Raw genomic sequence first — 72,089 nt, forward strand, 5'->3', positions numbered from 1 at the left:
GACTTATCTGACAAATTGTAGATAAAAATTATTTAAACTGTCAGATCAGGCAAAGTTTGCATTGTTGAGCTGTACTGGCATATTTAATGATGTGAGGATAGAGAAAGGTAATGAATAAATGGAAAGTTAACTGACTAGAAGATACACTGAAATATCTAACCAGGATCCCCATTGAAATACTATCAGCTTATAAAAGACACTGCAAATACGAGGATGGACATAGTTTTAATCTAGGGTTGCCAACTTTCTAATTGCCCCAAACTGAACACCCTAGCCCTGCCACTTCCCCAAGGCCCCGCACCCTGCCCCACCCCTCACCTGAGGCCCTGCGCCCCGCTCACCACATTTTCCCTCCCTCAGCGGCTTGCTTTCCCCCACCCTCACTCACTTTCACTGGGCTGAGGAAGGGGGTTGGAGTGTAGGAGGGGGTGAGGGCTCCAACTGGGGGTGTGGCCGGGGATGAGGGGTTTGGGGTGCAGGAGGGGGCTCCAGGCTGGGGGGGTGGGGCCAAAGGATTTGGAGTGTGGGAGGGTACTGCGGGTTGAGACTGGGGGTTGAGGTGCAAGGGGGAGTGAAGGCTCTGGCTGGGGGTGCGAGCTCTGGGGTTTGGCGACTTGGATAAGGGATTCAGGGTGCAGGAGGAGGCTTCAGGTTTGGGGGAGGTTCAGGGTTGGGGGAGGGGTTGGAGCATGAGTTTACCAGGGGTGGCTCTTGGTTAGTGGCGCACTGAGGCTAAGGCAGGCTCCCTGCCTGTGGCTGGCTCTACACTGCGCCCTGGAAGAAGCCAGCAGGTCAGGCTCCTAGGCAGGAGGCCAGGAGGCTCCACACACTGTTCCTGGACAATGAGAGTGCAGAGCCAGTGCTCAGAGCGAGGGCAGCGCATGGAGCTCCCTGGCCCCCTTGCCTAGGACCCAGACCTGCTGGCCACTTCTGGGGTGCAGCATGGAGACAGGACAGGTAGGGACTAGCCTGCCTTAGACCCACAGCACCATTGACCAGACTTTTAACAGCCTGGTCAGCGGTGCTAACTGGAGCCTCCAGGGTCCCTTTTCAACCAGGCGTTCCAGTTGAAAACCAGATGCCTGGCAACCCTATTTTCATCAACTGTGGAAAAGTTCAAAAAGTTCTGAGATCTTGAGAAACCCACAACTGATCGGACACCTCGCCAAACCTTATCTGACCTCTAAAACGTTGAGATCTTCTCTCTCCTATCCTCATTTCCAACCATTTTCTTTGATTCTCCCAAGTCTTTCTCTTCTCACACCCTTTCTCCTCAAATGTGGATGCCACTCAGTGAACCCCTAATTCGATTGATCCCTGCCCTCACGAGAACAGAGAATTCACTGAATGTCTCCTGTCTAAAGCACCCAAAAGTGCATTGCACACAAGATTTTAATAGAATAGCCATCTGAATCCAGAAGAGAAGGCCAAATCTTTTGGAATAAAACAATATAGGGGTTCTGTTTGTAGACTCCCACAGCACTTAACCAGTCCTTCCACAAAAGGTTTGGTTGATCTCCAGGAAATGGTTGAACTTCAGGGCATTTTGTAAACTAGAAGATTTGGTTTGCACTTCCCTGGTTTCCATTCTAAAAATATCCTTCCTAATCAGTAGGTGAAAGTCACCCTTTTGCAGGGATCCAGCACTATGCCCTGATTTGGTGGCTTAAGTGGTGCCTCCTCTTTGTGCAGACCTCCGCACAGGACTGAATTTCACCCTGTCTGTACACAAATTAAACTACGCATTCTCATCTTGACCAAGAGATTGAAGATAGCAGCTAATGCATGATGATGACAAAATCTCTTTTTTTTGTCTTTTTTTTAAAATTTATATAGACCTATTTTAGCATGGCTTGAAAAAGTAGATACTACTAAGTATGTCAGACTACTTGCAAAGCAGAGTTTCAGTATTTGGCTAGATTATCGGGCTCAACGGGTAGTGATCACTGGCTCCATGTCTAGTTGGCAGCTGGTATCAAGTGGAGTACCGCAAGGGTCGGTCCTGGGGCCGGTTTTGTTCAATATCTTCATAAATGATCTGGAGGATGGTGTGGATTGCACTCTCAGCAAATTTGCGGATGATACTAAACTGGGAGGAGTGGTAGATACGCTGGAGGGGAGGGATAGGATACAGAAGGACCTAGACAAATTGGAGGATTGGGCCAAAAGAAATCTGATGAGGTTCAATAAGGATAAGTGCAGGGTCCTGCACTTAGGACAGAAGAACCCAATGCACAGCTACAGACTAGGGACCGAATGGCTAGGCAGCAGTTCTGCGGAAAAGGACCTAGGGGTGACAGTGGACGAGAAGCTGGATATGAGTCAGCAGTGTGCCCTTGTTGCCAAGAAGGCCAATGACATTTTGGGATGTATAAGTAGGGGCATAGCGAGCAGATCGAGGGACGTGATCGTTCCCCTCTATTCGACATTGGTGAGGCCTCATCTGGAGTACTGTGTCCAGTTTTGGGCCCCACACTTCAAGAAGGATGTGGATAAATTGGAGAGAGTCCAGAGAAGGGCAACAAAAATTATTAGGGGACTGGAACACATGAGTTATGAGGAGAGGCTGAGGGAGCTGGGATTGTTTAGCCTGCAGAAGAGAAGAATGAGGGGGGATTTGATAGCTGCTTTCAACTACCTGAAAGGGGGTTCCAAAGAGGATGGCTCTAGACTGTTCTCAATGGTAGCAGATGACAGAATGAGGAGTAATGGTCTCAAGTTGCAGTGGGGGAGGTTTAGAGTGGATATTAGGAAAAACTTTTTCACTAAGAGGGTGGTGAAACACTGGAATGTGTTACCTAGGGAGGTGGTAGAATCTCTTTCCTTAGAGGTTTTTAAGGTCAGGCTTGACAAAGCCCTGGCTGGGATGATTTAACTGGGAATTGGTCCTGCTTCGAGCAGGGGGTTGGACTAGATGACCTTCTGGGGTCCCTTCCAACCCTGATATTCTATGATTCTATGATTCTATGATTCTATTTGCCTCCTATCCCAGAAGAAAATAATAATGGAGCTGAGTACAGCACACTGTCTAAAACATGGTTTTTCATCAGGATTCCTAAGTGATCCTTTTTTCCGATCCCAGTCCTAGAGCTGCACATTTAATAGCATAATGCACTGTTAGTCAAATCTGGAATTGCTGATTTTCAGTCCAGTGCAGATTCAGGTTTAGAAAGTTAAAGTAATTCCAATGAGTTTCTTCTTCACTTATGTGACTTTTATATCTGTAATATTTTTACAGTACTAATGTCACTGTCCAATGATTATAATCACTATACATTTAAAGAGACAGAATGATACTGCGGTAATAAAACATGGCAAAAATTAAAACCAACGGGACAAATTCATTCCTAGCATAACTGTATTTGGATCAGGGAGTTACCCCCAGGGTAAACTGACCACAGTTCCTACACATGATTCTGCTTTCCAATGAAATCTACAAACACTTGTAATATGAGTTTCTTTATATGACTTTGCTAGTATTTAATACAGGCATATGACTTGTAACAGAACAGTAGTTATCTCCTTCGGCAATGAAAAATATGCTGTATATGGTTTAAGCTCTGATTGCACCTTCTGCTAAAATAAAACAGAGTTTATAGGATATTTTCAGTTTCTGTTTTTATGTTAGTAAAATATTTTTCAGTCCCCGTGGAAGTTGACCTGTTTCACTGTAAGAGAAAAGCTTTTCTGCTAGAATATGTTTCTGTCATGTTTCTTTCCGCTCGTCACCCAACTTGCCAATTTTAAAAGTGTGCCTCTGCTCCAGTTCCATCTGCTGTAGATTCTACATGAAAATCTCAGATGAGAGAAAGGTCTTATGGTCAGTTCTAGACAGAAATGAGACAAAAAACCCTGGAATCCCTAGAATAAAGACACTTGGGGACTGTTCTTAAACTGGTCATTGAGATAAAAAAGAAGATAAATGCTTTGTTTCTTAAATTCATATAATAATTCAGGTTTTTCATCAAGGCATTTCAAACCCACATTCAAACATTAGGCCTATAATACAGCCCAAAACCCTTTAAAGGATTTCTAGGGTTGTTGCCCCAGCCATATACATGCTCTGGTTTATTCTAAACCAAAAAGAAACCTTTTTTAGGCTTGGGAGCTGTTACTGAAACATTCTCCTCTACGTCCTACCTCGTGAGGATTAGCGGAAATGGCAGAGATTTAGATAGATCCTCTACAAATGGGAAGAAATAATAAATAAATTATAATTAATACTACTAATAAATAATATCCACTCATTCAAGAGAAAATTTATTTTTGTTCTTCATCAGAATGAACATGAAACCTTTCTAAGTTTTTCAGGCAGCAACCTAAGAAGCCCAATTTCTCAGCCGCTAAGGCACTCCCCTACATTCTCGGAGACCTGAGTTCAAGCCCTGGCTTGGCCTAATTTAATCTCCCCTGTTGGATGTGTTCCACTTTATATAAATAATTAAATATTCATAGGGTCCAAAAGATAGATGCTCTACAGCAAGGATGGGCAAATGTTTTGGCCCAAGGGCCACATCTGGATATGGAAATTGTATGGTGGGCCATGATTGTTCACAAAATTGGGGGTTGGGGTGCAGCAGGGGGTGGGGGCTCCGGCTGGCGGTGCACGCTCTGGGGCGGGGCTGGGTATGAGGGGTTGGGAGCGCAGGAGGGGGAGCAGGGGGTTGGGGCATGGGAGGGGGTCAGGGGTGCAGGCTCCGGGTGGCGCTTACCTCAAGCAGCTCCCAGAATCAGTGGCATGTCCCCTCTCCGGCTCCTATGCAGAGGTGCGGCCAGGCAGCTCTGCGCACTGCCCCATCCACAGGCACTGCCCCTGTAACTCCCATTGGCCATAGTTCCCAGCCAATGGGAGCTGCAGGGACTGCGCTTGGGGTGGGGGCAGCGTGCAGAGCCCCCTGGCTGCCCCTACGTATAGGAGCCAGAGGGGGACACATTGCTGCTTCCACGAGCCGCACGGAGCGGGGCAAGCCTCTGACCTGCTCCCCGGCAAGACCTTGATGGCCAGATTAAAATGTCTGGAGGGCCGTATGTGGCCCTCAAGCTCTAGTTTGCCCACCATTGCTCTACAGCCTGGAGTTTAGGGTGATCGTCTGAGATGCTGGAAACCCACATGACTGTCCTAACTGCCAAGCTATTGGCTATTCTGGTCTTTCTCTCTCTCTCTCTCTTGCTGGTTTCTGACCATTAATTCTATCCTGAACCTGAGAAATCTTCCTGATTAAAAAGTTTTATCAAAAATTATACATTTCTGTGGAAAAGTTTCAATTTTGACAAATCAATACTTTCTGACAGAAATATTTCATCAAACAAAATTCTTGACCAGCTCTATTATTTATTTGTTTGTCACCTGAGGGCTTACTTGCTGCAATAATCTTTAAGATGGAGTGACACCTGACAACAATTTGGTAATGATAGCTTCTGCAGAATATGGGATAATAAGTGTTATTTCATGTAAAGTGCATATTACACCTGTACTCCATAGTCTGCACTGTCTTCCAGTTGGTTTCTGATTAAAGTTTAAGGTTTTGACCTAAGTGGTTTGGATCCTGACTATTTTAAGGACAAATCTGGTGACCACATATTTACCTTTCATAGTGCTTGCTTCCTTGAACAATCATCTTGAGAGAAAATTGTAAAGAGCTACATCACTTGGTTTTTCATTCCCTCATATGCTGCCCTTCTTTTAGAAACATTCAGCACCTTTGTTGCTATATCTTTTTGTTTTTTTAAAGTATCTCCATTTCTGTGTCTTATCTTTAGTATCGTTTAGCCTTTGTCTGAGTTTTTTTCAGTCTTTTTTCATGTCTATTAATTTATTTTTTGTTCCCAAACTCTCCATTTTGGACCATCTTTTCATTTTGGATCAGCACAAATCCTTTACTAATTAACACTGAAAAATACAATAGCGCTAGTTAAATGTATCCAGGAAAGAAGTATCAAGGAAAAATCTGATCTGGAACAGCAGACAATAAGGTCTGATTTAATTAGTCCTACATAGAGTAGGGTCAGATTTCTTCATGTATGGTTCTATCCACCTGGAGTTAAAACATTTAGTGGAACACCAATGTGACATGAAAATGTCTACAAGACTCAATCGAATAGAATTGATGCTGGTTGGCTTGGGGAAAGCAACAGAAGATATAGTAAGGGTGACATCAGCCTTCTAACTGAAGGGGGATGCCCACTGCTGGTTGATTGGGTTTGCAGTCTGGGTTTTTGGTTAGGCTCCCATCTGCTATTTCCAAACTACTACTAGGTGATCAGGTAGCAAAAAGCCAGGGTGGTTTTTTTTAACCTATGTATGACCAAGAGACCATTTCTTCAGATGTGGACCAAGCATGTCACATCTACACCTTTCTCACTTTAAGATTGACTTACTGTGATGTGCTATGTAAGATAATGCCTATGTGATTTGGGAGCAAAATCCCTATTAACTTTCAATAGGACTTCACTTAGGTAATTTTTAAAAATTCCACCTTGCATTCTTAAAACCTTTCAGAAAATAAAGCTGGTGATGAATCTTTCTTTTTGTGAGCCCATATGTCAGTGTTGTATGATCTGCACTGGCTGCATATTGTTTTTCAGGTTGATTTTTTTCAGGTACTTGTTTTGACTAGAGCTGGTCAAAAACTGGAATTTCTGAGATTTCAAAATTGTATTTTTCCCTAATTAGGATGAAAAGTCAATCTTGGAATTTTCATTAAATGAAATATTTCAAAATATTTTGATGGGGTGAAATGTTTCATATATAACATAATAATAGTTGAAATATCTTTTACTTTTATATTATATTTTGCTATAATATATTTAAATTGGAATACAACATAAAATAAAAATGATGAAGTTGAAAGGAAAAGTTTTCATGTTAGCGAAACAAAATGTTTCAATAATTTTCTGTCACATTATGACTAAATTAATATTTTGCCGCAAATGTATACATTTTGTGACATCAGCTTAACTTAAAATTTCCATCAGAAATTTTTCAAACAGGTCTAGTTTTGACCTATAAAACCTCAATGCCTGGGACACAATATATAACAGGACACTGCTCTTTCTCATGCAATACTGCCACCATTGTGGTTAGCAGAGGTGCCCACATTTGAGTCTACAAACTGAATTATGGGCACAAATCTCAGTAACTACGCTTCTAATACATGATTTGCACCAACTTTCACAACATTAAGAGGTGCAACTACTGAGATTTCCTCATGTAATTCAAATGATAGGTTCAAAAATGCAGCCATATATATTACCTGCAAAACGAAGGCTACCCTTCTGACAATTTACCCTATTATACTTTGTATGCAAGGTATATTCATTATTTAAAACATTGTAATTTTTCATATGTGATGGCAAAAAACCAATTCAGTATCATGATTAACTTTCAGTCTCCCAGGGAAAAATATCACCTCTAAAGAAAAAGAAATGATTAAAAAACAAGCCATATTGCTTCCTGATGATGCAGTGAATTACACATTGAAATTAAATCTATCCAAATAATTTGTTGCAAATACTTCTGAATGTTGGCAATTTTTCATTGAATAATTATTAACAAAATAATTCATTATTCAACCACCCATACTAGTAACAACTGATATTTTTTTAAGAAATAATTTTGTATTATGATGGGCAAGAGTTCAGAAAGAGTAGGGTAATCTTTTACATTGGGATCATCAATGGCTGTTCTCTTTTGTTAAACTGATCAAATTTATTGAGTTTATTTTTCCATGCACATTTAACATTTTTTTTACTCTTAGAAGATATATTGACATGATGTTTAGAACTAGTAAATCTAGCTTTGCTTCAAGTTCTAGTTATTGTGAGACATATGGAGAATTACAAACTTCAACGGATTTTATGGACATATTTCTTACAAATACTGAACTCGTGTTTATTATTATGATGCTCTCTCCCTGCTATTATCTTCCTAAAGGACTCTTTATAGAAGGCAAAAAAAGGCTGCATTATATGCATCTTCTTTTCAAAGACTCTAGCAGTGAAAGGAAAAATTTGCTACACAATACCAGCTATTTCACTTGAAAAATAGTGTCCTGAATCATCAGAACCCAGTCACAGTGCATAGTACTAGCTATGCTCTCTCTTTGTGTATTTTATGAAATTTTAAGAAAAATACACAAATCTAAATAGTTCCTCCTTAAATTTCTTCCAAATTCACTAGCATGAATAAACATTTATAACCACACAAATACATGTTGTCTAGGAATAAAATATACTATTTTTCTGTGTGTGGACATTCTCTAATTCAAGACTGATTTGAGTCACAATTTATCAATATATCTACCATGTGTCATAAAGGGCTGAGGAAACAAATAGTCTGGAAATACTGAGCCAAATTCAAGCTTGGTTTGAACTGCACGCCAGTGAAATTATGCCAGCTTACACCAGGTCTAAATTTGGAACCACTGTTGCTGATATCCTATATATCAACATTGGCACTTTGCAGCTCATGGATCACTGATACATAGAATCATCATGCTAGAAGGGACTGCAAGGGTCATCTAGTGTAACCCCCTGCCAAGATGCAGGATTTGTTGTGGCTGAACCATCCAAGGCCGATGGCTATCCAGCCTCCTTTTGAAAGCCTCCAGTGAAGGAGCTTCCACAACCTCCCTGCACATGCATGTGCAGGAGACAGAGTTTTCTTGGCAACTATTTGACAACTATGGAGCTCACCACTAGAAGAAAACCAAATGATCATGGATCTCAATGGCCTCTGAGCAAAATCCAAAGCTCATTTTTTTGAAATAAACTTCTTTCAATAACTCCACCAAAAGTGCATAATGAAAAAATAAAAACAGAAATAATGTTCCTATAGTGGGCCAGACTGTTGCCTACAGTGTGCAACAGTTCAAGGGAATAAGGGGGCATAAGGTGAAGGGATGCAGAAATGATCCAAACATTATTTGAGGGATGGAGAAAATGCCTCATAGTGAGGGATTTATAGAGCTCAACCTGCGCCTTGATTACGATGTATAAGTATTTTCAAAGGGAGAAAATACCAGTTACTAAAATGCTTTTTAAATCTAGCTGAGAAAAGCACAAGAACCAATAGCTGAAAGCTGCAGCAAGACAGATTCATAACAGAAATTTGGCCCAAAAATTTTAATCATGAGGCTGATTAACCATTAGAACAAACTACCAAGGCAAGTGGTGGATTCTCCATCTCTTGATGTCTTCCAGAAAGGTATCCGGACTTGATTTGAAGATATGGTTTAATCAAACACCAGTCATGTTTTAGAGAAATACAGTTTGGGGTCTCAATAAAGGGGTAACAGTGAAATTTAACGGCCAATGATTTAAAGAAGGTCAGACTAATGGTCTCTTCTGGAGACTCCATGAATTCATGAAGATGCCTCCTACCTTCTTTGTGCCAGCTATCTGTACCATGGAGAGAAGAGCATCATGAAGTACATGTGCGAGGTATAGGTTAGGTGAAAATTGCTTCCATGTGGAGCAGGGGGAATCCTGGAGACAAACTGTGACTCTCTAAGTCACAGTCTACCTTCTAGTCTGTTCCAGGGCAGTGCAGAAATGCATTACGCTTTAATCAGAGCATAGCCACTAATGAGGCCAGTGCGTGGAAGAAGCATCTTAATGAGACACAGACCTTTTTGCGTATATATTAATAAATTTGAAAGGTAAGATTTGAATTCTCACTGACTCCTGAACCCAAGGGAGACAGAGAAAATAAATAAGATCTCTGAGCCAAGTTCATCCCTGGGCCAGGGCCAGCAGATGGACACAGGAGAAGATATAGCTTGTGCAGTCCCTGTTCACCTACTACCAAGGGCCAGTTCTGCCTCTGATTCAGACTAGGATAGCCCTCACATGTGTTCTAACTTTCTCCCCTCTTGCAATGACCGCTATAGGCCTTTGCAGAGGTGCAGAATCACAAAGCCATAAGAACATCCTGGAACACACCCCTATCTTTGAATACTCTTTGCTTCAGGGACTCCTGCAGAGGTGGAACAGAGCTAAAGGAGCTGGCTTTACACTTGGTATAGAGACCCCTTGCATGGGATTATTTTCCTCCATGGCTTACATGTGCCCTATAGCCCCTTTGCACTAGCCTAGCTGATGCAAAGGGGTTAGAGAGCAATGCTGACTTGAGCCCTCTGCATATTACTAAGAAAAAAGCCTCCAAAACTGAAGTGAAGAAGGAAGCTTAGCATAGGCCTCTTCACCTATCGCTACAAGAAAGGAGAAAAGCACTAGAGGGGGACAACATAAGGTAGAGGAAAGCAACACAAAGTGGGTCATCTTTAGTATTTTGGGAACTTGCCATGCAAGGTCGATAGTAGTTAAGAAGTCCCTTTAATCATGTTTATTGATTGTTCTTTGTGTTATGTTTACAATACTACTTTATAGGTATTTATTACTTTAATGACCGATTTTACTTATTTCACAGCAGAGAACAAAAATATTGTTAAAATTTAATTAAAATACTTAATAATCACAGCAACCAACCATAGTTGTTGCCAGGTGGTAGATTGGGCACAAGTGAAAAGTTAATTATTTACCAACTGAAGTTTTAAAACATTTACTGAAAAACTTAATAAAGAAACAGTGAAATATATGGTATGAACAGAGACAAACAATGTATACAAATCAAGAAATGTCAAAAAATTAAACTGAGTAATATTATGGAAACTCCTTTTTTTTCCCATTAGAACAAATCTCATTCAGTAGAGGCACATCATTCTTTTGTTTGTCAATTTGCACAGAGTTCATCAACTTTACAGAACATATCATTAAGGTCCCACCAAGACCACAGCTACCATTTGAGTGACCCAGTTTAACTCTGTTGTGCTCATGGGACTTAATTATGGCCTATCCAATTGCATTGTTCAAAGACTGGTTAAAATACAGGTAAGTTCCTTGTTTAAATAGTGTTGGGAAACATCAGTGTTTTTATTCTATTTATAGATTGGTGCTAAGACCCCATGTTTGCTTCAACAACAAAGATTAGTATTAAGAAAGAAATGCATCACTGATACAACACACATTATGCAAAAACACTTCAGGCTCCATATATGTCTCTCCAGAGGCTGGACCTCACTTCAGATGATAAGATGCAATGCCCCAATGGTGCTATCTGGGGACATTATATATCAAAGAACTCATTATCTCTTGGGTGTTTTGTGTAGGAGAGTAGTGCAGAGTGGCTGTTGTTACACCTCCATAAGGGTGCAGAAAGTGCTCCAGGACAGTCAAACAAATGTAAATATATTGAGAACAGCAACTTCCATGATGCACAGTGACTGCTTAGGAGGAGGGTGGACTGTAGTACCTCATGGGAGTCCTGCCAGAAAGTTTAGTCCATACAAAATGAAAGCATGAGGCAACAGATCTACAACTCACATGAGGCACTGCAGTTGGATTTCCATATCAAATATTCAGTTTCAGCTAAAAGTTCTGGGGGTTGGGCCAAAAAAAAAATGTTTCTGATTTTTTCACTGAAACATTGAAATTTTCCACAGACAAAAGCAAAAAACAAAAACAAACAAAAGCATTTTCTGACCAGCTCTGTGGGGTTAAACAAGTGGTATTTTTTTGGTTGTTGTTTCTTTTTGTTGTTTTTACCCTTTGTTTATTTCTTCACTTCCCAGTTTCAGAAATAAAAATATAGAAATAGCACCAGAAAAATCTATGTATACTGTACTGTATTTCCAGAATTACTATATGTCAATGAGGTGTGGATACTTATCTGAACATGGCTTGTTAGTCTGGTGATAAGTTTAGTTTTTTTCCCTCCTAGAAGTACATTTTTCCCCTCCAAGAGGCAAATTCCAGCTTTTACCTTTAATATTAATAAATGCTTGTCCAAGCCAAATTTCCAAATCTTTTAGGCCTCCCTTTGCCAACACTTACTGATTTCTACAGGTTTTTGTAACAATTATAAATAAAAAATTATAGTTGATCATGATTCAATGAACACTTAGTATGCTAATGGATTTCAGGGAAACAGAATGCTATGGCTCAAATTCTGGCCTTGAACCTCAGTATAGCACTTAAGGGACACTCTCTGGAGCCAAATAGTATAATTATAAATAACAGATTTATTTATGTAACATCATTCCAGCTGTGAATCCTAGTGTGTCTCTTTCTCTTCATCATCTTCATTTTGCATGGAACATTGTCCTGCCCTCCAAGTTAATGAGAGGGTTATCACTTATTTTTACTATGATGTTTGGAAATTTAATTGGCTGTCTCCTTTATCATTATAAATCGATCTGGCCAAAAAACTGACCATGTTGCAAAAATTTTCAAACAAAATTTTTCCAGCGTTTTCATCAGAAAATGTTGGAATTTGAAAGTTTTCAACCAACTCAATATGTCTAGATTTCTCTTGCTCTAGGTTACAAAGTCTTAAGGAAAAGGAGTACTTGTGGCACCTTAGAGACTAACAAATTTATTTGAGCATAAGCTTTCGTGAGCTACAGCACTCTGAAAGTCTTAAAACTGAATCTTAGAAAATGTGTGTCAGGGGACATCTTGTCATATAGCTCACTAATCAATAATTGTATATTTTCCTTTCCAGACAGACGGTTCCTCACTGTGCGTTGTGATCCTATTGCTAACTTTGGGCCCAGTTCTGCATTATTGTCACACTTAAGTGCCTTTTAACTTCAACTGGATTTGTAGGTGCTTGGGAAATGCAGAATCTTAGGGAAGGTGCAATCAGAGCTTATTTTCCATTGTGAGGTAAAAAAGTAAACTAATGATGAAACTTTCTCTGGAAGTGGAGAGGCTGATGTTACAGTCATGAATCCCTGAACTATATTGTTCCATACAAAAGCACTAGGTAACAACAAAAGACAAGCACTTTAGCTACATTGATATTCAATGAATGTACTAACTACTTTGATGCAATTGTACAGTGTTCTTTAGTGTGTTACCTTTATCATGCTAAGGGCTGCATGAAAATGAAATGTCATACTTCAATACCCTTCTAGTCGGTCATATAGTTTATTTTCTTGTACTCCGATAGAGTTAACAAATTTAATGACTGTCCTTTATTGTTGTCTGTATTCTCTTTCAGCTTTGTATTCAGCTTTCTTTCTCTGATGGTTTGCAAGAAACGCTTCATCTTTCTATGGCAGACATAGTAGAAGGAGAAAAAGAAAGAGAGAAGAGGCTATTAGCTGTGATTTAGAAATGGATGTGGGGAAATCAGACCACTTCAATGGTCACAGAAAAAGTTTAATTGTTATTCTTCTGTGTATACGTTAGCCCCATTAGACATTTGCTGCCTGAATTAATTGAGTGGTTTAAATAGAAAAGTTTATTATGATTCTTATTAGCTGCACTTCAAATTTTGTGGAAAAAAATATAATTTATACTTAATCAAAAAATAATAGGGTTATTTTCAAAGAATTGCTGATAAGAGAAGAATGATTTTTCAACTGATTAAAATATACAATGATGAATTCTTGCCTTTCTGTTTTGATGCCTGTGACTATAATTAAGAATGACTCTGTGGGTCTCTAAATGACAATGAAAATATCATTAATGGTGTGCTTTATTATGCAGTATAGGTTCTTTCCAGAATATTCATAAATGAGAATAAAGTGAAGCCATGTTAGAACAGAACTGAAAGTGCTTCAAAAATTACAAGTGCAAAGCAATATTAGGTTCACATGTATGATTCTGATAGATGTTGGGCCCTGCTCCTGTGAGGTGCTGAGCACTTCTAGTAAGTGAGGAGTATCCTTAACTCCCATTTATTTCAATGGGATTTAAGAGTGGTCAGCTCCTCTCAGGAGATGGCATGTTGCCTGATTTTGAGACTCAATTTAAATGTGTTGCATGTTTGTGTTCCGATCAGTGGTCTGTCACAACTGCGGGGGGAAGAGATTATGTCTGGGTATTTCTGGTCCAATCAAATTGTTTAAATGTCAGTCATCTTTTCCAGAAAGGCAGGAACCTCTTTAATTTTCCAGTAAAGTCAGAATATGTTTAGTAGCAACTTTTAGTGCCTTGGAGATTTAGAAGCATCAGTTTCTTGGACAGTAAAGCTCAAGGACTGCAAGTTTATTGAGACATCAACCTTATTTTTTTCATACTTCACTTATAACTTTTCAAACTTTAATTATTGTAACAGTGTATTAGAGTGAATTTTTGTTAATCTTTGAGAAAATTATTTCCAGTGTTGGATTATTTAAATAATACTGAATGTAGCACATTATTTACGAATAAACAACTGGAACTTTTCACAAGATGACATTTGCCCCCCCCCCGCCCCACCCCATCCCACCCCAATACCAAGTGACTCTCCTTGTTGCTGTTTTTCTGCATCCAGAGAAGGTATACATCAAAGTATAGCATGGCAGCTGAGAAGGACCATGAGATAGACTGTCAGCAGAGTTAATTGGATATCATATCCCATTCTTAGTACCTGTCATTAGAATGCAGGAACATAATGTCATTTTGTGTAGCCATTCAGATGCCAGGATTATAATAAAAGCAAAAAGTCACACCAAATGTATCCAATCTTCAGATTTTCAGCAGAACAGATTTCATGCTGATTTGCGTTCTCAATAGAATATTAAAGTTAGAACAGGCTCATCATGAGATTTTGAAATAGTTCAAATTTAACCCATTCTCGTGGCAAACATTGTGAAGAAACTGAAGAAGAGATCAGCATTATTTTAGAGTGATGTAAAAAAGAAACACTGCCGTGTTCCAGCGCAAAACGACAGCCTTATGATTAAGGCCCTAGACTAGATTTTAGAAGATCTGGTCCTGGCTCTGTCTCCAACTTCTCATCTGACCTGGGGCAAATTGTTTAATTTCTCTGTGCTTATTTCCCCACCTGTAAAATGGGGATAATAATGCTCCTTTTGTCCCTCTATTTGTCTGCTTCATTTGTATGCTCTTCCAGACATATTTTATATGAGTCTGCACCGGGCCTTGCACAAAAGGCCCTTGCTCCTGGTTGAGACCTCTAGATACTACTCAAATATAAATAGTAACAACAACAATAAATATGGGCACTCACACACAGCCAGATGTCATGAAAAGACTGCAAATGCAAAAGCATTCATATCTAACAGGAGCTCTTTTTTACTTATGAATTATATTGCATAGTAAATGGAATAAAAATCATGTATTCTCTTTTCCTCATTACAAGTTCAGGATTGAAATAATAAGATCATTTTTCAGTACTATGGCCCCAGTATTGTAAGCTGCCAAACTGCTTTATAATACAAACTAACTTCTAGCACTGTGACAGTCCCAGACCTTCTCTCTAAACAAGTCGTATTTAACTGAAGGGTAAAGTGACTTAGAGGTCATTATACTCCTTGGCATTTCCATTGGTAGCAAACATGCCATCACTCTCCATATTCATTATTTTAGCTAGCACATTGTTGACATTTACTATAGTAAACAAAACAACAGTAAAAAGCAAATATAATGAAAGGTACCAATCTAAAATAAGTAGAATGCCTAGTAACACGATATTTACAAAAAAGTGATTCATGTCTTTAAATGTTATTTACATAAAAGAAATATACCACTATCTCATTAAGCTAGCAATCTGCTGTTCTTTTTATTAACCAGAGAAAGACACTTACAAATATAGCTGTTATTTTTTGAAACTATTAGATTAATTTGTTTCCTCCTACACTTCGTAAATATTGCAGCCTGACACAGGGCCTGAACCAAAAGCCTACTGAAATCAATGGAAGGGCTCACTTAGACTTCAGTGAGCACTAGATCAGGTCAGTACCACAAATAACACTTTGAAAGGAGAATACTATTTAAAAAGCACACAGGGAATCTGGGGTCATCTATTTTTTTAGAGTCTGATCCTACAAGCCCTTGCTCACAGAAGTAGGGCTGCTTTAGTGAGTAAAGGTTTACAGGATTGGAGTCCTGTAATTGGATATTCATATTCGCTTTCTAATTCTGGGTATCTGATTGTAAATATTTTTGAATTTTTAAAGTAAGGTTAATTTAGGAATCAGCAGAGACTAGGAGTGATCCAGCAGTGTGCATTAATGCTACACTAATGAGATTTGTTTAAAGTTATATACATAGTACATACAAAATCTATGTTAAAAGAATTATATAGTTGCAAAGTGAAGCACTCAAAATTAGGGAAGGCTAGAATTAAGCTTGTCTGTGTAACCTTAATTCAGCCCCCATGTACATATGCATTATGATACCATTTGTAATCTGTATATGATGACATATTTTTTCCAAAGGTCCCCTTCTGCTCCTGTCCTCCCAGCTTGTTCTTGTTTTTCCTCTTATCATCTTCCTATCTCTCTCTTCTCTCAGCCCCTAGTCTGCACCTATTCCCCATTTGCTCCTCACCCCTCATCCTCTCCCCCCCCACCCCACCCCCCTGCATTCAAGTCAGGTCCCTTTCTCTTTCTCATTCATGCTGCCTGAATGCCAGCAAACGGATAATTGAAAGCAGAGGGGAAAGTCTCTCTGCTTTCATTTACTGGGCCCAGCACCGCAGTGGTTTCTGGCAACCAGGACAAGGCATTGTGGGGAAAGTCCCTCTCTGCCCTTGCTGCCCTGTGCTGGAGTGTGCTCAGTGCAGACACATTCTTTGAAGACTGTCTGGCAGCCACTCACAAGCCTTTACTGAGTATGTGCAAACAGCATTTTTTCAGACAATTATAACTCAACCAGATTAGGTTGATTTTCACAGAGAAAGTGCAAGGCACCTCTTTGACCTCAGGTTGACCACCCTGCCAGATTTCAAGACCTTGCTATAAAATATGAAAGCCCTAGAATTGAGTTTCTCAGAACTAGGTGGTGATTCTGTTTTAAGCCTGAGCAAACCAGCATATTATTCCCTAAACTCGTTTTCAGAAAGAGTTTACCTGCTTTAGCTGAAATTTCCAAAAAATGTTTTTCCTGAGCTGTCACTGCCAGATCTGCCCGTACCATGAGGGAGACTTGTGGCTAGCTCCATTCAAAATATAGGTTTCAGAGTAACAGCCGTGTTAGTCTGTATTCGCAAAAAGAAAAGGAGTACTTGTGGCACCTTAGAGACTAACCAATTTATTTGAGCATGAGCTTTCGTGAGCTACAGCTCACTTCATCGGATGCATACCGTGGAAACTGCAGAAGACATTATATACACACAGAGACCATGAAACAATACCTCCTCCCACCCCACTCTCCTGCTGGTAATAGCTTATCTAAAGTGATCACTCTCCTTACAATGTGTATGATAATCATGGTGGGCCATTTCCTGCACAAATCCAGGTTCTCTCACTCCCTCACCCCCCTCCAAAAACCACACACACAAACTCACTCTCCTGCTGGTAATAGCTTATCCAAAGTGATCACTCTCCCTACAATGTGCATGATAATCAAGATGCACCATTTCCAGCACAAATCCAGGTTTTCTCACCCCACCCCCACCCCCATACACACACAAACTCACTCTCCTGCTGGTAATAGCTTATCTAAAGTGATCATCAAGTTGGGCCATTTCCAGCACAAATCCAGGTTTTCTCATTCTCCCCTCCCCCCCCCCCCCCACAAACTCACTCTCCTGCTGGTAATAGCCGATCCAAAGTGACCACTCTCTTCACAATGTGTATGATAATCAAGGTGGGCCATTTCCTGCACAAATCCAGGTTCTCTCACCCCCTCACCCACCTCCAAAAACCACACACACAAACTCACTCTCCTGCTGGTAATAGCTTATCCAAAGTGACCACTCTCCCTACAATGTGCATGATAATCAAGGTGGGCCATTTCCAGCACAAATCCAGGTTTTCTCAACCCCCAACCCCCATACACACACAAACTCACTCTCCTGCTGGTAATAGCTCATCCAAAGTGACCACTCTCCCTACAATGTGCATGGTAATCAAGATAAGTAGCTTTGGAGTGGGATTTTCTAAAGTGTTCAGCAATGGCCCAATTCTGCTTCCGCTGAAGTCAATGTTAAAAGCTGGATTGATTTCGGGGGGGTAGGGGTTGGAGTTTGGCGAATGCTGAATACTTTTGAAAACCCCATCCTTAAACACCAGGTGAATGTGCATTATCTGACAAAGACTATGGCCCTTTACCCAATATAAATCACTGTCATGCCACTGAAGTCAGTAGTGCTGCACTGATTTACAATGGTTGAGGGTCTGGCTCAATAAATTTTAAAGTGATGTATGCTAAATTTCAGAGTAATATGAATATCTGAAATGTCCTCTTAATTTCTGAACAGCATTTCCAGAAAATCTTTCGTATTTTATGTTGTTACTAATAGGTCTGATATATTGTTAGCTTCACAAATATTTTAAAGCCAAATGAATAAATGTAAATTCTCACATTCTCAATTATACCTTAACCAATAACTGCTCCAGACTGACATCCTCATGTGGGCTTCTTAGCTAGATAAAAGTGTCTCCAGTGAAGAGTAAACAAACATCCTAACAAACCCCTAAGAAATACTGTAATTCCAAATTGATTTTTCAGTTACTCAACTGTTGCATCCATGGACTTTGATTGTCTCAGTCTAGAAAGCCTTAATTTGCAATGCATATTCTTCCTTCTAAGCAAAAATATGTCAAGATGTGCTGAAGTCCATAATATAACTCTCAAGTTAAATGAATTAGTGAGGGGAAGGTTATTTTTCAACAGGCACAGCTGTATACAGTTCTGAGGATCATGGAAAATGTTCTCTCCCCCTTCCACACTGTGCGCAATTTGCATATTCAGACCATAGCATTGCTCAATAGAACAAGGTTTTTTTTTAATTAATCTATGTACAGAAGTAAATTAATAATTTAAACTAACAAATGTATTTGAACATATGTGAATTTATTTTAATTTTGTCCTGTGTTGTATTTCCTATCTAGCTTAGAGATTCTCACACACCAGTTTTGTGTCGTATACATGGCAAAAACATATAACATGGTTTTCTCAATACATTATGTGAAAATGCAAGTTAGAACCGGTTTAGTATCTTAATTTGATAATGTAAGGGTAACCTTGCAGAAGTTTATGCAGTAAAGGTAAAAGTCTGGCCCCAATTAAGTCAAAGCTCCCATTCATTTCATTAGTGTTAGGTTTTCACCTCCGGTATTTAGAAAGATGATTTTGGTTATGGGGACGAAAGATGAAAAAGGGAATGTACTGTTTTGGGTCTAAAACACAGGACTCAGAAACAGAAAATCTGGTGTGACAGACACTGTAGCTCCATGAAATCTCTTTAGGGACCATTGTGTTCAATGTATGAATATTCTATATATGATTGTGTTTACTCCATGGGGGAGGGTTACCACAGCTCATACAGGAACAAAAAATGGGAAGAAGTGAGTACACCAGGGGTAGTGAACAACTCCAGAGATGCACCATCCTCTGGGGTGGTTTGCATATATTGGTTCAAGCTGGGTATTCCAGAGACTAAGAGACAAAGAAAGGGCTTTTGATATAAAAGGTAGAATTTAAATAGAATCATGGCCTTCCTTTTGATTCATCAAATGGACAGGACCTTTGATTCAACAAACAGACAGGACCTCCTAGGAAGGCTTCAACCCTTCTTGAATGGGCAATTTCTGGTACATTTAATAAGTATGTAAATCTGTTTTTTGTTTTGTAGGTTTTCTCTGTATGCTGTATCATTAAGTAAATGTGTTTGCTTTGGAAGAGTTGGGTGGTCAGTGATAAAAAACACTGTCATTGTCATCAGAGAGAAACTAAAGAGCAGGGAGCTGGATATTTCTCAGACTTACTTGGGGCAATTACAGTAAAGAGCATGAGGCTGTAGCCTAAAGAATCCCACTCAGAAGGAAATGAGACTGGGGGCCCTGCTGAAAGAGAGGTTAAGGCTAGAGACTTGAGAATGCAGGAGCATTCTAGCATTCTAGGAGCATGGACCACTAGGGGTAAATGGGTACGGGGTTGGGGGACAAAGGTACCTTTACCCTTGAAACTTTGACATCTGAATCTAGCTTTTCCACAGACCTGTTGTGTGGTCTTGGGCAAGTTGCTCAGTTGAGCTGGGTGGGAAAAAGGTTTTGAGGTTTTGAAGTTTTCCCCTGTCCTGAAGCAGGATGAAGATTGACATCGCAAGCATATTTCTGAACCAAAACTCAGAAAAACAATTTGATTTGGTCAATCAAAACATATTGTTTTGATAATTTCAAAACTTTTCATTTTAATTTTGACTTTTTTTTAACTATCAACCGACTTACATTTCAAATAAAAAAGGTGCTTTGAAAAAAATGGAACTTTAATTGAACTTGTGACTTGTGGCCCTTCAAAAATTGCCATAGTAACTTAAAATGGAAATGATCTATCAGATCATCAGTTCCACCCTTTGCAAAAGCAGCGCTGAACTCCTAGAAAATATATCAATTATTAAACTGATACTATGCTCAAGTCCTTAGCCAAGAGCAGTTACTTTCCATCTTAAAGCCTCTACTCAAAGTAGCAAGTTTAAACAAAAGCCATACTGGAGAAGAAAACTCTGGTTCATACAGGAGTGAATGTAAGGAATACAGTCGCAGAATCCTGGCTTGAAGTAGCATGCCTTCCTCTAGTTGAAAGGCAGAAGTATCTTTATAAGAGTAGTCAGCCTGGCTGTTACTTTTCTCCATAATCACAGAATAAATTTCTCTATGCACTGCACGTCTTTTAGAAAGATGCATGATGGTTTCTGGTCACAAATTGCTGGATAGTCTCTTAAAAAGAATTACACTTCTGCTATATAAAAGAATCTGTACAATATAGGTCAAGACAGAAGATAATAAGTTCCCTTACAGAACCCATTAAAGGATAATGTAGTCAGTCTTAAATAGCATAATGTGCAGACAGCAGGAATAAAATATAAATCCATTTTATATAACATTATATAAAAATGTACCAGATTATATGTAGGATGCTGTAGAGAGGTGTTGATGTTAATACACTCATAATCAGTAATGCAAAATATCTAGCTAATATTATAGAACTGTGAGAATAAATGTTGCATTTAAAAATTATATGGGTGGAACTCCGCTGTGTGATAGTTTCGATACAGGTAGCCCTGCTAACTCAACACAAAATGTATGCAAATACCACAATATGTTTCACAGTAGATGATATACACCCCCTTAACTCAACCCCAACCCACCCACTCAAGTCCTCAATGATACCGAACACATGCAAAGTCCAAGGACATGACTTTGTATGTGGAAATTTCACAGGCATTGCAGAGGATAGCACCAACCAGTTTATTTCAGGTAAATTCCTGCTAAGTAATTATCTAGTTCAAACACTGACACAGGCGGATGTTCATGTTTATACATCAATGTCCAGCTTCACACTGCTATGCCCCACACTAGGTTGAAGAATATAATAATGAGCAGTTAGGTTAAAATGAGCACTTCCCTGCAGGTGTCTAAAAAGGTGAGAGTAAAATCTGATATATAGACCCTTGCCTTTACATTCTATATAAATGTCAGGGTCCTGACAAGGGCAGTCATGACCAAGGGCAAGAGCAGGGTCAAACCTGAGGCTGAGAGTAGTGGAGGAGATTGTAGTAAAGTTCCAGGCTGATACCAAGGATCAGAGTATAAGTTAGGTTTCAGGTTGCGGGTCTGGAGGCAAGGTCCAAATCAAACCAAGTTTGAAGCCAGGAGTTCAAGATCAGGAATAATCATGGCAGCTACAGGCGATCCATGTTGTTGTTTGGACACTTCCCAGAATGCCCCCTGGGTATACATAGGGTAGGGAGCCAATCAGGAGCCATAAAACTGCTGCCTGTCAGACTCTTTGAGGCAGGACTTCCCATGGTCTGTGTCCGCAGTGGGTCTGGGAAGTGGAGCATGAACTGGTTATAGCTGCTCTTAGGTGGCAGCATGGCCATGTCCGCTACTTGGCAGCTGTGTAGGTCCACATTTGAGATCTTCTGGGCTTCACATTACCCCACAAGGGCACCCTCTGCTGACCTAGATTTGTCTGGATGCATGGCACGGATGGCTGCCATGAAGTCAGGGGCATGGACTTGGGACCTTTGCTCCAAGGTTCACTTTTCTGAGTCATAGCCCTCCCAATCTATAAGGTACCAGAGGGAGCAGTGTTTGATTTTCCAGTCCAGTATCTCGTGGACCTCATACTTGTTGTGTCTTTGGATCCACACCTGAGAGGGTGGTTGCTGGGCCAGGGGAGTGAAGTGGTTGTAAATGTAGGATTTAGAAATGGTACATGAAACACTGGGTGTATTTTGAGGGATCTCGGTAATTGAAGTCTCATGAGCACTGGGTCAATTACCTGATGGAGGGAATATGTCCTGAGGTATCAGTAATCCGGTTTATGACATGGCCAGTTGGTACAGAGGTTTTGGGCTGAGAGACACACTTTTTGCCTGATGGTGAATGCTAGGCATACCTTGCGCCAGCAGTCAGCATACCACTTGTAATCTTCCTTGGACTTGTCCAGTTGTGCCTTGAGTTTTTCTTGGACCTCATGAATCAGATTAACCCAGTTAGCGCTACAGGAATGGTGGAGTTGATGGGTATGGCTGGATAGAGATGGGGGTGGAAACCAAAGTTTATATAGAATTGACTCTGCCCAGCAAAGATATGCTCAGCACTGTTTTAAACAAACTCTGCTTGGGGTAGGAGGGTCCACCAGTTTTCTGATGGAAATTCATGAAGCAGCGCAAATATTGTTCTAACACTTGATTCGCTTGTTTGGACAGACCATCAGTTTGTGGGTGATAGGCTGCGGATGAGTAAGCATGGACCCTGACCAACCATAGGGTTTCACACAAAAACTGCAACACAAACTGCAGACCCTGATCAGTTGAGACTGTCTCCAGGAGTCCACGGAGATGGATAAGATGAGTCACCAGGTGCTGGGCCATTTTTTCTGTGGAGGGCAGGTGCACAGGGAGGATGAAGTGGGCCTTTTTGTCAGTTTATCGACCATGGTGAGGACTACAGTGTTAAGCACTGGGAGCTTGACTATGAAATCTAGGGTAATGGCTGCCCAGGGTCTGGACAGGGTCTTGGAAGGCAGTGGAGTGCCAAGGAGTTTCCAGCACGCTGTCCTGGTGCGGCCACATGTCTCACAGAAATCAACATACAAATCTATTGTTCAAATTCAGGGCCACGCGAAGGAACATGCAGCCAAATGAAGGGTCTTGAGGTGACCCAGATGGCCTGCTAATGGCAAGTCATGACAGAGCCATTGTACTGCTAACTGAGGGAGTCTGAATGAAACACACAAGTGCCTTTGACATAGATCAAGCCATCCTAGACCTGGTATTGCCCCTTGCTTACTGCTTTATGATCCGTGTAAACCCGTACTAGGTACTGAGCATCCTCCAGAGAATGGCACCTCTCTTCCAAGGCTTTTTTGATGGCTAGAAGCTTCTTATCTAGAATTCTTTGGCTGTAGTGAGCTTCAGTGAATAGTAGATGCAAGGTGGATGTGCTTTTGGGGACCATGACTTTGAGAGCCATGTTGGTGGAGCTGTTATTCTCCACTCAGTATCAGAGACTAGTCATCAAAAGTAGGCAATGTGGAAGAAAATCAGTCCCTGCTGCTACTGGAGTTTGCGCAGGATCACCTCTACCAAGCTGGCATGCTAAAATTATTGTCAAGTATGGCAAAAAAACCCTGAAATTAGATAGAATCAGTCTCAATCGTTCGAGCGGGGGCAAGGCCCGACCAATGCATTCCCAGTCAGAAAGCTAATAATGAGTCCTACTCTTGCTTGGTCAGTGGGATAAGGCTAGGGGCAGAGAAGAAAGAGCAGGTGACATTGGTTAATAACTCCCCTGAATAGTTCCCATTAAAACATTCTTGGAGGGTAGTAGAGGCCCTGGGTATGTAGCCACAGTGCAGCATTCTCATCCTACAGCTTGTCAACCCGTTCATGCATCTCCACCATCCGTTGGGGCATGCCAGGCCGGGAGTGGCTACTGTGGTCCAGACAAACTGTCAAGAACCTTATAAGGGTAGTCAGGACCCAGGGTAAGAACAGGGCAAAGCTGAGGCCGAGAGTAGTGGAGGAGTTTGTAGTCAAGTTCCAGGCCAGAGTCAATACCAAGGATCAGAGTCCAAGTCAGTTTTCGGGGTCTGGGTCAGGAGATGAGGTGCAAACCAAACCAAGGTCACAGCCAGGAGTTCAAGAGCAGTAATGGTCATGGCAGCTACAGGAGATTCATGCAATTGCCTGAATGCTCCTTGGATTTATATAGGGCAGGGAGCCAATCAGGAGCCATAAGGTTACTGCCTGTCAGACCCATTTACGTGGGATTCTCTGTGATCTGTGCCCACAGCAGGTCATAGAAAATGGAGCATTCGCTAGGTATGGTGGTAGCATGGAGGTACCCACTACTGGGCAGCTCTGCAAGCCTAGTTTTGAGACCTGCTGGACCTTACAAGGAAGTACCTCAGTATCCCAAACAACAGAAGAGTGAAAGACTGAGTTTCCTTAACGCAGTAGTTGGTGTTTGTTTGGTTTTTTGCTATTAAAAGTTGAGAGGAAAGAGTAAAATAAAACTACAATTAGAGTCCTAACTTCCTAACAAAAAAGAAGCTTACGAGAAGTGGAAGATTGGACAAATGACCACGGATGAGTATAAAAATATTGCTCGGGCTTGCAGGAGTGAAATCAGGAAGGCCAAATCACACCTGGAGTTGCAGCTAGCAAGAGATGTTAACAGTAACAAGAAGGGTTTCTTCAGGTATGTTAACAAGAAGAAAGTCAAGGAAAGTGTGGGCCCCTTACTGAATGAGGGAGGCAACCTCGTGACAGAGGATGTGGAAAAAGCTAATGTACTCAATGCTTTTTTTGCCTCTGTCTTCACGAACAAGCTCAGCTCGCAGACTACTGCACTGGGCATCACAGCATGGAGAGGAGGTGACCAGCCCTCTGTGGAGAAAGAAGTGGTTCGGGACTATTTAGAAAAGCTGGACGAGCACAAGTCCATGGGGCCGGATGCGTTGCATCCGAGAGTGCTAAAGGAGTTGTCAGAGGTGATTGCAGAGCCATTGGCCATTATCTTTCAAAACTCATGGCGATCGGGGGAGGTCCCAGATGACTGGAAAAAGGCTAATGTAGTGCCCATCTTTAAAAAAGGGAAGAAGGAGGATCCTGGGAACTACAGGTCAATCAGCCTCAGTCCCTGGAAAAATCATGGAGCAGGTCCTCAAGGAATCAATTCTGAAGCACTTAGAGAGGAGGAAAGTGATCAGGAACAGTCAGCATGGATTCACCAAGGGCAAGTCATGCCTGACTAATCTAATTGCCTTCTATGACGAGATAACTGGCTCTGTGGATGAAGGGAAAGCAGTGGACGTGTTGTTCCTTGACTTTAGCAAAGCTTTTGACACGGTCTCCCACAGTATTCTTGCCAGCAAGTTAAAGAAGTATGGGCTGGATGAATGGACTATAAGGTGGATAGAAAGCTGGCTAGATTGTCGGGCTCAACGGGTAGTGATCAATGGCTCCATGTCTAGTTGGCAGTTGGTATCAAGTGGAGTGCCCCAGGGGTCGGTCCTGGGGCCGGTTTTGTTCAATATCTTCATAAATGATCTGGAGGATGGTGTGATTGCACCCTCAGCAAGTTTGCACATCACACTAAACTGGGAGGAGTGGTAGATACGCTGGAGGGTAGGGATAGGATACAGAGGGCCCTAGACAAATTGGAGGTTTGGGCCAAAAGAAATCTGATGAGGTTCAACAAGGACAAGTGCAGATTCCTGCACTTAGGACGGAAGAATCCAATGCACCGCTACAGACTAGGGACTGAATGGCTCGGCAGCAGTTCTGCAGAAAAGGACCTAGGGGTTACAGTGGACGAGAAGTTGGATATGAGTCAAGAGTGTGCCCTTGTTGCCATGAAGGCCAATGGCATTTTGGGATGTATAAGTAGGGACATTGCCAGCAGATCGAGGGACGTGATCGTTCCTCTCTATTCGACATTGGTGAGGCCTCATCTGGAGTACTGTGTCCAGTTTTGGGCCCCATACTACAAGAAGGAGGTGTAAAATTGGAAAGAGTCCAGCGGAGGGCAACAAAAATGATTAGGGGACTGGAACACATGACTTATGAGGAGAGGCTGAGGGAACTGGGGATGTTTAGTCTTCAGAAGAGAAGAATGAGGGAGGATTTGATAGCTGCTAGATAACAAGTACCTGAAAGGGGGTTCCAAAGAGGATGGCTCTAGACTGTTCTCAGTGGTAGCAGATGACAGAACAAGGAGTAATGGTCTCAAGATGCAGTGGGGGAGATTTAGGTTGGATATTAGGAAAAACTTTCACGACGAGGGTGGTGAAACACTGGAATGCGTTAGCTAGGGAGGTGGTGGAATCTCCTTCCCTAGAAGTTTTTAAGGTCAGGCTTGACAAAGCCCTGGCTGGGATGATTTAGTTGGGGATCGGTCCTGCTTTGAGGTCCCTTCCAACCCTGATATTCTATGATTCTATGATTCTGTGGATTTACTTCCTATAACATTTCATTTCATTTTTTATGCAGCTCAGACTTAATTTTAAAGCACCTCAGCTCTCATATTGAAAGATAAGATGAAAAAACAACAAAGCAATAGGCTGAAATCAAGCACACCATGTTATAAATGTTAACACAAAGTCAGCCCAGTAACCCGTTGACAGATTGCTAAGCTGTCATGTAGGACACCTGTCACTAGTAGACACTTTAGAGCCTTACATGCTGAGCCAATGAATACTCGCTGATTATTTAGCTGTCTGCAGTTTCCTGCCCAGGAAACAATAGTGGTGCTGGTGATTTACACTATACCTCATGTGTCTTTAACACTTGGATAAACAATATTGATTAGATAGCTTAAACAAGTTTGACTTTCTGTTGGTACCTCCGAAAGTAGAAGTGTGTGGCATGGTGGGATGTTTTCCTTTCAGATGAATCCAGACAATTGCAACTGGAAGTAATTTGTTTATTCTTGATAACGTATTGAGCAGTTCCTCAATTCTTTAGAATTAAAGAAAAATGAAGATATCCGATAAGCTTTACATGCAGGTCAAATAATGTGAATAAAAATAGCTATAATATCACTATATATATATACTTTACACCTTTTATCCCAGAGTAGCCCAAGATTTTTAACTACTTTTTGTAGAAATTGTACAGCACCACTGAAATTCAGCCTCCCCTGGAGGAGAGGGCAACAGCAAGGTGAATGTATGACAAACAACATGTCCAGGGGGAAACTTTTGGCCAAAGAGATCAGACCAAACCTCTTCTTTTAAGGGAAGTACTATGGGATAGTTGGGCCAGATCTAAAGCTCACAGAAATTAATAGAAAGTCTCCCATTGACATCAGTGAGCTTTGGATCAGGCCCTTTATTTCCATGCAGGACCTCTGTTTTTTTGAGGTCTTAACTGAAACGTTCACATACTACAGTAAAATGAATGGAACTCGTTTTATCTATCCTTGAGCTCTCTCTCTCATTTAAAAACAAATCTGATCAGTTGAGGCTGTCTTCAATATCACAAGAAAGTGTTGATTTCACATACAATGTATCCTCTCCAGTTCCCTCTGATTTATGTTTTTTAATGAAAGGAGATATCTTGTCTCCATCACTATTGTCTTGCTTTAAAAATAAAACAAAAACCCGAATTTGCTGTTCTCAGCATAAGTTCTATTAAAACACTAGCCTCCTTGGAGGTTCAATCTGAACTGCACATAGGAAAAAGCAGCATTTGTTAATCAATATGTTGTATGTGGGTATTTTTTTTTCATCCTACGACAGATTAAATAGAAATGAGGTGCCTTTGTATGAGAAAGAGAAAAAAAGGCTTTGGGGGTAATCTGTATGGGGAGAAGCAAAGCAGTGCAGTTTTACTAATGTCAGCAAATCTCCTTTTGCAGCTCCTGGAAGGCTGGGCCATTTTGCATAAGCCATTATCAACGCTACACTTTCATGTATAATTATTGGTGAGCATTCATATAGTGATATGGCTCCTTGTATCTTGTCATCTATATTTTGTTCACATTCAGACTTATCTGCAAATGATTCACATTCAATGCCAGCAAAATACTTTGCCATCGTTCTGCATAAATCTCATCAATAGCTGATGAAACATCAACAGTCTCTGTTAAATGGACTGTAGTAGCTTCTTCAGTTTCAATATGAAAAGTACAAGCATAAATGGCAGAATGTGTCACATATAGTGCAATCAATAGATTTGTCATATTGTAAATATTCTGCTGAGAAGCTGTGGGGAAGCATCTCTGTGGCTTGGTAATGAGTCTCTATCATCTAAATCACTGCATCAGGTCTTGCTAGTTTTGTAGAGACAATGACCAACGTGGTTGCCAGATAATGACTCTTTGGTGGCCTGTGTAAAATGAGCTGGTGGTCTCAGTCCAGTTCTTATTAGACACAGTTTTTCATTAAAATTGGCTCTGTTTTGATCCTCCTTTGCAACCTCAATAATGAAGTGCAGGATAGAATGGGCATGGAGAATGAGCTGCTCCCTCCCCTTTTAAGAGCTCCCTGTAGGTCAGGATCTTTAGCAGTGATGGTTGAACTATTTCTTTTCTTACAAATAATAGGTCTAAACTTAGGGTTCAACTGATTTCTACTTAGTTCAAGACTTGGTGGAGAGGAAGAGGGGAAATTAAGCTATTATTTACTTCTGTGCCCCCTATTCCTGCTGCTAGTCAGGGTTTGGTTTGGTCCCCAGTGCAATTTAGTGCAGAAAATACTTTAAGTTATGCCAGACTACAATGGGCTCTTCTAGCATCTGGGAATCACTGGAGCACCTATGTCCTTGACGTGCCCCCGTAAAACAGGGGCTGTGAAGGTAGAATGTAGCATTGGCTACACTGTCTTTACAGTTTATCCTGTAACAAGAGAACCATCAGCTAATTGTCACGGCCACCTATCAATCTGTTTTGTGCTGCTGGAACAATTCAGCCCCTGTTCTTATCACAAACTGATCCGGATTGTATGCTACCTTGTTTGTTATGGCTAAGAATTTACCAGACAGTATGGATGTATAATTTTCAGAGTATGGGCGGATAGTGAACTGTTTGTTTTGACTGTTCCCATTATTCATATCACGTGATTGGTTGCATCAGACTATTTGAGCTCCCAGAGTGGATGACTGAAACATTTTAAACAGCAGAATAATGAAGAGTGTACAATGAATAATGAATAATGCACACATCTGGTCTGATTTTTCAGCTGAATAATAACTGAACCAAACAGTGGTTACACCCAAATAAAAAACAGTCTGACCTCCATGAATCACAACAAACAAAACTTGGTTCTTTTATTTATTAAAATATTCACACAAAAATAGGGTTGTTCTTTAGTGTTTTCCCAGGATTACAGCTGAGACCTATTGGGGGGCAACCTATGGATATTGAAGCCCTCTGTTCTCTGGTTAAGGTATCAATTATGAATTTAAAGTCTAAGCCTCCCTTACACTGTCAATGCCCATATTATCCTCAATCATTGCTTGAAAACTGACCTCTGTAATTTCTGGCAATTGCTAATGAGTTTTCATAGCTGATGTATTTGTTATGTGCACAAGCTTATATCAGACAACCTGACTTTCCTCTGCGTTGCCCCCTTTGGAGTCATTCATACCTGCACAAAGTGGGTGTAAAAGAGTAGCACTTTGATGTCCTCATCTCCTTTATCTTCAGCCATCCAGTCCCTTTCTACCCATTCTGGGTAGCCACTCTTTCTTGGTATCCGAGATATCTGTTCTTTTGTTTTTCCATTTTAACATATTAATGCTAGCCCTGTTGGCTTTATTTATTAATTATTATTATTAACAATAATAATAAAGATTTTTTTCAGTAGATGGTTTTGGTCAGTTCTAATTAAAATGAGGCACCACAGTGACAAACAGTGGTACAATAATCTTAAAGTGCTCAGTGAGGTACACCAGATTTTGTTGTATGCGCAGCCTACACTTATTTGTCAGGGACATTTCTCATCACAACTTGCTAAACTAAAGGTTTAATTGGGGCTGTCAAACTAATCTGTTGCTTCTTTCTTCACCCCACGAAGATATGCAAAGCCCAGCAACCTCTGCAGCAGGCAAAATGCCTCCCTTAACTTGATCTAAAAGAGATGGAAGATAGAATATACTAGGCAGGCCTCAAGAACAGACCTGGGCTCTGCAAAATGTTCTCCTGAATGACCAGTATATCTGCTAACAAAATCACTGTCAAAGGCCAAATCACAGACATTCTGTCCTCAGCGCATTGACACACAGGAAACCCGCTATTTGCCTGCAAGCCCTGTGAACTGTGTGGAGTAGCTGTTATTGTCATGTGAGAGCACTGTGTGTGGCTGCAGAGACCAAAGGCTGTTCTCCATTTTGGAAGGTGGGGTTCTACATGGCAGGCTTTAGTCAACATCAGGTGGCTGCAGTCAACACCAGTGTGTTAAGTGTTATTTAAAGTTTAAATAAAAACAATGTAAGTATTAAAAAGTGTTCTATGTTTTAATAAGGAGAACAACACAGGCACTAGCTATTTATCCCATTATGACTAATTGGCTCAGAAGAGGAGTGCATGGACATTATGATTGCAGGGCCATATACCTTCCATTCCCCACCACCAAGCACTGGCAGGAGCACACAGGAATGAGAACAGGTCACGTATTTCTTGCCGAGGTAGCAACAGCTACTGTTTGTTGCACTCCCCTATTACATCTGGAGAAATTAGCATTTCCAGTCATAATACCTCCCATCCACTACCCCTTGATTTCAAAAGGTAATTCTCTTCCTCCAGCACTCAGAGCAATGGCCCAAGATTTATTGTTGCCCATTCTGCCACATGGTAGGTGGTTTGCAGGGCTTCCTCCTAGTCTATTTTATTAAGCGGACTGTATCTTGGTCCATGCTCCAATGGCACAAACGTGCCATATAGCTGTCCTAACAGTAAATACATTAGAGTCAAATTGTCAATTGTTAATGAGAGCTCGGATCTGGTGCTGGTGTGGAGGCATATTCCTGTTTTTCCATTACATCCCTTGGAAACCACATATATCATGATGTGGAGCCAGCACCCGCTGCTTCTTTCATAGGAGGTGGAAGAAAGTACTATAGCCAACCTCAGAGATTAGAACTAGGAGGAAACTCTACTAGAAAAACCTCAAAGATTTTCTCCCTCCCAAGTCCCTGCCTAAAGAAGGAAACAATCTGGTTCCAGGACCCCCTTCACTGAGAAATTAAATTATCTATTCTTTTATTCCATAAAAATTGAATTACTTAGCAAAAATAACATTAAATAATTCACTTAGTATATTTATCACAAAGTACTAAATACTGCCACAAATTACGAACAGAAGAAACACATTATTTCCGAATCATCATTAATTGAATTAGTAATTTTAATTTATGTATTTTACTGAAAAATATCTCAATTTAATGTACTGCATAATCTAAGCACATCAGCAAGTAAACAACAAGGGTCAAATCCTTCAAGGTGTTCAGCACTTCCATCTTCCATTAACACTAGTGATAACTGCAGGAGTCTTCCATTTCTACGAACACATTACATGAACCCAGGTAAATAAAATTAGCTCCAATTACAACAGAGCTTAATATGGAAGATCAAACCATAAAGGTCAAAACCAAATTACAGCCTCAGCAGTTATCTGAGTTATTTCAATTAGGGTCACTGATCTACTTTCCTGCTTTCTCTGAAAAAGATGCAAACCCCAAAACATTACTAACTTAACCAGGATAATATTGTATAGCCAGTGCGTTGTTTTTAGAAGAGTCTATTTTTATGTATAAAATACTTTCCAAATTCCAGTCCCAGCAGTACATCCTATTGGTAACTTCACATGCTGACTTTCATCAGTGGAGGAGAAACCAAAAAAAGTACTAGTTTATAACCAGTGCTAGTTCTTAACGAAGGAACAGCTGCCCACAGAACAGTTATTTGGATCCGTATTCAATGATATTATCATAATTATAGGTTTCAGAGTAGCAGCCATGTTAGTCTTTATTCGCAAAAAGAAAAGGAGTACTTGTGGCACCTTAGAGACTAACCAATTTATTTGAGCATAAGCTTTCGTGAGCTACAGCTCACTTTATCGGATGGATCATAATTATAATGTTTTAAATTAATCCAGTGAAGCAAATTCAGACCTGGCATGAGTTGGTTTATCTTCAAGGACTTCAGTCATCTTCCATTATTTAGTAATGTCATTACTTTTAAACAGTAAAACAAAGAAACAAAACCCCTAACTAATGCCATGGGACAAATTCTAGCACAATCTCAGTTGCTACCAAAGCGGGCCCATATGTTAATAATGAAACAGTAGCACTGATGTGTGCCCAAATTATGTCTTGCTATGGTTCCAGGTATGCAGAGGCCCTTCACCTGATAAAATATTTTTGTTTATTTCTGTGCAGGTAGACAGTTTCTGGGTGTGGGATATGGGCATTGAAACACATATATCATGTCACTGTACGTCACCTTGGAATGTTCTGCTACTCCAGAGGCAGGACTCTAAAGCCTTCAAGACATATAGAGTTGATTTTGGGATGAGGCAAGATTGGAGCAGAAATCATCATTCCTGCCCCCCTGCCTTTCAGGCTGCCATCTCGTTTTTGGTAAGCATAAACATCAGCAAGAAGTTTTTCTCCAGGGTTTATTTCTAAGTTTAAATACTGGGAAGTTAAAATGTAAAGAAGTGAAAATTATTAAGGGATTCCACATGCCTTCCCTTGAAGAAACCTACAGGAAGGGGCATAGGAGCTGGGAAACTTCTTGAGATTTCCTCACTGAGTTTCTAGGAAATCATCATTCCAGGTGAAGACAGGATTTGTGGCTTCTCAGCCTCCCACAGATCCTAGGAAACTTCTGGGGAGCATTAAATCCTTCTGGAATAACAGGATGGGTATCTGCAGGGCCAGCTGGGTATGATGCCACAGAAAGAGCTGTTCTTCACACCTCCTCCTGCCCTGAACTCTATGGATCTCACTTCTAATGGAACATTCACAGATGGATTTCCACAGGGATTCTAGAGATGGGAGAAAATTACAAAAAGAAAAGGAGTACTTGTGGCACCTTAGAGACTAACCAATTTATTTGAGCATGAGCTTTCGTGAGCTACAGCTCACTTCACGAAAGCTCATGCTCAAATAAATTGGTTAGTCTCTAAGGTGCCACAAGTACTCCTTTTCTTTTTGCGAATACAGACTAACATGGCTGTTACTCTGAGAAAATTACAGAAGATGCACCCCCACTACGTGCATCCCAAAAGGAGTTCTTCACAATTTGAGTAATGTCTATTCATATAAGTGGAAAGGATAATATGGGCCACATTTCTCTTCATATAGAAATATTTATATTTTTTGTCTCTAGTCATCTAAATACTTCCAAGAAATGTTTATTGATTGCCAATAACTTTTAGTAGATAATAAGTAATTTCCAACATAGAACAAGTAAGTCTAAATAGTCACAATTACACATCAAGATATTATTTTACTTGGTAATATTAATTTTAAATTACTCAATCATTTAGAGCAATAATTAAGAGTAATTTTAATTTATTTTTGATGAATTCACAGTACATTATTGTTACTTCTTTTTGGTGATTTAAAAATTTTTCTTTGACCATTAAGCTCAAAATGGTAATGCACATATGTAAATCAGAGATATACCAGTAATGAAGTAGTCGGGCGTGGGTACTGACTGATATTGAAGATATAATGACCTCCTCTATGTCTAACCCAATTTTACTCATGGCAGAAAAAGTAATTTTCTTCAGTATTTCAGCACTTCTGTATTATAACCTTCATCCTTCACTGCACATACATTTGCCCTATCTTATGAAGCTATAAACCTTGTAGAAAGGGCGTGGGGGTAAGCTAAGCAATACATTCCCTCGTCACTTTTTCTCAAAGGTGGGACATAGGGTGGTCTTTCTCATCACCACTGGTACTATATATGCTGTTGCCTGTCTCTTAATCTGCAGTATGGGATGGTGCTAATAATAAAGGCTTAGCCAGGGTGACTGACAAATATCACCAACTAAGTATTGCTTTTACACTTCAACCACATGTCCCTGTATCTGCGAAGTATATTTTAGAATATAATTCCTCTTAAAAGTCCTCAGCACTTTTTGACATAAATGTTTATATATATAAATTGTTTTGCAGTGGCTTAGGGCAAAGTGCTACATAGCTGATATAGCCATTTTATATGTCAGTATCCATTGACGGTTGTGTCCTTTGAACAGATATAAACAAAGATCTTTTCATTCAGCTATCAGCCAAATGAGGAACTCATCCCTAACTCCCCACCCTGTGCATCATGACTGCAGTGCTTTGGCTCACTTGTTGTGTTGCTCGATGACCTGTCATGTTTGGATACCCTCTGAAGTGCTATTTGTAAGGCTGGTTGTTTATTTGCTATGCAGCCTGCCAGATTGAAAGGGATTAGGAAGACTCTTACAGGTACTTGTAAAGTTGGATTTGTGTTACTATAGAAGATGTAGCAATGGGAGGCTGAGAGCCAAGCAACAAAAAGGTGGATATGTCTGATATGGTGCACACTGGTATTTGAAAAATATGCAACCATTGCTCTGTTCCCTACTGCGGCTGCTGAGAACCACTCTCCTGTGATTTATGTTGCTTTCTCTGGTTAGAGGAAGTTATTTTCAGTACCATAATGAAGTAGAAGCAAAAAGGCTAATTGTAAGTTTGTTTCTCTTGAAAATCCTTTTCATTGTGCTGCTTGTTGCACAATAAGTATAATTTGCATGTATGTGAAATTTTTACTCCCAGGCATTCTTTTGCACTGGCCCAGCATGTAGGCACACCATTGGTATTTCTATATATGGCAGGAGTTCATAAACTGAATCAAAAGCTACTTGCCCCTTCACACTCCCTCCCTCCCTCCCTCCCTCAAAAAAAAAAAAGCAGCAGAGTCAAAACTTAAATCATTAGGGCATTTTTTTCATTAGCCTGACCCTTAATACTTTTCAAGCAACTGGCTCATCTTTGTTCTCTTTTTTCATGGCTAATTTAACTGCATATTTGCTGCCACAGCTACTATTGCTCATGCTGGGACAGCATAAAAATGGAGAGGTTGGTGCATTACTCTATGGTTATCATTTGAAAGTCTGTAGGTGATATGAATTTCCAATGTATTTGCCTCTGATAATATCATAGCCCACTTACCCTTTCTTTTCTGAATAACAAGTAGAACGTTAGACATTTGTTTGATACCTTCTTTTCTTAAGTATTGACTGAACTATAACCACTGTAGTCAGTAGTTTTGGTCAGGTCAGTTTGATTAATATAAGTGATTTGCTCCATTGACCAAACCCATCTGCTTTTATATATTTTAAGATATACCAGGGGCTGTGTTATATACCCACAAAGAAACCATAACTATAATGATAAAAGAATGGAATAGCATTCCAATATTGCATATCAATATTGTACAGAATAGAAAGAAAGAAAGAAAGAAAGAAAGAAAGAAAGAAAGAAAGAAAGAAAGAAAGAAAGAAAGAAAGAAAGAAAGAAAGAAAGAAAGAAAGAAAGAAAGAAAGAAAGAAAGAAAGGATGCAATCAAGCCACATTCAGTGCTAATATTGCAAACATTTTATTTCAGCCCAAGGGCCCAATTCAGGTTATGCATAATTCTCTAGGAACAGCTGATCCAAAGACCATTGAAATAAAAAAAGAGACTCTATTGACCTTAATGTGCTCTAGATCAGGACCAAACCATATATTGTATTGTACTATACATACATGAAGAGCAGCTGATTTTACAAGCTAATCACCAACAGAATTTACATACGTGAGATTAGAACTAGGTCCTCTAATCTCAGTATACAATTCTGAACACTTTTCAAGGAACTAGTATTAGCAGTAAATGGGAGTGACTTTAAATCCCAGGCAACAACAACAACAACAAAATTGAACTAAAAGTTGAAATCAACCCTCAATCTGTTGATAATCATTTTAGTAATTATGGATGCATTTTCAATAGCACCCAAGATTTTTGGAGCCTAAATTCCATTTCCAAAACAGATTTAAGCATTTAGGACTCAGAGCCTAAATCTGATTGACAGTCAATGACACTTAGGCACCTAAGGCCCAGATCCTCTAAGATATTTGGATACCTAACTCCCATTGAAATGAATGGAATTTAGGCATCTAAATACCTTTGAGGATTTGAGGGCCTTAAGGGTTACATCACACTGAAAATGGGATTTAGGAGGTTTGGAAAAAATTACTCAGTGTCTATTTTGACACAAGGAAACTAAAAGTATATCAACGTCAGCTAATTAAGGTCAATTTCCCGATATTATCTATGGATTGAGATGGCTAAAGTCAGGCACCCAAGTGTGAATATTTTAGTTTAGACACTTAGGGTGATGTTTCAGAAGCATCAGAAGCATCTAAGTGACTGAGCGCAGGGCTACACTTGCGAGTTACAGCACAATAAAGGAGCCCCAGGCTCAGAAGCTCACTATCCATCCACACTGGCAAGGCACGTAGAGCGCTCTGACTCCACGGCTACAGAGCGGCTGGTACTCCACCTCGGTGAGTGGAATAACGTTTGCTGTGCCCTCGCTGGAGCGCCGCGGCGCCAGTGTGAACAAGGTGTTGCTTTACTGCACTCTGATCAGCCTCCGGAAACGTCCCATAATCCCCTTAAGTCAAGTGGCCACTCCTGTCATTGTTTGGAATCGCTGCAGGAATGCGGAAATGCCCTTTGAAAGCTCCGTTGCTGCTTATCTGCTCCGAGACAAAGCAACCACTAGTGGAATGCTGCGTGTGAAAGAGAGAGGCGGTGCGGGGGGGGGGGGGGTCTGCTGCTGTCTGAACTTACAAGACAGCATGCTGCCATGCTCTCAGCCCCCCAAAAACCCACTCTCTCTGCTCTCACATACACACAACACACTCCCTGTCACACTCTACACCCCCCTCCCACATTTGAAAAGCACATTGCAACCACTTGCATGCTGGGATAGCTGCCCATAATGCACCGCTCCCAATGCCGCTGCGAGTGCCGCAAATGTGGCCATGCCAGTGCGCTTGAAGCTGTCAGTGTGGACAGACTGCAGCGCTTTCCCTACTGCGCTCTACAAAGGCTGGTTTAACTCAAAGCGCTCTACATCTGCAAGTGTAGCCATGCCCTTAGGAACATCAGTCTCATTACTTCCAATGGGATTTCTTCTCCTAAATTACTTAGGCACATTTGAAAATTCTACCCCATATTCCTGTACGTCCTTTGTGTTCTTCCCCTTTTATTTTGGCTTTGTTACCAATGTAGGAATTGTACAGTCAGGAGAGCACTGTGAGTCCTCTGACATAACAAAGACTGGTGGCATGACATTTCTATCTTTGGCCTTGCTTTAATTATGTTCCATGCTGACCCTCTTGTGTAGAGGCAGTACCAGAGAGCACAGCTTTGACAGCAGTGTTTACATGAATGTTTGATAAGCATCTGTCAGCCTGAGCTCTCTACGAGACTGTGTAACACAAAAGGCAGCCAGGGACCCCTGGAGCTTTTGCCACCTGAAAGCATAATCTAGTGTGTTTACTGAATTTCAAATCAGCAGAGAGATTACATTTTAAGTTACAAAAGAAAAATGTATGTATTATTTGCTATAAGAACATATTAATCAGGGAAGACAATTGCTACTTTTTGTAAAATGTGGCTTTAAGGAGCATGGTCAGGACATCTTTTATTGCACACTTATCATATATAATTGTATTTGATCCCACTGGATATAAAGTGGCACACAGATGAAATTGATTTGAATGTTGACTAGACTATTGAGTAGACATAATGAGAAATTACTCACAAACATTTTGAGGACTTCTGATTAGATTTTCATTTTTACTGTCTTCTCACACCTTCTTATATGCCCTTTGGGAACATGTCTACAAGCAAAGCTTTGTGCTAATATTAGGGGAGGCTGTGGGGCCTACTGATTAGGGAACATGAGTCCTAGTCAGGATACCTGAGGTCTATTGCCATCTCTGCTACAAGCCAGCTGTATGGCCCCTGTCTACCTTCCTACCTTTTGCTTTCGCTAGATAGACTGTAAGCTGTTTGGGGCAGGCACTGTCTTTTACTATGTGTTTAGTTTAGCATAATGGGGCCTCAATCTTAGCTGGAGCCTCTACACATTCCTGTAGGACAAATTAATAATATGAAACATAAATTTCAGACCTATAGCGGAGATTAATTTAAACACAAAACAAGATGAAACTACATTCAAGATGAAATCAAGGGAATTTTTGCCATTGACTTCAATACGATCAGGATTTTACCCTCAAAGTTCAGGTCATCCATGTAATGGGAACAATACCATGAGACTTTTAGCTGATCATTCACACACCTTGAATATTGAATTGTGAATACTGAACATGCACAGAGAACTGTTCATGAGAAATCAGTAGGCTGAAATTGGTCCATACAAAATAATCACTGAATGATGCCCTCCATATTCCAGTCTACCAAACAACCATTAATTCATCATTCAAATCCCTCCTAAACACTAACTTCTTCTGTGATGTCCAAAACTGAGATAATCAAATATGTTTTTAAAAATCCTACTCACTCACTCCTCTTGACTTCCCTGTGCATCTTCTCTTTTCTATACCAGTCTTTTGTCATGAACAGAGTCAAGCACATTGTCAGTTCCTAAAAAATAAAGAGTATTAATTTCACTGAGTGAGCAAATCAATAAAAATCAGTCTGTTCATAAACAATGGATGGTGGGGGGGGAGAAAAAGGACTGAATTCTAACTAAATCATTTGATACAAACTGTTTGCCCAGATTTACTTATTTTATTTCTTTTGTACTTATTTATTATGTAGGGTGTTCTGTACCTAAGTGGCATTTCATGGAAACATGAAGGGGAAGAACATTATATTTGTTGATTTACCCTTCATATAGCTGTTCTATAGTATAGACATAATAAACCAAATGAATCTGTGGTGTAACTCCATTGATTTCCACTTAAATTAGAAAATGCACAGTAGCTACCTTCAGGGAAATTACACCAAGGATTAATTTAGTCCTATTTCAACAGGCACATTGAAGAAATTTGAATCTTTTCACACAGTGAGAATAAGCATTCAGATTATTCAGCTATGTTGGGCAATAAAACGTGAGTGAGTATTTATCAATTTAATTGCAATGTTCCAATTTCCTTTTCTTGGTAGGTTCTCTGTGTGACAGGATCCCCCGGGATGTAGCCTGGGACCCCAATGTATAGAATGTCACACTATGTTCATGACAAATATGAGTACAATCATAAATACAAAACTTATTTCCTGAAAGGAAGGAGGTGTTGGGAGTCCAAGAGGAGAGATATCAGACTTGATCTTGCTCAGAGCATGAGCAGATTGTTGTGCATATGATTGAAAGGTGCAAAGTACTGAGCTGGACAGAGAGTTGAGAGAAACCCAGTCTGGCATTAATGAGAATGCTGCTACAAGGCCACTAAACTATTCCTGCTTATTTATAAGAGTAAAGCCAAAAAAGGGGAGCCTATAGTAAGGTGCTTCATTTACGTGTCAAAAATGAGACTTTAACTCATGACTCTAACACATCTATTCTAATCTCTATCCACATACTCTTCTGAGATTATTTTTACTGAGTGTGGAGGGCTAACCCTAGGACATGGGCGTGTCAAGTTCTGGTCCCTGCTTCAATGAATAATTATTTTATACTAACGGGGGCACCTCTACCATGTTTTGTGACAGTGCTGATCTGTTCCAAGGCAGCCTTCTGTAGATGCCTAAATTTCCTCCCAGATCAGGCCCCGCAGGCAAGATAGGTGGGTGAATGTCTAGCATGAGGACACTGCTGGGGTTTAGCCACTGAGCTCCTTGACAGCATCAGGATGTAGTTGGCTTTGTGCATGGATACCAGCAGACATTTAGGCTTGGTCTATACTACCCATCTATGTCCATATAACTACATCACGCAGGGATTTGGAAAATCCATACCCCAGAGTGATTTAGTTATACTGACCTAACCCACAGTGTAGACTCCACTAAGTTGATTGGAGGGCTTCTCCCATTGACAAAGATACCGCCTTTCAGGGAGGTAGAATACCGACTGAAGAAGCTCTCCCATTGGTGTAGGTAGCATCTTCACTAAGCTCTACAGCAGTGCTGTAAGTGTAGACACGCGCCTAAGGAACTTTATTTATTTATTTATTTATTTATTTATTGATGGAAATTTAGGCATCTACAGGGTTAGGTAGCAGCTGGGCCAAAGTTTTGAGGATTTAATATTAGACATCAGCACCTAAAGTGGCAGTAAATTGCCTAAATTACCCTTAGTTAGCTGCTTTGCTAAGCAACAATTGGCTCACTTGCACCCCCCAACCACATTATGTGGGATTATGTAACATTAATGGAATCATGTCAAAAATGATGGAAATCCACTGCTACCAGTTATAAAGAAAACCATGTTAGGATATAGATATTCAGGCCTGTCTGTAAAGCCCTATACTCTAAGAATTTAGGTGTATTCTTATCACTTGGCTAGTTATAGAGGTATAAAAGAAAGAATCAAAATCACTGTCTGCCGGTGTAAAGTCCTTCTCTTACTGTGACAGTCTGAGGCCCTGTTCTTAGGCTAAGGCCTTTGGCTAAGCAGCAGAGGCAGCCATAAGCTGGGAAGCGACCAGTCACCTCCTCACATTCCAAACTAGTCACATTGAAATAAGGTGTTCTTTGGCTGTTAGGAATACACTCCTGTCCTGATAATGCCTGTCACCTCCAGAGAAAGGGAAGTGCTTAGAAGATGTAAAAGGAAACTTAGTCTGATAGCATCCTGTCTGGCAAGAACTCACTTATCAATAGCTGGGATGTGAAATCCTCACTTCTGTATTGTTTTGTCATTATAGTTCCCACTTTGCCATTGTTTGTCTGTATAATCTCTGTCTGGTTCTGTGATTGTTTCTATCTGCTGTCTAATTAATTTTGCTGGGTGTAAACTAATTAAGGTGGTGGGATGTAATTGGTTACATAATCATGTTACAATATGTTAGGATGTTAGTTAAATTTCAGGAAAATGATTGGTTAAGGTATAGCTAAGCGGAACTCAAGTTTTACTATATAGTCTTCAGTCAATCAGGAAGTGGGTGGGTGTGGGGGGGATGGGGTGGGGAAATTGGAATCATGTTTTGCTAAAGGGGAAAAGGGGAACAGGAACACAAGTGTAAGGCTCTGTGGTGTAAGAGCTGGGAAGGGGGACACTGAGGAAGGAAACTGGAATCATGCTTGCTGGAAGTTCACCCCAATAACCCCAAATTTTTTGCACCTTTAGACTTCGGGTATTGTTGCTCTCTGTTCATGCGAGAAGGATGAGGGAAATATGTGGGTGAAGGAATAAGCCCCCTAACAAACCATGAAAACTTCCAAAAGACAAAAGGGAGAGTGAATGAAAAAGCAATCCAATGTTAATGAATGTTTAGCAATTCCACTCAGTGCTTGAGGTGCCATTGATTAGCCTTCCTAGCAAGTGGTCCTTTACTGTTCCCAGTTTGAAGCCAATTGGCTTTTTCTTTCAGGCAGGAACTCTTTAGGCTCAATTCTTATCTCAATTACAACGGTGTACATCAGGAGTAATTCCATTACCCTCTCTCTTCACACCAATGTAACTGAGTTTTATAACAAGAGATCTACAGGTGCATTGTTACAGGCAGTGTGAATAAATTCTGTAGAAAACATGTTTTTTTAAGACAGAGTGTTGACACTTAGAACTCTTAGAAACAGTTCTATGTTATCTTTAAAGCCTATTTTCAGTTGACCACATTTTTTTTTAAATTGGCACATGTGATTGTCAGAAAGTGTTACCCTGAAATTAATTTTCATTCCGAGGACTGGATTTTCCTAACATCTTAATCAGTCAGGAAGACATGTTAGTTTCTACTCCCCAAGGCTAGATACATATATTGACTTTATGAGTGTTTTGAGTGCTCAGCAACTCTGAAAATCATTCCATAAATGACCAGGGACAAAGACAATATAAGAAGTCAGTGACAGAGCCAGGAATATATAACCCAGGAGTAGTGGCACCCAGGCCCCTACTCTAACCCACATGACATCAGTCTGATCATATCAGAAGCAACCATTTCAAGCAAAATCCAAAATAACTTATAAAGGTGCAAACCCCAGAATGGACACTTTTCTGCCCCTCGATAATCTAAAAGCTTCATTCTGCCACTGCACCAGGTGACTTCAACAAAAGGTCATGATGAACATATTAATTGAGTCATCACTGATGTGAAAGCACTCATATTAATACAGTGTTATGTTGGCATTCCTGAAGCAGGAAGTACCGTCTCACTACTCATTTTTGTCTTTCTGCCTCTTGGCTTGCAAAGTGCGCATTTTGCTAATCTTTGCCTGTGGTACAAATAATACCCTGACTAATCTTTACAAGCCAGCAATATCACAGTGGCAGAGGCTGGCACAGACTGAAGCTCAGCACTAGCACAAAAATTGATTGCTGACTTATTTCAAGCAAACCAACCCTATAAAAGGATTTGGGTTCAGCCTGGCTCTTATTTTGAGCAAACAAGTTCATCTACTGCTGGTTAGGGGAATTTATTAAAGAAAAGCACATTTTCCCATTTAATCACACCTCTCCTGACACATAAGCTCTTGGCAATTAAATTCTCAGCTGCTCTCCATTGTGTAGCTGACCAGAAATAGTGGAAAGCTGACAGACAGAGATGTGCAGATCCAAACAAAAGCATCCTTTATTTTTCCTCTTAGAAGAACATTTACTTCTAAAATCTGCTTTCTATTTTAAAGCAGGTTGTACCAGCAACTTAAAGCTGCAAACAGGGGCCCTGTCTAGTAATACATTAATGAATGCAGTTCCACATCTCCTGGCTTGTCAAAAATGTTGCCTCCTGTGTCCCCAGGGTGACAAAACTATTTAACTTCACTTCGGAGTTCTCAACCCTAAGAGTGTATGAGGCGACATTCTTGACAAGCAATGCAACTTGGAAGCAAAACAGTGAGAATCAATTGATTCTGATTCGAATTCTGATTCTTGATTGCAGTAGCTAATACTGATAAAATAATATTACAGAAAGAACATACGGTGACCCTTATTCAAACCCTGAGATCAATCTTTTGGGCCTTCCTCAGAGCCTTAGAATTTTCAAACAATTCTGATTATAGTGTGGACAGTGCTAAATTTTGAAAGAATTATCTCACTGTCCTCCAAAAATCAGGGCATTATAGATTAAAATAGAAATATTCCACCATCTCTGTTTATGGTTCCGCGTTTGAGAGGAGAATCCCATATGCTTGATTTTTAATGAACTTTTTTCCGTGCTAGGATAGTTTCATAAGTATATCTGAGTTTTGAAAGCAGTGTCCCACTCTCTCCATTCCATCAGTGGCATCTTGTCATCTGTACGTCTGCCCAATTGGTTCATTAAAACTTCTTTTGAACACTTAATTTTCATCTGAGCACTTGAAATTACTTTAAATTCATGAAACAATTCCTACTTCAAGAGAAGGGAGAAATTTTCAGTTGCGAATCCAAATTGAACCTTCTGACGTTTTTCCCCCATCTCCGAACTATATATATATATATATATATATATATACATACACTAGTTATGTTACAATAAGGCTAGTTTACGGTGACCTCTTACATGGAATTTTGCATGTGTGCTTTCTAGGTGTAATTTTCTAGGGTAATGCCCGTGTTTGCAAGCTTCTTTAATTTTGTTCCTTTCTTAGTCATAGCGTACAGGCCATAAGGATCAGTATTGCTCTGGGAAGAATGTGAAATGGTGGGAAACAGACTGGCTTAGATATCTGCTGTCACAGCAATAACCAGCAGCAGCAATGTTTATGGTCTTGGGTCAAACTTGCTTCCCTTGCTTTGGTTGCACAGGATTCTGGTTTCAAGTCATCCTGCTCCTCTGCTGGCTCCCCTGTTGGTACCCGTTGCATCCATGCGTAATGTCAGGGAAAAGAGGATGAGTGGAACTCACAATGACCAGAAATAGGGCCAGAGTTGGTGCCCACGACTTGTGATTTAGACTGCGTTGGTCCCCTCTTCCCTTATCAACCAGTCACACCAGCAGCTGCAGGACATCGGCTTCTGCCAGCACTGCGGTGAGAATCCTCCGGGTCTCCTGATGAGCAGTGAGAGTTCCTGGTTTACGTGGGCCCACTCACACTTGCCTGTTACCCAACCATGTCGTTTGACAGCAGGCCTAATATGACCGTTTATTTCTTAACCCCTCTCCAAAAGGGAAGATAGATCTCAGGAACCTGAATGTTAAAAAATAATAATAATAATAATCCCAACCACAACCCACATGTCATTTTGTAGAAAACACAATATGTGTCGCATCTGTGAGAGAGAAGCACTGGGCAATATGCCTCACACTGAAGAGCTTGCATATGTACAAGCTTCTATATTAAGTTCAGGGTTTGAAAACAGAGACTAGATCATTCCACACTTGCCCACTTGTTTAATTTGTTTCTACTGCAGTCATTTTACATTTGAAACAAGAAAAAAATGCAATCTTTATAAAAAGCCTAAAGCTGGGGATCAGCTGTTCATTTTCTGTGCTGCTCTGATAAGGCATGCTGTGGCCAACTGTGGTGGAACATCTGCCAGGTTTTCTCACCACAGTTGTTCAAACCCAGAGGTTCACAGTCTCGACTGAGAAACTGGGGCTCATTCCATAATGCCGGCAGAGTTCAGGGAATAACATGTTAGCGGTGGTATACCAAGCACAGGAAAGTGACACCCACAAAAATAGACAGTGTATCTCAAACATTTTCCTGGCACTTCCTAAAGAACACTAAGCGACATTAATTCTTTTACCACAACGTTATCTTTCACACAACAAAAGCTTCATGAACATAGTATTAAAGGTCTGGCAAAACCCAGGAAATTCTAGAGTTATTAACCTTCTCTATTGTGCCTCGGTATTACAGAGTCCCAGGAACAGCAGGTTATTTTACATATAGACTCATATGTGCTGCAATAGCTTAAATATGCACAGCAGAGTAGGTAAATGTTCAGCTTTAACCCCGTGTTTCAGTGATAATGATCCTTGTCTGTATGTCAAGTGTGCAGTAGTATTGGAAGTTTTGTATATTTCTGACTGAGAAATAATGCTTTTGGAGAAAACATGGATCAATGTTTCATTATGGAATTGAATTCAATACCTGGTATCTAAACTTACTATAATACTAGACTGTTAAAAAAGGGGCAAACGCTTTGCTATAGTATGGTAAACAATGCACTGAAACACCCCCATTTTCATGCATGTGTTCTACTTAGCAAAGCTCTTGGTAACATTTAGTGGACAATCCCACAACTTCCAAAGCCCGGAGGACACAATTACATTTGTACGAGTCAGGAAGTTAGACAAACAAGCAGCCTCCCAAATGCCATCCAATTAGGTAGAAAACTTCATTTGAACTCTGCAAAATTAAAAAAAAATGTTTTTCTCTCTGTTAATAGCCATTAAGAGCTCTTTAGAGAGGTCAGACTAGGCAAGGGATCTCAAACTCAAATGACCACAAGGGCCACATGAGGACTAGTACCTGGACCGAGGACCGCATCACTGACCACTCACCCGCTGCCCCGGCCCCGCCCCCACTCCACCCCTTCTGTGAGTCCCTGCCCCTGCCCTGGCTCTTCCAACCCCTTCCCTGAAATCCCCACCCCAACTCTGCCCCCTTCCTGCCCCCACGGGGTGCAGAAGAGGTGCAGGGTGCGGCAGGCAGCTCAGGGCCATGGGTTGGGGTGCAGGATGTGTGCGGAGTGCGGCGGGGGCTCAGGGCAGGGGGTTCGGCTGCAGGAGGGGTTCGGGGGGCGGGTCTGGCCCGGCATGCACCGGGGGCAGGGCAGGCTCCCCGCCTGCCTGCCCTGCCCCCGTGCCGCTCCAGGAAGCGGCTGGGACCTGGGGGGAGGGGGGCACAAGGGTCTGTGTGTTGCCCTGGCCGCTCCTCCAAGTACCTCCCCTGAAGCTCCCATTGGCTGGGAACGGGGAACTGTGGCCAATGGGAGCTTCGGGGGAGGTACCTGGAGGAGCGGCCAGGGCAACACACAGACCCCTGTTCCCCTCCCTCCCCCAGGTCCCGGCCACTTGCCAGAGCGGCACAGGGGCAGGGCAGGGAGGGAGCCTGCCCTGCCCCAGTGCATGCTGGGCCGGAGCTGCTCTAGGTAAATGCTGGGGGGGTCGCGGGGAGCTGGCGGGCCGCAGAAAATAACCCCGTGGGCCGCGTGTTTGAGACTCCTGGACTAGACAATCTAATGGTCCTTTCTGGCCTTAAACTCTATGGATCTGTTATTTCAGAGAATTACTGTACTAACCCTTTATGGTTTCAAACATGTTTCATAAATAGTATCTTGAATATATTTTCTATATGTAAGGAACTAGATTGGGGATTGCATCTTTCAAAGAGAGAGTAAAGCAAAGCAGAGGTGTTTTTTCCTCATAGTCAACATGTGTGGTAATCATGGTATTATGGCAATACATTACTGAAAAAATGTATTAAATTGCTTGAAATGTGCAGTGTGTGGCTGGTCTGAGGAATCATGAGGATGTGTCTATTGCATTCGGTTGTCCTAAACAGAGTCCTGCATTTACTCAGGCTATGATCTTTGGAGAATACCAGCACTCATTTCCACGCATGCTTTATGGATGAAAGGATTAAATAGATAGCTTATTTACAGTTTCTAACCAATAAAATCCCATGTGATCCTGTCAGAAGATCTAACGGAGCATTTTTTCCCCTTTTACTCTTATGCTGATGGTATAGTTTCTTACCTCCTTTGGCTGTAGAGCTGCATTGCTGAATAATTCTGACAATGGGGTCTGCCTGTTGAGCTAGCCAGCTTTTATTTTACCTGGAAATATATAGACAAGTGTAAATTCATAGATTTGGAAGGCCAGAAAGGATATTAACACAGGCGGTGGAATTTCCCCTGTGCAGCAATGTAATGTTCATTATATTTGCATGGTGGGGTCAGCCACGACTTGAGCGCCCTCTCATAGCCAGAGGGTGTCTCAGTCCCTGTTTTCCCCTTTTTTAGATCTCCTTCAGCAAAATCCCATAGTCTTTTTCAATCACAGCCCTACCTTAGGTCTGTGTGTGTGTGTGTGTGTGTGTGTGTGTGATTATCATTAAATTACCAACATTCTCAAAATGAACACAACCCCCCAAGGCTTAAGCTGCATTGCACTGCATTCCATTGTGCAGTACCCCTCCTCCACAAGGAACTATACCTTCCTCAGGGACCACTGTAGGAACAGCTCTCTCCCTGCAGCTTTCTGACGCCTTTGACCCTGGGATCACCCTGGGACCACCAGGTGTGGTTCATCCCGTAGTCAGGGCAGCCCAGAGGCAAGTCACCCTCTTACAGTTGGAATAAAGAAAATTATTAAAGTTGTAACTAAGGCAGCGACTTTCATTTTGATTTTCAAAAGGAGAGAGCAAATTTTATTTTTCATTTTCATTTTACAATATTTTTGAAAAAGAAGGGATTCAAACAAGTGAGCAAAACCCCATATGTAGAAGTTAAACATATGGCAGCTAGTAATATCACATTGGGAATTAACTTTTTATTATTTATTTTTGTTTGTTTATTATTAGTTTGCAGTTCAAAACAAAAGTGCCTACTTCTTGATTCAGCATGGAAATCTCTCTCTCTCTTCCCCCAGTAGTCCTGGGAGTGCTTTAGCTCAGTGCCTCTTGAAGTAAAAATATTAATATCTCATATGGTTGGCTACGGATTAAATGCTGTAGGTAGAGAAACGTGTGTTACTCATAGTAAATGCATATGTTTTTTTCCAGGTTGTAGAGAAAATGCATAGAAAATAGATATGTTTTTTCCTTATATTTGGCAAAAAAAATAGTCAGTTGGCTGTGAGAAGTGGGGTTTGGATATTTTTTTTTTTACTTAAAACATTTTCCAATATGCAGATCTATATGTTGTTTTGTCACCCCAAAATGGTGACACATTACTTTTGGCATTTATATTTCATACATGACTCGTAACATGCTGCAGTGATTCTAAAAAATCACACAGTCTAACCCTCTGTTACACAGACATTAACACAATTTGTTTTTGCATTTGTTTCTTTAAATTTGCTTGGGTAAAATGCGTGAAACAAAGTCCATGTGACTGTGATTATACTGATGACTGATTTCAGCAAGGGGTACTGCTCAATATAGCACCCTCACATAACTGTTATTATCCGAACACATTGGGCACAGATTTCTTTTACTATTTCACTAGCTACCAACCCATCATTGTCATTGCCATTTTTCACACATCTTTCTGTTAAGTGTCAATGAAATCTTGCCTTCCTAGAACACTGCCATAGGCTGCATGTCAAGAAGGAAGCTGAAATAAGACTCAAACATTGCAAAAGAAAGAAAAATACGTGTGAGTAAGTCACAGTCACAATCACCCATGAATTTCCTCCAAGTTCAGGAACATCAACCAAAGGATAAATTTGAATATTGCTCAGTATGTCTGCTGCTGTTATATTGAATGACACTAAGAAAATGTCCACCCAAATAACATCACCAATTCCTGAGCTGAGCATAGCAACTAAGGTGACAAAGCCAGTCTGACTACTGTACAAATTAAAAGTGGTCTATCCTTCCCTTATTCTCTATTAAACAAATTATCTAGAGAAAAACTATTGGCAGGATGTTAAATTGAGTAATACAATGTCCTCTGCTGGCTACATCCTTTCCTTCAAGCTCATATGAGGTCAAGGGAAGATACATAGCAATGTCCCAGGAAGTTCATTACAATATGGGGTATGAAAGGAATTAACAGTCTTCAGATACTTTCTCTTGAAAGCAAATGTAGTACCAGAGAAATGAATGTGATTATGTCAGTGCCTCCAATGGCAACTCTTTGATATCCTGATTCATACCTAAGGGGTCTTTTATTGGATGTCCATGGAGTAATGGTAGTCAAAAATGGTTTTCTCTATTTGTGCTTGACAGTAAAGTTTCAGATTTGTCTTTCAGATGTTGAAGTGGCAACTGTCATCCATGCCTTTGTCACCTGGAGACAGATTAACTGTACAGACTTTAAGATTTATTATAAGACATAATAATACAGATTTTAAGACTTGCAGGAAAGTGAAGCTTGTTATACAGGATTGTCCACAGGTAGTGCACTGTTTTCCATGATCTGCAATGTTTCCCAGTGGATTTCTGGGAGAAGTTTATTATGTTGGTTGGTACCCATAAAGACTGTTGGGACATTGCTTTGCTTACAGATTCCTTATCTCCCCCTGTGTTACAGAGAGGCTGCTGAAAGGGCGTTCTGGCTGAAGGTTCCTTCACTGCAGAACTCATTTCCCCCATGGTCCTCAGGCACCCATCAGAATATGAACAAAGGTCTCTCCCTCTTCAGACTTATCCTTGGGGAGGGAGAGTGGGGATGGGGGAAGACAGTGGCAATGTGGGGAAAGGGGCTGCTCATTACTGACTGGAGGAGATAGATGTAGAAGAATCTTTTGTCAGTATTGTTCCAAATCTCTATTTTTTTTCTTTAATTGGTCATAAAGGGCTTAATTGGCTCAGAGTGTGAGACTATGCAGGGATATGAGGGGCAGTAAGGCACGCTCTGCTTTCCCCTACTTTTGCCTCTTCACGGTCTCCCCCCTAGCCTAAGTGCACAGGCACGGGTGAGTGCTGTGCTACTTGCTCTTCCATTCAGGAGCATCTGAGGAGGAAGCAGGTAGTACTACCTTCCTGGAACAAGTAGGGAGCAGGAAGGGAACGGTGTCTCTCCAGATTCTTCCCTGCTCTGCTCTTGGGGTGGCACACCTGCCCACCACCATCTACTCTGAACTCAAAGTAAATGAAAAGTCTAGCTCAAAGAAATGTAAACAAATCAGATATTTGGTCCATCTCATTATCAGGAAAAGAGTTCAATGTTTGCAAAAGTGTTCTTTTTAACCAAGAGTAGTGCTGACATTGAAGTTTATGGGCTCAATAGTCTCCTAGGTCCACTCAGTACAGGAAGCAAGAAGGGCCACCAAAGAGCCAGTTACAACTCCCTGACCCAACTTTGACATGAGCTAGGGCCACGTAGTGACTTCTTTATCCTATCCCTCTGATATAGGGTTTCTAGAAGACATTAGGGCAGTGATGGGTTGATATAGCAGAGTGAAGCTCCACTATGCCCCTACCCTTGATCTGTCCCATACATTGGGGTGAAGAGTGTGGGGATAGATGGTGCAGGAGCTGGCTTTGCTGAGTTACAGCCAGAATCCAGCCCCTTTGCATTGCTAGGAGGCACAAAGGTGCCGGAGCATAACACAGAATCTGGCCCTTTATTTTACTATATAAGCTCATTCAAAGAAAAGGTTTGTAGCAGGTCAGTGGTTTAACTGAAGACTTTGTCTGCTGAATATGGAACAAGATACTGTACATCTGTGAAATGTGTTCCTCCAGTATAAACCTGGCTGCCAGAGTCTGAATGTCCTGATGTTTCATTTGAATGGACATTCTATAGAAACCTTCTGCCAGGGCACATGCAGTTCTAGCAGCAATGAAGGGGTAATAATATAAAGAGAGTCTTCAGTCAAAGTACTGCGTGTACAGATTGCTTGCACCCAGGGGTCATATGACCTAACTCAAGACGTCTGCCACTATTGTGAGATACAACTGTTTTCAATTTAAAATAACACATGTTTGAAACAGAAAATGGGGAAGCAAAACTGAAGGCAAGATTTGTCTTAGAAGAAAACAAAAAGGTAACTATTCATAATAACTGTTTGTCACAGAGAAAGATGAATGACTCACTTTTATGCTCAGACTGTTCTTTTGGATTTTAAATCAATAAACACAATGGAAAACAACAATATTCGCAAAGCATGAAATATCAGAGAGAGAGAGAAATACTTGGCTAAGATCAAACATTATGAATAGAAGAATAAAAAGGAACAATATACAAATGCGGAAGGAACTATCCTACCGAGATTCAGAGGTTGCCAATATTTTGACAAGGGCCTCCCACATTTTTTTCCCCCTTTTTTGTTATAAACCAGGAATGAGTATGCTCCACTGTTAGCTGGCAAGGAACATGCATCTAGGGCAGGGGTCTCAAATGACCATGAGGGCCACATGAGGACTAGTACATTGGCCCGAGGGCCACACCACTGACCACCCCCCTCTCTGCCCTGGCCCCGCCGCCACTCCACCCCTTCCATGGGGCCTCACCCCTGCGCTGCCTCTTCCCACCCCTTCCCTGCCCCCATTCCAACCCCTTCCATCTGTAAGAGCCATTCACATGTGCAGAGAACCTTCACAAGGACCAGGCACCATCTAAATCTGACTTAAGCCCAGGGTGTGATATCCTGGCCCCACCTAGGTCAGTCAGTGAGTTTTGCTATTCATTTAAATTGAGCCAGGCTTTAACTATGACATTTTAAGTAAAATTTATGTCACATAAGCCTTGCGTGAGCTGCACAGGAATGTATTTTGCTCAAGGGTAGGTCTGTGAAGTGTTATTCTGAGCTTGGGTAACATACTAAAATTAGCAGTGTGTAAAAGCCTACCTAATGACCTGAGTATGTACTCAAGTGGCTCGCCTGAGCCACCACCCACCCCAATCCAGCCATGCTGCTAATTTTAGCATGCCAGCTCAAGCAGAGCTAGCAAGGGTATATCTACCTGAGCTGGGAATTACACCTCCCAGTTGCTGTGTAGAATGCATCCACAGAGAGAAGGGGCAAAACACTAGTCAATCTATTTGTGTGTAGGAAGTAGGCAGCATCCCTGTTATTATTGGTGAGCCCTCTAGTGGCCCTCAATTTAATTTAATTTATTTGTAAAAACTAGGCCATGCAATGTTGTATATAGTTAGTAAACACAGTATTTGGCATATAAATGTCTTGTGTTAAGATTGCAAAAGACACAAGACTATGCATTCGTTTCCATAATCAAACCACAACAACAAAGCTCTCTGTCATGACTATAACCAAGAAGGAAGCAACATCACTGTTTAGATGTTGCTTGTAATTATTAGAACTGGGAGCACTGGCTGTTCGGAGTCTGAAAGGACAGGAAACAGGAAGGAGGGGGGAGGAGTTGAGAGGCTGGGAGAAAGCTACAGAGGGTGCAGCAGCAGCTTGGTAAAGAGGTTTCCATTTTGAAAATAAAGTCCTGTTAAAGCTTGTTAGTACTTTGCCTGTTAGTACAACAATCAGTCGACAAATGAATGTATATTAAGTACATTTAATGTTGTTCCTGAAAATTATACCGGGTAGATCTAAAGTATAGCAGTGTTCAACTTGAATAATTTGCCATGGAGTGGAGATGAACACCTTGTAGGAAAGATCTTGGGATCTCCTCCACATGGGGAATATTATTTTTAAACACCTGCCATTTGGTGAAATCTGATTCCTTCCAAAGGCAAAAAGGAAGTGCTCTTTGGATGTATTTTAATGAAGCTGCCTGTGCAGGATGATTTATCAGTACCCAGAGGGGAGGAAGGTGGGGGCAAACTCCGTCAGAGGCAAGGAAATCATCCAAACCTTCCCTTCAGTTTGATAGAATTTTAACAAGTACTCCCAGGAGTCCTGGAGAGCCCCCTCCAGCACTTCATGGCCTTCAAAGATACTTAATAAGGTCACTTTTAAAAGAGAGGTACTTTATGTGCACTAACTTCTCACTCTTTTCATGATATGCATGAAATAAAGTTAAGTGGATATCAGAAATGTAGCATATACACACTCCCGTGATAGGGGCCTTAGAAATCCCTAGTATAGAAAGAGATAAATAGATTTTAGCAAGGATTAGGGATATACAATTTTCATAAATCTAGGGATGATTGTTTTTCTGCACATGGAATTATTTTAGAAAAATGTGTCTTAACTCATATGACATTTGGAGGACATCGTTATAAAAGCAAATATAAGCACCCACATGTACTCAGTTTATGAGGATGACTTTTTCTGATCCTGCTTTTTGGAGATGAATATGTAAAACACAACCACAGAATGTAAATATAATAAGGGGGCAGTGAATCCAGGAATGGAAACAATTTCTTATTTGTTTCTGTTTACATAAAAAGTATAATCCTACGAGTTCACAATGAGAGGGGTAGACCAGTGTACTGAGATGTACAGAGAAGCCTTTTTCTAGATGCCTGGCTGGTCAATCTTCCTCACATGCTGAGTCATACTGATTGCCAGATATGAGATAGGAATGATCTTTCTCCCAGATCAGACTTTCACTTTCTTTTGCAACATGGGGCGTGTTTTCCCTGCTGGGCTCTTATGGGAATATCTGACCTAATCAACTCCTTGCCATTGTCATGTCCTCAGACACTGGTGGCACCTTGGTATCTCCCATTCTCTGCCTGTGGCACATGGTTTGGTCTCCTGAGGACTGAAATCCTTTAGTCTAAGGCAGTGGTGGGCAACCTGCGGCCCGTACTGGGCCCGTGCCGCTTCCTGCAGCTCCCATTGGCCGGGAACAGCGAACCGCGGTCACTGGGAGCTGCGGGTGGCTGTGCAAATGTAAAAAAACTGTCTGGTGGCCCACCAGCAGCTTGCCCTGATGGGCTGCATGCAGCTCACAGGCTGCAGGTTGCCCACCACTTGTCTAAGGGGTTGCTGAGTGAAATGTAATGTCCTGGAAATCAGACTAGATGATCTAATGGTCCCTTCTGGCATTAAACTCTATGAAACTATGAAGTAGCAGCTCCTTCCATGGTTTGCAAGAACAGTCCGAGAAAATGACCCATCAAATCATAAATAGTGGGGATATGGCTATGGTACAGAATGTAAAGCTACTTTTGAGTGAGAGAGGTGGATTAATATGACAGGAGGAAATCTTAGCCCACTTTTCACAGTAGATATCTGATAGATACCGATTCTTAAAAGCCAAGGAGAAATATCCATATGGCTAATATTACAGCTGGTTAAAGAGTGAAAAAAATTCATGAAAAATTTCAAAACTGTTTCCATTAACAAGGTTCAAAATTGGGCCATTTAAAAATATACCAAATTTTTAAATGAAATTTTGATCAAAAACAGCAGAATCATTATTGAAATCTTCCACTTACTGAAAACCCAAATGAAAAATTGATAACCATTTTGAGAATGTTTTTAAAAAGATGTTTGATAAAATGTTCAATAAAAAAGTAGCAAATTTGAAAAGGTCAAAAGTTTTTCATAGGTTTTCTTAAGGACACATTTTCACAGACCCCCCTCCCATTAAAAAAAAAATCTATCACCAGTTGTCTATTTAGCTATGTCTGGTACAATTCACAATAGAAAGTGAATGTGCTGTATGTATCTCAGCTGTGAGCATTATCTGTTTCTACAGCTGCTATTGCATTTCTTCTCCTGGTGTTTCTGATCTGGCCAAAAGCAGGATGTTTTGGAAATCTCGGAAGTGAGATTTCCAGTCTGACATCAAGACCAAAGAAGCTTATGTAAGTTCAGATACGCATCCAGACCTTTGGATTTTTATAGTAACTGAACCTAACCTCTGAATGCTTGGAAGTGATCTCATCATTTGTAGATTACATGCTTTTTTATAATCTCATGCATAATACATTTATTTGAATAGTTAGAAATTTGTTTGCTAACTCTTAACTGTTGCATGGGTAATTCCTAATAGAAACATTATTGCTTTGAGTGAGCTTCTAAATTCTTATATTGAATTCAGTCACAGGAACAAATTGATTCGCAATTTTAAAGGCCAGTTTTTTGAATACATATTCACATTGAGTGTTACCTTACTTTGTATGGATCTCATTGGGCTGAATCATGCTTATAAAACCTACTCATTTTAAGGAGGCGCCAGACTGAAAGCTCCCAGAGGATACTTCTGACCCATATGACTTTCAGATTATTGCCCTGTCCATGCCAGTTCATTTCTGGTGGATGTCTTTTTAGGGAGGAATCAGAGCCAAGTCTCCAGCTAGTCCCTGTTCCTTTCTATTCACTTCCTGCCACCTGTGTACATGGGCATAGCTCATGATTATCTTACTTTTTCCATCCTGTATCTGCAAGAGAAATGCAAGGAGGACATGCAGGAGTTGTGTGTGCGTGTGTGTTACACCTTGTGCCATTGTGTGGCCACAAAGGGTGGGCTAAAATCTAGTCCATTGTGACTGCTCAGCACAAATAAAAGTGACAGAACCCTAGGTCCTTAATGTGCACATATGCCGTATGTATCTAGTGTTAATGGGAAGATGAGTCTATCATCATGCATTCAGGGAGCTGTGGTTAATAGTCACTATACCAGCTAAGAGTCGAATTACAATATATCCTCCGTAAATCACTCCCACAAGAAATATATATTTAATATTCTTGGCTGTATCCAGTTTTCAGTGGTCTTTTCTACACAGAACACTAAGAGGTAAATACTCTTCTCTTTATAATCCAATGTTCATAATTCTGATTTAAATTAATTTTTCATATCCTGATCTATTTATCCTTTTTTTTTCTACTATACTAAGTGATAGTTTAAGTTTGAACCATTCACTTGAATATTTCAATTATAATTCAAGGCTAGCTTGTGTGAAATATGCTTGCCTTGGTGAATTTGAGAATAAATATCTCTGGGAATGTTTTATATGCAAAGTAGAAATATTAATTTGACAGTACAAACTTTGTCACATTGTGAATTAAAATAAAATGCCAGAACATGAGTCAGACTTGCTGCAAAAAGATGTCAGTTAAATGTTTGCTTAAAACTTTCATTTAAATTAAGATTTAGCCATTTAAATATTTCTAATCTTGAACTCGGGGTGCTGTGTTGTGTAGAAAGAGTTGCCAAGCACAATTTCTCTAAAAGGGTACTCACTCAGCTAAGTGTCTGGGGTTTTTTCCTTGTGTTTATGTTTGCTTGCTTGTTTTAAGGAATAATGGCAATATTTTAATTCGCTGGTGAGTTAGCAAAATACTTAGCACTGTTTACTGACCTTTTCCAGAAGCACAATTCTCACCAGAGTCTTTCTCTGCATTGTCACAGAGTTAAGTTGCTCACTGAGTTAGCGGTCATGGCCCAAGCTGCATCCTCTGCACACCTGTAACAGGGTGCACTCACCTCTTGTGAGCACCACCTTGGTTTAGTGCACGTGCCAGCACACGCGCTCTCAGATTGTCTCTGCTCTGGGATAGAGCGGTGCCCCAAGGCTCCCTCCCTGGAGACAATGTCTTTGCCCTCTTGGGGCTTCCTGTCTACAGCTCTCCAGCTGGGTCACTATAGTTCAGTTCCCCCTTTGGGGTGCCTCAATGTCCAGGCGACTTTCCCCCAGTGGCTAATGGGGTGTGGGGGCAGGACCTGGGCCTGCCCACTACTCCAGGTCCCAGCCCGGGATCCTGTAGATCGCAGACATCTGCTGTGTCCCTTTAACTATGTCACACAGCTTCTCTAATTCCCTGGGCCACTTCCCCATGGCCCCATGCCATCTTCACCCTTAGCTCAGGGCCTTGTCCTATGGAGTCCCAGCAACCAGCTCAGGCTCATTCTCGCTCTCCCCAGCTTCTGGCAGAGCTGCCTTGTCCAGGATTCTGCCTTGTCCAGTCTAGGTCCATCAGCCAGACACAAACCATCCACACTGCTACAGCTCCAGCAGGGAACTGAACACCCTCTGGCCCTGTAGCTCTTCTTATACTAGGCTACTAGGCCCTTATTGGATGTGTTCCACACAGCTACTCTAGGCAGCTTTGAGGACCCTCTCCACTGACCTTTTTTGGGGTGGTGTGTGGCAGGGCCACGAGGTTTCCAGTAGGCCTCAGAGGGTCTGGTATACCCTGTCACAACACCCCAAAATTTCATTGAAGTCAATGGGAGTTTTGCGTGCACAAGAAAGGAAAATATGAAACTTCATGGACACATTCAAACCATGATCCTGCAAAGCACTTATGTACATGCTTACCTTTAGGCACTGGGTGTTTCCATTGAACTCATTGTGTGTGTGTTGTTAGATTTCCAGGATTATTTCAATTAGGCAATGAGGAGAGATCCTCTACATTTAGACCATGGAATACTCAGAGTGGAGAATCCTATGACCTTTCCCACTCTCCTTCATATTCCCTCTGGGAATTGCTGTGGTACAAGTCCCCAGAGCTGTGCTCTGAGCTTCAAAAAAGGTGGCACTTCTGCAAAGCTCCCTAAACCATGTCAAATGGAACTACATTGGCTGAGATCATGAGGGAGGAAAACCACGATTTGAGGACTTCAATAGCTCAGACATAGGTGAGAGGTTTTTCGCAGGAGTGGGTGGGTGAGATTCTGTGGCCTGCATTGTACAGGAGGTCGGACTAGATGATCATAATGGTCCCTTCTGACCTTAGTATCTATGAACTTCACCCCATGCAGCATTGGGTAGCATTTCACCTTGCTTCCACCTCCTTAATAAAATACACAACTCTGTATCTCCAGTAAATCAGAGATTTTTGAGAACTGCACGGACTAGTAAATCAACCATATATGCCTATGGGCCATAGCATCACATGTTTCGTGTGATGCTTTCTCAGCATGCGTGTAAGAGTCACGCTTAGTCTCAAACAGAGCATAGTTTAATTAACACCTTTTCATTTCATTAAAAGCTTGAAGACAAGGATGCATAGCAGCATTCAGGTCCCAAGCCCCTCCTTATAAAAAGACACCTATTACTGAAACAAAGATACAAAATAGTTGTATTTTACTTCTGTAACACAATGGAAATGCTGATCATGACTCCATAGTAAGGGCCTGTCATAAATATAAAGGGAAGGGTAAACCCCTTTGAAATCCCTCCTGGCCAGGGGAAAGCTCCTCTCACCTGTAAAGGGTTAAGAAGCTAAAGGTAACCTCGCTGGCACCTGACCAAAATGACCAATGAGGAGACAAGATACTTTCAAAAGCTGGGAGGAGGGAGAGAAACAAAGGGTCTGTGGGTCTGTCTATAGTCTGTCTTTGTCGAGGATAGACCAGGAATGGAGTCTTAGAACTTTTAGTAAGTAATCTAGCTAGGTATGTGTTAGATTATGATTTCTTTAAATGGCTGAGAAAATAATTGTGCTGAATAGAATAACTATTTCTGTCTGTGTATCTTTTTCGTAACTTAAGGTTTTGCCTAGAGGGGTTCTCTATGTTTTTGAATCTAATTACTCTGTAAGATATCTACCATCCTGATTTTACAGGGGGGATTTCTTTATTTCTATTTACTTCTATTTTTTATTAAAAAGTCTTCTTGTAAAAAACTGAATGCTTTTTCATTGTTCTCAGATCCAAGGGTTTGGGTCTGTGGTCACCTATGCAAATTGGTGAGGCTTTTTATCCAACATTTCCCAGGAAAGGGGGGGTGCAAGTGTTGGGAGGATTGTTCATTGTTCTTAAGATCCAAGGGTCTGGGTCTGTAGTCACCTAGGCAAATTGGTGAGGCTTTTTACCAAACCTTGTCCAGGAAGTGGGGTGCAAGGTTTTGGGAAGTATTTTGGGGGGAAGGACGCATCCAAACAGCTCTTCCCCAGTAACCAGTATTAGTTTGGTGGTGGTAGCGGCCAGTCCAAGGACAACGGGTGGAATATTTTGTACCTTGGGGAAGTTTTGACCTAAGCGGGTAAAGATAAGCTTAGGAGGTTTTTCATGCAGGTCCCCACATCTGTACCCTAGAGTTCAGAGTGGGGGAGGAACCTTGACAGGGCCACAAACAAGTTCCAATATAAAGCTTATTAGAATAGTATAACATTAATTATACTATCTGCTTATGGTTGAGGAGGCACTTCCATTACAATTCTCTGTTTTCAAGTGTTTGAATCCCAGCTCTTCCAGGGACTCGTGTAGCCTTGAGCAAGTCACTTATGTATTCTGTGGTTCCATTTCTACATCTATAAAACTGCTACTTTCTTGCCTGTCAGTTGTGAGGACTACATACAGCAGATAACATGCATAGCACCAAATCCAATAAGCAGTGAATAGTCTGAATACCTCAGCTATGTGCATCTCTTAAGGTCTAGAGGAAAGAAATTCTCCCCTGAGGTCTTAGAGGAGCTGCAGAGCCCTGATGTGGCTATTATGGAAGCTTTGTGGTTGAAGTTTGCACCCACGGCCACTGCACACCCTTTCTGCAAATGGCTGAAGAGCCATCAGTTTTATCCTTATTCCTCCTCAGTGCATTTGAGCATGGGGCCCTGATGGAGCTGAGGTTTGCTTCATGGAGGTTCCACAAAGCCCACCTCTTTCCCATGAAGTAGAGCTACTCTAGTTCTGCTCCATCCATGGAGTTTCTGTGAAGAGGGAAAATTGGCTCAGCACTATAAAATGTGGTTGAAATTTGTTGTGCTTTTATCAGTCTTTAGAGGGAAGTATTTTAATAAGTCTGATAACGTGGAGAAATATCTTGGCATGAAAATGTTTTTTCACCAGGAAAGAGATCATTAGGATGCCTTTTTTTTAAAAAAAAAGAAAACATACTCAAAATAACCCAGACGTGGTGTTTGCAGGATTTTGTAATTATTCACTTGGTTTGCTACCTCCTTAAAGGATGGTTGTGTGCTCATGCCTGCCAATTATAGCTGCTAAGGTAATAAAAAGGTGTCTTTAAATTGTTATCTCCTAAGAAGCATCAGTTAAAAATGCATTGTTCATCAATGTGTTAATTTGTCAATTTAATTTGTAAGCAGTTTATAGATACATGTGAATGAGGACAGACAATCTCTATTAACTACTGGCTTGTATCTTCCCTCACCTGCAGGACTTGCTAGACCAAATTCAACTCTCATCTTAGCAATGTGAGGCTCTGATAAAGTCAACTGGAGTAGCATTTGCTTACAGAAGGGATTAATTTGGCCCATTGTTACTACACCACTTGTTACCTGGCTGTCCCTAGTACAATTTTGTCCCTAGTTCTTTCTTTGAGGAACCTTGACTTTTCCTCTAACTCCCCCACAACACTGTTTTTCTGGTTCTCTTGAATTTTCTTGATGAGCAATATTTTGTAAAATCATTTGATTTTTTTGTTGATTAAGCATTAATTTTAGCTGTCAACATTCCAAAAAGTTATCTTGCGGTGTCAAACCTCATTTGAAGGAGGATTTCTGTTTCTACTGGTGTAAATGTGGGTGTTACAAAGTTTCTGTGACCACCCTAGAAATTGTATGACGTCCATGAGGAAAGCTGAGTAAAGTTACAGTATATTCAGTCTGCTTAGTTCAAAATTTTGGACATATTGTTACACAGTCCGTGTTTGTCACTGAAACTATTGCTTTTGCTTGTTCACATAAATTAACATAAGCGAATAAAATGATCGCCAGTTGAGGGTTGAAATGTAGGCGCCAGTTTGCATACTATGTTCTCTTGGGTATCAAATTAGAAGCTAACATCTTTTGCTGGACATCTTTTGCTATTCTGCAGCTTGTTGTGCTGCAGCTGCTCCTTGGACTGTACCCAACCAGTATTTGAGACTGTTTATCCATGTTGTTGTGGCCAGTGTTTTCATGGTCTTGCAATCCGGATGGTACAATAGATTTTCCCAGCCAGACATGGGTCTCCCAAAGAGCATTAATAAGGACTAAATCCTGTCATGCAATTTGGGCAGCTCGAAATCCTCATCAGAACCTATGGGAGCACACACACAAAGCCAAACATCTGAAAACAGCTGCACTGCCCAAGGAATAAACCAAATTGTGATTTGTGACTTAGTCACAATTCCAGCCATTCCGCCTCTTTGCTTTGGGGAGGGAGTAAATTACTTCACCATTTGTCATGGTGTACCTTACTCCCCTCCTGAGCACTTGTTCTCAGTGAGATGTAATGGGTGTCAAGTCCCTGACCATTCCCCATAGCCAGATTCACAATCTGAGTGGGGCTGGGCTAGGGACTAGTAGGATATTATCCCTCTACACTGTTGTGTATAGTCAATGAAGTTAATAATGAGTCAAATTTTCATCTGTTTGCTATTAATTGGTCTCTGTTTTTACTGGTACAATTGTAAACCCAGAATTATTTGCAACTGTAATTAGATCAACTAGATGGCAAGCAGTGATATGGGCATGTAAACTAAGTTGTTAGCACAAAATTGTAGCTGCTAAAACAGAGACCAGTATCGGAAAATTGGATTTACATGTTGAATGATGCATTTTTCATAATTTCTGAGTTATGTATTATCTGGAAGTAGTTTCTCTTGCCTCTTATCCACCAAAATGTATTAATATAAATAAAAGAATATTAATTAACATAAAAGCACTTTGATATCTGGCATACAAATTTCTGCTCCCTGCACATACTGCTACTATGAATTTGATCTTTCTTTCATTGTAGTCAGTGACAAAATACCCATTTATTTCTATGGGAGAAGAATAGGATTATTCATGTTGAGATTATTAGTGAAATACTGGATATGTTGCGAACATAGTGAAAGAGGATAAATTATCCATATTCAGACAATTGTATGTAGCTAAATGAATACTGTATCACACAATATTTCTGCACTGAATGTCCTAGGTCCTCAACTCAGATAAAGTAATCTTTCATGGTTAATGTTATCTTTTTCAAAAGGCTGGATTGTCCTCGGACATCAAATGTTGAAAAAAAAAATCTTTGGTCTAAAGGCAAAAAGAAAGGATGAAATAGCTTCAACTCCTTTTTCTCCAAACATTGCTGGTAATTATTTTAATTTGAATTGAGGTTTCAAGGCATTAACCAATCTGTTGAGGCTTCCTGGATTACATTTTTTTTAAACTATAGACAAGATTTAGACATTTATAAAAATGATCAATCAAAGCTTACAAAGGAGCCATTGTATACAGTAACAATATTCCAACTTCAGAGTGTATTGTAGTGTAGCATTTTATTAATTGGATTTCTTAAATAAAAAAAGAAAAAGTGTCCATATATTTCTACCTGATTCTAAGAATTTGATTATCTTTCTGTTTCTATTGATGCAATTCAGATAAACTCTTGGTAAAGACAAAATAATGATGAAAAATATTTTTTTAACATTTTATCATTTTCACCTCTTTTTTTCATCAAGAAATTAAAATTTGAAAAAAAATTCAACCAGTTCTATAACTGGTGGGAAAATGAGGGGGAAACTCATGACAATTTAACTGAAAAATATTTTCACTGGACTTAAAATTAGGACCAATTTTAATTGAAAAACTGATATTCAGATTTTTTTAAAGAGCTCTACTGAGAGGTCTTTATGGCTCTGTGGCATAAGACGTGAAGAAGCAAAACCAAGCAGATGGTACCAGGCTTTCCTTTTTACAGACATTTTAAAAAAGGAGCACAAAGGGTTAATATTACAATCCAATATCACTGCAAGTCAATACTAGGTAATCAGAATGTGCATGTGTGAGAATCATCAACAGCAGCAATATCCACAGGTGTTCATTTTGAAGAGAAAAGTGATTTGGGAAGAGATACTTAGATGGTGAGAGCCTAATTCTTAAAGCTACTTTGTTTCAGCCTCCAGTGAAATTAAGTATATATAAAAAACGTTTTCCATATTTCTTGCACTTATTGCACAGACACAGTGAGATGCAAAGTCATTTAGTCAGACAAGCAGCAGGAAACAACATTACTGATTGGGCCATTGAAGTCTGGTGTGACCTCGGACTTGTTTTTGTGGGGGAGGGGCAGGGGTTCTGTTTGAAATTTTAAATATATGTAGGTACATAATATAATATATTAGATGGCAAAGATTAGTTTACCACCTCTTTTTAATTCTGCCAGGTGGCCATTGGGAGGACTGAACAAGTGGAGAATGGGACACTTCAGGATAGGAATGGCTTGGGGAGGGAATAATTGACCCTTTTGCCAGTGAACTAATGTAAATTTGAACTAGTCCTGATAGGAGTACCAGATTTTTCCACTGAGGGTAAAAAGACGATCATTGGCTCATAGTAGGATTTAATGGAATTTATACCTAGTAAATAGGAGGAGTAGAGAGGTTATTTTACTTCTGTGTTTGGCACTGGTGGAATATTGTGACAAGTTCTTGTGTCCACAATTCAAGAAGGAAGTTGATAAATTGGAGAGAAGAGCCACAAGAATGATTGAAGGATTAGAAGACATGCCTTATAGTGATAAACTCCAAGAGCTCAATCCACTTAGCTTAACAAAGAGAAGGTTAAGGGGTGACTTGATCACAGTCTATAAGCACCTCTGTGGGGAACAAATATTTGATAATAGGCTCTTCTATCTAGCAAAGAAAGGTATAACACTATCCAGTCACTGGAAGTTGAAGCTAACAATGAGGGTAATTAACCAATAGAAAAATGTTATCAAGTGCCATGGTGTATTCTCCATCACTGCAATTTTTAAATTAGAATTGGATGGTTTTTTTTCTCAAACATTTGCTTTAGGAATTATTTTGGGGGAGTTCTATGCCTGTGTTCTACAGGATATCAAAGATTAGTTAATCAGAATGGTCCCTTATTCTGGTTTGGGATCTATGAATCTATGAACTTCCTCATTGACGTGGCAAGACTGGGAGTACCTTTATTCCTACCTTTTTCACTTCACCATATCACTGCTAGGTCCTACTTGCATTTGTAAAGGGTTGGGTTTTCCTTTATTTTTGTAAAAGCATCATGACTCTTTCAGAAATGAGGCAATCAAGGGGTCCCTGCATCAGAAGGTGACTAGCTGGGTGATCCAGGTAGTGTTACCAAGGAAAAGCTCTCAAGTACAACCCATGATCTTCTGTTACAGCAGCACAGATCTGTAGGTTGATATTGTTATCGTGTAATTACTAACTAGTTTAAAGTTATACAACTGATTTTTTGAATATTTTGCTTATTCACTGTGGGCTTAGTTGTAAACTGCCTTACATATCCATACAAGGGACTAACGGTGCATACTTACTTACAGGTGTGTTGTCTTGCCATTGATAGTCTTTTTTAGGGAGAAAGCAATGACAATGTGTATCATTTAATATGCTTGTGTCACACACATACGTGGTAGAGCCATTCTGCTGAACACTCACCAGGCAGTTGTATTTGGGCCTCACACACTAGCCCCATGTGCTCTTAAGCATTCTTTGGTCTGAGTAGGCTGCAGCACTATCTCTTGTCTCCAGCCTGCCTTGACTCCCAGTATCTGTTTTTTGTCAGTCTCTAACTCCCTATCTCCTGGCCTTTGATGTGAGGCCTCCCATCCTGATAATAAAAGTTACTGATGCATGGCTTTAGGACCATGCTGTGTAATTAACATACTAGTTTAGCACGAGGAATGCACCAGGCAGGGATAGGTGGTAGATAAGAAAAGGGTTTGTTTATTGGCTAAGGTTTCCGATGCATGAGGGCAACATGCTTTGCTAAAAAGTATATAACCTTTGTATAATCTGTATCGGGGTCCCCTCCTGGCTAGCAGGGGGGCACCACGCTCGAGCGTAATAAACTTAGTGTCTTTTGGGAACTCTGCAGTTGTGGACTTGGTTTATGTGCCTCAGCCTAGATTCGAACTGTGTGTGACCTATCCGGTATAATTCGCAGCATTTGTGTGCGTGACCTATCAGGTATAATTCGCAGCAGTTGTGTGCGTGTCCTATCAGGTATAATTCGTAACACATGTAAAAATGTAAAATTATCTGTTCCAAAAACAAGTTTATTCCTTTGCTTGTTTGTGCATCAGTCTGATGCCCTTCATAACACCTTTGTATAAAGACAGCACTTTTCACTTCATAGAAATAGGATGGCAATGTCAGAAATGTTTGACAAGTCACCAAAAAGTATTTTTTTAAAATGTCAGTAAATTACATAGCAAAGGGCAGCGTTTGAAAATGTTACTACCAGAAGACATAATCCACTGCATTTTCAAAATATTGCACTAGATTTACCAAAGAGATCCCATACATTCTAACTTTTGGGAAGAGCTGATTTAATCCACCTTGTTGAGTACAGGTGCTGGGTCTCTCTTTGAGAGAAACAAAGTGAATGGATCAAGGATTGCCTAATGTAGCATTACAACACTCCTGAGCAAGAAAGGCATTGATCACAACATTTTTTATTGCTGCCTTTAGGCCTCTGAAATTCATTGATGCCAAAGTCATACCATATAAAATAAGCAGCATGTGTGTGGTTGTCTCAGAACTTGGGGGACTACAGCAGATGTACAGATGATGTTAGTCCTTTCTGACTTGGGCTGTAATTGAGCTCAGTGAATATGCTCAAGTAATACTGTATTCTAGCACTACACATATTGTTTAGGGACCAAGGGAATGTATTTCACTTTACTATATCACCAACTATCAACAAAGCCTTGTCATTTCAATCTGTCACACATTTTCTTTGCCATTTTTGAAATCACACTTTAGTCTCGTCTCCCTCTGGGGCCAGAAGCAAAGGTGCTGTAATGCTTCAAAAAATGCTGCTCTCTTGGTATTTCTGGACTGATTGGATGATGGGAGTATGCAAAATAAAATGACAGTCTGATCATTTGATAGGTCTCAACAAGGTTTGCAGATCCAATGGGTTAAGCAACAGCAAGGCACATAGCAGCCTAGGATGACAAGTAGTGAATTAGCATAACTCATATGGGAAAGGGCACATTTCTCTAGCAGAGGTGTATTGTATCTGAGCCAAATAGGGTTCCTGAAGAGCTACACTTTGTTCTCTTGGCTATAACAAGTTTAGCTAAACCTAGCTGAATGTATGCCATTAGGAAGTAGTGGAAAACAATATACACAATGGATCAAATTCTTCCCTCATGGACATGTACAAAAGGCTTTGGTCCTGTATATGTAACTATGCTAAAAGCTTTGTTATCTGATATGTTGGGGGAATGGGAGGTGCCGGTGAGTCAAAAATTCCCATTAACTAAGAGCTATACTTACCAATGGAGGGAGGGAGTTTGGGTGTGTGAGGGGGCTCGGGCACAGGGTTGGGGCATGGGAGGGTTTTCAGGGTGCCATATCCGGGCGGCGCTCACCTCAGGCAGCTCCCCGGAAGCGGCGACATGTCCCTGATGCTCCTAGGCAGAGGTGCGGACAGGCGGCTCTGTGCGCTGCCTCTGCCCGCAGGCGCTGCCCCACAGCTCCCATTGGCCACGGTTCCCAGCCAATGGAAGCTATGGAGCTAGCATTCGGGGCAGGGTGGGAGCAGCACACGGAGCCCCCATGCCAGTTCCTCCACCTAAGAGCAGCAAGGACATGTCGCTGCTTCTGGGGAGCCACACAGAGCCAGGTAGAGAGCCTGCCGGCCTTGTGCCAACCGGATTTTTAATGGCCTGGTCAACAGTGCTGACATGAGTCGCCAGAACCCCTTTTCGACTGGTGTTCCTGTCGAAAACTGGACACCTGGCAATCCTATTGGGAAATATCAGAAATACCAGTTTCTAGAGCTTTCTGGTTGGCAAAGTGCCAGATCACACAGCTTTTACAGTAATTCAATAGTTAAACAAGTTATATAATAATGGCATCTCACTGTTTAATGTTAACTAGGCGGATCTGGATTTGATTTTGTTTATTCCAGGGTAACAGTATGGATGAGAGAGGCAAGAGATTATTTTACTTTTGCTAGGAATAAAGCCGAAAAACACGCTAGTTTATCGGCTTTTTGCTGATTTCCTACTTTTACAGTGGGGAAAATGTATTTTCTGTTTTCTCTAAAGAGCAAAGAAATGGAGGCAGTAATGCAAATAGTTACTGCTCTGTTGTCCTTTAATACTGGGCATTGTCAGTTGTCATCAAAGTCAAAAGGTGAATGGCGGTGATGGTGCTGCTGGTCATGGTAGCACTGCATGATCCTTCAGCTTCACAGAGATTTGCTGCGTTGTTGCCAACAAGCCTGCTGGATTTCAAAAACCTGATCTGGCTCAGCTTTGCTGCCAGTGTCCTGAATGAAGCTCTCTCACTGGGTTGCTCTCTTTCACTTCCGAAGAACAAGTCCATAAGATAAAGATGGTTTCTTTAAGTATAATTTTCATAAAACTAGTGGATTCAATAAAGTGGTGTGTTTTGTAAATTACCAAAAAGCAAAGACTTTAAAAAGCGAAATCTAAATCTCATAATTGATGAAATACCTGTCACCATGACCTCTATGCATTAGAAAATGGAATAGGGGTGTTAGAGAGGGAAAACCAATAGGACTTGTGTTCTATAAGTCCCTTAATTACTTTTGAAAATCTTCCCGTAATTCAGTTTCCCAAATCTGGAAGAACAAGGACTTTGCCTTTAGACGTGGCCCCTTTCTAATGGCATAAAGATGACAGAAAGGAGTGGAAACAACCCTACATAGTCCTCTCAGTGTAAGGGGTTGTGCACCCTCCCAGCCCTCAGCATAGTGGCTATGTCAAGGGCACATTCTTAGCAGGAAGGCAACACCCATAGCCAATTAGATGTTTCCTTTTTGTTGAGAATCTGCCGCACACCAGCTCTCAGCCAATAAGGTGATGGTTCTCACTGCAGACTCCCACCAGTAACTCCTTCAAACCAGGGAATTGCCTGGCTGGAGTACTCCTCCCTATAGGCTCTTCAGCCCTTCCTGCAACCCTAATCTCCTCAGTCTTTGCTTTGCCTCCCAACATTTTCCTGGCTTTGCTGATAAAACTAAGAAGCTAACACTGTCTGTGGTGAGAAGGTAGTTGATTCAGTAAAGCTTCCTCCTAAAGGGGCACTGAGGACAAACACAGATCCCCACTCTACCAACACCTCCTATCCCATTTCACCCACCGATGGGCACATGATGGCCTAGGTATTGAACCCAGGTCTAGGAATTTCCAGATAGCTATCACATACTGACCTCCACCCAACACCTGTAGAAAACTTGTCAGCTGAGAAGCTAGTAGGACTATAGTCCCAATCAAGGCATTCCCCCTGCCCCAGGAGACCTGATTGGAGGATTGCCCAGCTCCACCCATTTGTCTAACCATACTATTTAAGCCAGAAGGAGACAGAGGCACTTATCTCTGAAACTAGGTGGTTTCCTGGTATGGCTGTGTTGGATGCTGCTTCCCAACACTCTTCCTGATTCCTGCTTCACCCCTCCCTTTGCTCCTGTTCTCAATCCTTGCCTCTCCTCTGCTTCCTGCCGCACTTCCAACCATCAGTTATCAGGAAGAAGGGAGTTCTGAGACCCAGGAGGGGATGGGAGTAAGTCTGAAGACCCAGGTGTCTTTGCAGAGTGGTGCTGAGGGCTTGGAAATTCTCTGTGTGTGTCTGTGTAAAATAGCTGGTGAAGAAATGGCAAGGGTGGGGGGATAGTAGGGGAGAGTCAGAAAGTAAGAGGGGGGAGTGATATGAAAACAAGTGTGGGAAGGTTAAATAAAGTAATGGAAAGGAGAAAGGAAAAATAACAAGAAATAATGCACAAATGCAAGGATGGGAAAACATGTTCACTTTACTCTCTCCCTCTTCATCCCTAAATATTATTTTCATCCAGATATTTCAAGTCATTCTGAAACTCTCAACACCGATGGGATGTAGGTGTTATGAGGAATAGTTTCCAGATGGGTAAGCTGGGAGGTATTAAAATGTCTTGGTCAAGGTTGCTACAAAGTGAATAACAAAACTGGAAATAGAACCCAGGTGTTCTGACTCCGTACCTAGCTGTAACCTCTATATTCCACTTTCACCTAGTGATATAATTGTTCTTACCTTATGGTACCCACCCAACCACTCCTACAACCTCAGTTAGTAATGGGAGGGTAGCAATCTATTCTTAGGAAAAGCTCATAACTGGAATACTTGATGTGTTGCTGGTCAGGATAATGGGATATGCATTTGCACAATGTGTCTGGCTCTTGCCAGTGCTATTAGTTTTTCAAGGAGCATAAAAGTGTACATTTTAAAAAAATCACAAGTTTGAAGAATATTACATCTCTACATATGTATATTAGGTCAAGAATGCTATATTGCTTCAGATTATAAATTACAGATGCACTATAAAATTCGGAAATAAACATGCAAAGGAGTGTTGGCAACAGTAGGGAAAAGCACCTTAATATTCAAATCACAACAGTTTCAGGCATTTTCAAGAGCTATATTCTTTGTTAACAGCAATATACTAGGAAATACATCTGTTGTATTAAGACAAGGGACTGCCCCTATAGGCTGGCATATAAACTTGTGAGAAAAGAGAAATCTCTAATGTCCAAAGTTATAAGAAATGTTGTTGTTTTTTTTAAATTAGGGTAAAAACTTCAGTAACATAGAAAATGATTTTCTGAGATAGAAACATCAGTAACTTGATTCTAAAAGAACACAGTAAAAAAAAAAAGATTTACGTGCTGTAATTTTAAAGGTCTATTCTGGAAGCCATAGGTATATTCTTATTTTAAAATGATATACAGCAATAACTATAAGACTGATTCCAGTGCCCTCTGAAGTCCATGGGAGCCCTTAAATTAATTTATGAGCTATTTAAGAGATTTTAATAGTTCCAAATATGAGAGTAACTTAATAAATGACAGATAAGTAGTAATAATATCTAGCTTGTATAGGGCTTTTCATCCTTAGACCTTAAAAGCACTTTACAAAGGTAAGTGTCGTTATCCCCATTTTACAGACATGGAAACTGATGCACAGAAAAATGAAGTGACTTCCCAAGGGTGCCCTACAGGCCAGTGACAATGCTAGACAGGCCAGCTTTCCTGAGATTTGCTCCAGTGAGCTATACGTTAGGTCACATTATCTCTCAATGTAGTGGTGAAAAGTTATATACAGGTAATGCTATACATCCAAAAAAGAGTTGAATAACTGTTTTCCTTTACATAGCTATCTCTGTGGTATCCAAATGTTATATAGCATTCTGTACCGCTGTGAGAGTTTTACCCACAGACCTGAATTTTCCTCTTCCACCTTCTCTAGGAGAGTGGATTTTCAAGAATGTCATATCTTTTTAACAGGAGTTTTCCTTGGGTGAGGACTGAATCCAAAATGGGTACAAATACAAACATCTAAAATATTATTTATAGGGCTGATCAAGCACAACAGTAATAAAATGGAAGCACAGTGAATTCCACAAGGCATAATGACTCAGAGGAAATAAACAGCTATTTCACATTTACAAATCATATTCAAATCATGTGAATTTTCTCAAATAGAAACTTTCTAAACTGAAGGGCTAACTCCTGGGGGGGAAAAGGATTTTTCCCACTGACTTCACTGTTCTTCTGAGCACATTTGAGAAAGACGTCAGCAAAGCCAAGTTATATTAATGTACGTTATCAGTCTTCCTAAGAAAAGTATCTCCCTAGTACTTATTGCAAGAAATAGAGGAAATTGTACCAATCCAACAATAAACTTATAAATATTTGCTATGATGATGAGTAGAGTGTGTCCCTCTGGGCAGTCTAAATCTGTTGATAGGATCAGTTACTCATGGAGCAAAAACCTCTTTGGTTTTATTTCAGATTGGGCTGGGATATAGCCATTCCTTTTTATTCTTGTACTCTCATCAAGAAGCTACTGGTGTTGGTAAAAGGGAAATCTACTGTTGCATTGCTTATGTGAGCACTCTCCTCAGTGTTGCTGTTTTACTTTTTAAGTTATCATATTTGTAAGTGATTCACAAACTCTGACAACAAGGACCAACTTGTCTCTCTGGCAGATAAATAGACACTTTACTGAACAGATATTAATATCCTTAAGATTACTGCACAGTTGTTCTGGACTGAAAGGTTTTATTGAATGTTTGTAGAGTTGGATTACACCACATATTCACAGAACACTCATTGTTAGTAATATTTTCCATCTATTTCTGTCTTTATTTTCCTTCTCCTCTTTAAGTCTTTGCTTTATGGATTATAAAATTAGCAATAGTACAGCTAACAACTATTTCAAACAAACTCCTCTCAAATGGTTCTGGCCTTCTCAATTTTGTCTCTCATAATAGATTATATTGGGCTCAAATGTCTATTTTGTCTATTTTAGGGCTTTATGCTGCTGTTGATCACCATAGTACGTGAGTGCCTTCCACAAAAAATACTGAAGTCCCTTGTGGGATTCATGAAGTCTGGCATATCTCCCTTTTCAGGATTAAGACTCATCTAGAAGGAAGATTCAATGTTTCATAGTGAGCTGGAGGTGAAAATAAATATTTAGACATTATGCTTACTCATCTAAGCTTAATGGGGTCAAGAGAACCCTAGGGCTTTGCACCACTTGAACGGTATATCTTCAATGGAAGATGGAGACAATATTTCCTCTAGTTCTTCAAAGCTAATTCTGACCATCATTGCTGACCAACCTCTGGGTTTTTTCTGACCAGTGTTACTTTGATTTGGCTTGAGCCAACTCGTCCTCATCCAGGACCTGATTTCCTGTACGCATTCTGTGGTGGTGATTGTTTAGTAGAATGGATCCCTAAAAGTAAATTGCACTGGAAAACTTGCTAATATTTTGAAGTGGATGCAACTTGAAGATGGACCTTCAAACTCTTTGTATGTTGCAGGAACGGAATGAACTTTTATACTTAAAAGGTCAACAAAATACAGTGGGAGATTTGACATCATTCTAATAAACCAAGATGGATGGTAGTGAGGAAATTCTTCCTGGGAAATGGATTAGCTGTAGTAGAGTATTAGTACAGTGACATCAATCTACATTTTTATGCGACTTTGTTAAAGTCCTTAAATCAGTGGAGGGGCATAGAGGAACATGGAGAGGGAGTGTGGAGGAATATTCAAGAGGTGTATGTGATAGAGCCAGGGACAGCCCCCACAGGGAGTGGCGTGGGAGCGCCATCCCCAGTCCTGCTTTCTTCCAGGTCCAGGTCCACCCCCACTCCCTCTGCACCCCCCAAACCAGCTCCAATCCCAGTCCCAGTTCCACTCTGCCCCTTGTTCTGGACCCATTGCAGCCACAGCTCCACTCCATCTCCAGTGCAGCTCTGCCCTAATTCCCTTTCCGCCCCCAGACCAGCTCTGTCTCTAGCCCAAGCTACTCCCCCATTCCCAGTTCTGTCCCCAGCTCTGCCTTCAGCCCAAGCTCTGCTGCTGAGGAAGCCTAGGCTGTGCAGTAATGGAGTGGGTGTAGGGACAGATTCCCTTACTGATAAGGGAGGGGCACAACTAGAAAAGTTTCAGCACCAGTCACTGCCTTATATAGATGTATTCTTCAGCCAAATCAGCCTTGACAAAAGCTGGAGGGCTCACATAGTGACAGCTTACCAGCAAAGAATGAAATACAGATATGATGTGCTCTTCAATATTAATAGGTTGTTTGTTACTAGT

At 40.8% G+C, this 72,089-nt stretch overlaps 1 long non-coding RNA gene across 1 annotated transcript; it reads right to left on the minus strand.

Moving 5' to 3' along the window:
- Window positions 1–12,893: 12,893 nt before the first annotated feature.
- Window positions 12,894–44,082, minus strand: LOC140913877 (uncharacterized). Its single transcript, XR_012159681.1, has 3 exons — window positions 43,958–44,082; window positions 38,536–38,618; window positions 12,894–13,115 (listed from the first exon to the last, which is right to left on the minus strand). It is a non-coding gene; the product is annotated as an uncharacterized lncRNA (long non-coding RNA).
- Between the last annotated feature and the right edge of the window lie 28,007 nt (window positions 44,083–72,089).

This window comes from Lepidochelys kempii, chromosome 6, assembly GCF_965140265.1.
Source record: "Lepidochelys kempii isolate rLepKem1 chromosome 6, rLepKem1.hap2, whole genome shotgun sequence".
Lineage (NCBI taxonomy): Eukaryota > Metazoa > Chordata > Testudines > Cheloniidae > Lepidochelys > Lepidochelys kempii.